Source organism: Rousettus aegyptiacus, unplaced genomic scaffold, assembly GCF_014176215.1.
Source record: "Rousettus aegyptiacus isolate mRouAeg1 unplaced genomic scaffold, mRouAeg1.p scaffold_m13_p_4, whole genome shotgun sequence".
Taxonomy (NCBI): domain Eukaryota; kingdom Metazoa; phylum Chordata; class Mammalia; order Chiroptera; family Pteropodidae; genus Rousettus; species Rousettus aegyptiacus.
Window position 1 is genome coordinate 157,927,586 of NW_023416307.1, and position 69,979 is coordinate 157,997,564.

The 69,979-nt window shown below is 56.1% G+C and overlaps 1 protein-coding gene and 1 pseudogene across 3 annotated transcripts; both read right to left on the reverse strand.

The window, feature by feature from the left end:
* Positions 1-16,139: 16,139 nt before the first annotated feature.
* Positions 16,140-42,872, reverse strand: LRRN1 (leucine rich repeat neuronal 1). 3 transcript variants are annotated; one of them, XM_036219492.1, is made up of 3 exons: positions 42,429-42,872; positions 30,895-31,133; positions 16,140-19,391 (listed from the first exon to the last, which is right to left on the reverse strand). In XM_036219492.1, the coding sequence occupies exon 3, from the start codon at positions 19,115-19,117 to the stop codon at positions 16,967-16,969; it is 2,151 nt and encodes a 716-aa protein (XP_036075385.1). In that variant the 5' UTR covers positions 19,118-19,391; positions 30,895-31,133; positions 42,429-42,872; the 3' UTR covers positions 16,140-16,966. The 3 variants fall into 3 exon arrangements, with proteins under 3 accessions (XP_036075385.1, XP_015988673.2, XP_036075386.1); XM_016133187.2 differs by lacking the exon at positions 30,895-31,133; XM_036219493.1 differs by lacking the exons at positions 30,895-31,133; positions 42,429-42,872 and adding an exon at positions 41,907-42,017.
* Positions 42,873-53,685: 10,813 nt separating this feature from the next.
* On the reverse strand, positions 53,686-53,804 carry LOC118602029 (annotated as a pseudogene).
* Positions 53,805-69,979: the final 16,175 nt, after the last annotated feature.

The window sequence follows — 69,979 nt, forward strand, 5'->3', positions numbered from 1 at the left end:
AACTGGGCGCAGAATCGTTGCCATAAAATTAATTTGTTTGCGGACTTGAGGACACTGTGTAATTAAATGTCCGACGATGTAAAGAGGAAGTGGAACCAGTCGAGGGGGTCCCCGAAGGGCAACCGGTTCCGTACGCGCAGCACACGGGGCGCAGCGTGTTGCCCCCACATTCGCCGGGACGCGCGCTCTTCCCGGACTCCGCAAGCGCGGGTGGCTGGGGGGCCGCGCGCGTGGGGAGGGCGGCCTGTGGGCTCCCCGTTCTGGCTTCGGGGCTTTGGGCGGGTTATTTCTCTCTCAGGGCTTCGCTTTCCTTTTCTGTAAAATGGAGCTAAGAAGAGCATCTGTCCCAGAAGGAGTTTCTTTTCTTAGGATCGAATAAATTTTCCGTACGGTCAGAGCTCAGAAGTTGTTAGATGGAATGACTGAGGAGTGGCTGAAATTTAAGGCGGGTAAGAAGAGTCCCGATGGGGGAACGGCCTGCCCCCGAACGGCTAATCGAAGCGAACGTGCGACTCCAGGCTCGACACGCCGCGCCCCTGAGGAATCTACCTGCCCTATGTGAAGTGCGGGTCGCTCGTCATCCGATGGCGCCCGGTGCCCATGTGTAGTGAGCCCAGGGATGAAGCGAGCCGCACTCTAGAAAACTTGAGTCTGAGTTCGTCTCGGTCAACTGTTGCCATAATAGTGCTGCGCGACAAACCGGCCCAGCCCAGCGGCCCACAACGCCCAGCATTGGTTCGTGGCTCGTGCACACCTGGGTCAGCTGGGCCCGGCTGGGTTCGGTTCTGCTCCCTGAGCGTCGAGCTTCTTCTCGGATTAGCCACTGGGTCCCCGGGATGCGCTCTTCTCACAGGAGTGCCGGAAAACGAAGCCAGCCGTGCAAGCGCGTTGAAGGCCGTCGCTTGTCTCCCGTGGGCTGACATCCCATTGGCCAAAACGAGTCACGCGGGCAAGTCCCAAGTCAGGGGGAGGAGGCGGAGGCTCTCCGCACTGCGAGCCCTCAGCGGGGGCACGGAGTGGACCACGGCCGAGCTCGTCCGCGGGTTCGGCCGCCGGGTACGCTGGGGTAAGTCACCGTTCGGCTCGCTCTGGGCCTTCGTTTCTTTACTTACACAGCGAAGGGGCCGACGGAGGCCAGCGGGGCCCAGCGAAGCTGTGTTAGAATCACCTGGGGAAGCGTTCCACAAACACCGGTGGCGTGGGCCCCCTCCAAGGTCCGTTAAATGGGGCTCCCGAGGGCTCAGGCTCGAGGGCTGGCGAGTTTCTGACGCCTTCTCGCTGAGTCTCGGGCGCAGCCGGGACTGGGAACCGCTGTGTAATGGCTTCGAACGCTGCTTCTGTTCCAAAACCAGGTCCGGGCTCCACTGGGACTGGCTGGTTGGCCGTCGGGACTTGCGGCTGACAGGCTGCTGGCGGGATAAACATGTACGTGCCCTCGGTTATCACCGAGTCTCCCACGCCACGGCAGCAAGCCTGTGCTTGCCCGTCGTCTGCCCCTTGCGCAGAGACGGCCCTGCGTCCTCGCAGGTGCGCGCGGTCCTCCCGTGCCCCCCCCCCCCCTGCTGCGCTTGCTGGACATTTCCTCGACGTGAGCAAGCTCTCTCCCTCCTCCTCTGTGCCGTTCACCCTCCAGATCCTGCCTAACTCGTTCCGCTGCCGCCTCCCCCCTTTGCCATTAGCGCGAGTGTCACCCGGCTTCCCGTCAGGGCTGACAGGGGTGCTCAGCACGCCCCACCTGCTGCCACTCTTTCCCGCCCACGCCCTCATCAGCCCGCGCAAGGGGATGCGATTTGCATTTCCACGGGAGCGATGCTAAGCGCCGTTCTGAGGAACCCTGCGAGGAAAGGCAAGGCGAACGTCACCTGTGCATTTCAGGGGTGCTGCAGAAGAGAGACCTGCCTGCCTTTGGGAGCGGGGTAGGGACCCGAGAAGTCCTCATTTCCTGCAAGGGCTCCGTGAAGATTGTGGGACATTTGTCATAATTCACCGTGATTGCATTTTATGATTATTGGCTCCCTCCGGCAAGTTCTTTAATTTTCTTGCCCACTAACAAGAATTATAATGTGGAGTCTCTAAGTGAATGAGAAAGTCACAGATCTGAGGTCACTGATAAATTAGTTTAATGGGGATCTTCTATTTTTTTCTCCTCTCATCTTTTACCATTGTACTCTTTAAAACGACCCTATATCACTGGTTCTAAGGTGCATTTTCCCCTCCAGACTTTTATCTCTCTGCAGTAGGAATGTGTCTCATGATTGACGGTGTCTTCCAATTAATTGGCAGAACTTCTTCCCTTCCTCGGAGGCGTATGCAGTAATGGTGCACCTTGTAACGGATGACTTCTTAGAAGCGATGAAAGAGGGCATGTCTAGGCTGTGTGCCAAGTCTGTCACAGTCATTCTCATTCAGTTCTCACAACAATAACCAACTGATTAATTAATGGGTCAGTACTGGAACCTGATCAGCACATACGTATTGCGCTAATATTAATAATTCTAATTAACACGTGTTGAGCAAGTTCTTTACAAATACTCTCAGGAGTTGATATTATTTGTATTTCATAGGTCAGGAAAATAGGTACTTAGAAGTCACGAAACTTGCCAAAGTCATACAGTTGGTAGGAAGCAAGGCAAGATCTAAATCCAGGTCCTCGGCCTTCAGGTGCTATTAGTAACCCCCCACCCCAATACCTAAAACCTTTATGTTATTATTATAATTAACGCAGGCAAAGTGCTTCACCACGCACGATAGGCTTTCACAAACACCTAATTTAACCCTGGCCTAATAACCTGGCAAATGCAAATTCTTGTACATGTTTGCATTTCAAGATGTAAGACATTGTTAAGATACATTCGTAGAAGCCTACTTAAAAAGGTATTAACAAACCGAAGAGGCACACCTGGGAAGCGGAGGAGCTGGAACTGTTTTCACTTCTTTAGGGCCAATAAAAGCTGGGTCAGAGGTCACGCTAATTGCCATGGGAAGGACAATTGTGCCCGTGGTTATGGAAAAGCGAACTATGGCAACATCGGAGGCTTTACTCTTGAGATCTGATTCTGCATTTCTAACTAATTAAGGAAAACACCGTCCAAAACAAATGGGTTTTTAAAACAATGCATAATAATGGCTTGTAAAATGGATCGTTGGAGTCGATAAATATAATAAACGAATTCAGGCCAATAATTCTTCCTAATAGCTCCAATATTATAAGGAATGACCTGAAAATTCAGGATATTAGGTATTTGGGTTAAATCTACCATTTCGTTATTCTAGCGATTTATGGCCAACAAAGAAATCCGAACAAAAGGGACTGTGAACAAACAGGAGAATTATAGTTAGGCTGATGTTGCTTTCGAATAATTCTGTTGAATTATTGAGTCATCTAGGAGTGTCACAAAGCCGCAGCGTCACAGGGCTCTGAGGCGGAAGGGCCCTGGAGGTCAGCGTCTCGCCTGACGCAGGGAGAAGCCTGAGCTCTGGCTCTAACGGCCGTCAGTGTTTCATGCCGTCTTTGCTGGGCGGCGTCTTTGATACCAATTTGTTGTGTCTTACACATCTTCGCGGGTACCTGGCGTGGGCCGATGGGTTTTGGAACTACCCTCTCTGCCTCTTGGGGGCAGAAGCGTGGTTTCTAGCTTTAACGTAGGGCTAGAAATCTTGCTGTTTTGGAAGCTGGGTATCCTTCTCTAGAGGACCCTATGTCTTAGGCAAGGGATGCATTGTGTTTGGCCCTAGATGATTGACTGGCTCTTAGTCAGAGATCTCAAGGGCAAGATCTACCCACTGACTGGGTAACTTAAGTCGTCCTTTTATCCAACCCCAGATTTTTCCTCCATCCTGTCCTCAGTCTCTGTGGAATAAAAACAGATCCCACGAAAAGCCTTTATAGTTCAGGAGACAGGCAATTCCTTATCTCCAGTTTGTACAGTAGCAACGTTTCATTAGAGCCCATTGTAAAACATTTTTCTTTCTTTCTTTCTTTCTTTCTTTCTTTCTTTCTTTCTTTCTTTCTTTCTTTCTTTCTCTCTCTCTCTCTCTCTCTCTCTCTCTCTCTCTTTCTTTCTTTCTTTCTTTCTTTCTTTGTAAATAACAACATGTTCGTCATGGCATTATGATACATTTAGGACTGGAATGTATCTCAGAGATCATGCATTCCAGTCCCCTCATTTGCAAATGAGAAATTTCGTGACTGGAGTGACTAAATGCCTTCCCAGGAGCACAAGCCAGCACGCGGCAGCGGCCAGGCCGGAGCCCTGGTCTCCTGGCGGCCCTCCTAAGTTTCTCCTAAAATCTTTCAGTTCACGTTGATAACTCCTTGCAAATAAGAAACATGGCCATGCAACTCTATTCTTGGGAAAATAGCAGAAGATACTGACGAGCCTGCAGAAGAGGTTAACATAAGGCTTCGAAAATGACCTATGGGGGGCACTTGTCATGTTTCCGATTGGCGGGGGCAGTAACCCCCAGCTGTGTTGTGATTTTGGCCTGTGTACCCGGAAGAACCAAGCGGCACTCAGCGGACTAAGACTCAAAGGCGGTTTGTTTATGCTCCTGTGCCAGGCCATCCCTACGGGGTTTGAAGATACGAAGGGTTCAGTCTCAGTTCTCTCCGTGTTCAGCTCTAGGGCCAAGCGGATGCCACTTCCCAGGCCTTTCTGTTCCTGCGGAAGGTGTGGCCTGACGGCCTTACTAGAGCGTTTAGGTGGCTTCCCGCCTCCAACTTAGAATGGGACTCTCCCTGGACAGATGGCTTAAACAGCAACATCAAATAAAAGCATTTGTATCTGTGCGGCACCTTTTCAGATATAAAAGCACTTCTTCATTAACAGAAAGTTTAGCTAAGACTTTGAGGACCACGCTTTCCCCAAACCTGCAGCATTCTTCATAAACCGGCTATTAAGGCGCCCGCCCAGCTCTGCCCCTTGACTTAACCTTCCGCGTCCCAGCTGTCCCCCCTGGGGAGAGGGCCCGCGATGGCATGAGAATAAGGAAGCCGCTGCTGGGTTCGGATGCTCGCCTGGGCCAGAAAACGCCCGCAAGGCGCGTGGGCGACCGTGGGCTTCGCGTGTCGCTGGGCACGTGTTTAAGCGTGAGCATCGTGGCTCGGCCTCTGTGCACGCTCCTTCACCAAGTCCAGTTGTTTCCAGGTGCTTCCTTTCCATGCCCTTGACCACGTCAAGGTCCTTGGTTTTACACGGAGGCTCTGAGGCTCTGAGGATGAGCTCTACGGCCGGGTGTAAGCAGGGGTCCCACTTCTGTCAAAGAATATCTGAAATCGCCTGAAACCGTAATGAGAGCAGAGGAGCGAGTGTCGGAACGTGTCTGTCTGTCTGTCTGTAATGGAATAACCTGAAAAATGCAAATGTCTTTCCCCCAGTCTGTTCTAGCTAACTCTTTGAGATTCTAAGGCAGCTGTCAGTTTAATACCAGGGCGCGCGTAAGCAGGCGTTTTGACTTGCAATGCGTCTCACAGGCTGCAGGCTGTTCGACGGCTCTCTCTGTGACAGCTCCCTCTCTTCTTTCATTAAAGAACTGAAAATGGAAGTCGCACAGCCTGAAATCCCTGGTTATGTCACCTCCCTGACCTCGCCCCTCCCACCCGCTGGGAGGCGCGGCGCCTCAGGAATGAGGTCTGAACCTTGGTTTCCTTGGAAGCAGAGCCCGGGAACCGCATGGAATCGGTGGCAGTAGCTCTTCGGGAAGTTTTCCCAGGAAGCAACAGCGCAGGTTCGGGGAAGTGGAATGAGGAAGGAGCCGGTGAAGGGCGTGTGACCACGTCGCTGCCGGGGGGCTGGAGCTTGTCCCCGGGGATCCCCGCGAACAGCGCGGAACACGCGCCTGCCAGCCGCCGCAGGGGAGGGCCAGGGAGCTGCCATGTTTACGTCACGACCCCGACAGCCACCCGATTTGGGGTGCGCTGCTGCTGGGGAGTGTGCCACCTACTGACAGCAAGCCCTTGAGGATGTCACTTACGTCATCCGAACGTCACGTCTCATGTGCAAGGCGGAGACGAAGCTGGCTTCAGAGGATGGCGGTAAGAGTTCCACACGTTAATGCATTTAAGTGTCTCGTGAGTTACAGAGTCACTATGCTATGCAGGTGTCATTTATAATTTGTGCAGATAAACGCATGCTCCATTCCCCCAAGGAGCGTGAAGTCTGATGAAGATGTTAAGACAAAGACACAGATAAATATCAAAGGCAGCAGGGGATAGGTGTCATCGCAGGGCAGCATTTTTAGAGGGTGGCGGTCACGTCGGTGATAGTAAGTAACTGGCAGGGCCGCCGTCTGTCCCTGGGCTTGGCGCACTTGGGGCACAGGCTGTCACACTGTCCCTCGGAGCAAGAGAGACAGCTGCAGAAGTTACCCTTTGGCAATGGACATGCGTAAGCGATGGTCCTTTCCCATGGTCTCTGAGAAGTGTGACCTACACCGCAGTTCATCGGCACAGCTTCGAAGGCCAGGTCTATGCTCCCTGGAGTTTTAAGCCCTTGATGGACCAGTTTGACAATAGGAAGTGAGAGTCTCAGTTCAGAAGTAGAAACTTAAATTACAAACTTATGAAGTAAACTTAGATTTTGGCACTAACTAAAGAAATCGAGCCGCAAATGTATGTTCAATTATAGATAATTGTTAGTGGCATTAAGATGACAAGAAGAAAGGTAACTACAGGTGATATCGAATTAAGGCCCAGGGTAAGTTTTCCTACAGTAAGGTGACATGGGGATGATTGTGCCTTTTTCTTAAATGACTAAGCAAATGATACTGTTGATCATGATAAACTGGGTTTTAAACCAAGGTGAATCTTAGGATCCGGTTCTATTTTATGGAAAAGCTGTTGGGAGCTTCCAAATGCCTTTTAGAAAACGATCAGTCTCTGTAAGAAACTTCTGTCAAGCGAGAAGGAAAACTCCCCACTCTCAGCTGGTAGCCAAGCGGACTTTATGGACTCGAAATGTCAAAGGTGAACAGACACGTTTACTGCCGATGTCGCGTCCACCTCTGCTGCTTTCCGAAGCCGCTCACAGGACAGGGAGGAAGGGCCTGCCGGGGACTGTCCCCGCCCCGCCCGCCCCAGGAGCCAGGAGCAGGTGCAGGGGCAGCTCTCTGCGACTCGTCAGAGCCCTTCGCTGGGAAGGTTAAGTCAGCGACGCGGTCCTGGGCTTGCGACCCCGCGCCGCTCTGACCTCTGCTTCCGGGTCACATTCTATTCTCTGGCTCTGGCCCTCCGGCCTCCCCTTTCTAAGGACCCTCGTGATGGCATTGGACCCGCCCAGATGACCCAGGACAATCTCCCCTTGCGTGCCCTTAACTTAATCACACCACCATGACCTCATCTTGTAAGGTGACGTAGCCTGGGCCCTAGGATGTGGCCATCTCTGAAGTCTTTATTCTGCCCACCGGTGTATAAATACCCTTGGTCCCTCACCCCTCGAGTGGGGTGACTCTGAGCATGCTCCACACAGCTCCCCGAGTTTCCCAGCAGGCTTTGGTCCTTCTCAGTAATGTACCTTTTCCTGGTTCCCTTCCCTTTCCTGTTCCTCTGCTCCCCTGTTTCTTGGGATAACTTCCCAAATTCAAATACTTGCAGTCAGATCTCAGGGTCTGCTTCTTAGAGCTCGGTCGCTTAACTTCCGTCAACCCTTAGAAAGTGATTCCTTTGAGTACGCAAAGAATGATGAGAATAGGTCCAAAAGGACCCCAGAGGCAGCTGGAAGGAACTCCCATGGGCCAAATCTGGAACCACAGATAATGACTGTAAAGGAGAGAATGAAGCAGGAATCCACGAGCCCCCCAATAAACAAGCAACTAACCAGTAAACTAATAAAAAGGGAAGCTCCTCCTTACAGTCAAAATCTAACTGTTAAATGTGGAAGGGAGGATCGAATTATAAAATGATTATTTGGCAACACCGTAATAATAACTGATTCAAGCAAGAAAATTCAGTGGGTGCTAAAATGGGGGTGGAGGTTTGAGAGTACCAGGGATTTATGTAGTTTCAAAGCATACCCCTACACGATGATTTTTGGGAGTAAAAAAGTAACTTGATATTGGAGAAATCTCGTTGGCATTACCGTAATCAAATGATCTAATTGGTTAATTGCGCGTATTCAGAGTCTGAGTGATGTGGATAGGGGCTCAGTGTCATTTTCTGTGGTATTCCACAGTTCAAATTAGTGCAACAGAACCAAATTAAGGGACATTCTGTAAAAGAACTGGCCTGTCCTATTAAAAAACGCCACCATCATGCAAAACGGATTCAAGAGCTATTATCAGAATAAAAAAACATGAAAACTACATGAAGCACATGATCTCGGGGTTTTTGTTTTGCTATAAAGAACCTTATTGGGGGCAATTGAAAAAAAATCTAAATAAGGGCTTTAGATTATAGAGTTTTATCAGTCGTTTTATCAGTAGGAATTGTCCTGATTTTGTAAATCGTTCTGTGATCATGTGCAAGAATATTCTTGTTTTTTTCATGCTTAGAATACCGGAAAGGACATTCTCATTTTTAGGAATTATTTAATAATTGTAATGACTTATTTAAGTGAGTTATTTAGTGAATTATTTCAGGATAAGGGGGATGTCACATCTGAAACTACTCTGAAAGCAGTTCAGGAGCGAGGGAGAAAACAAGTGTAAAATGTTATCGTTTGACAGATTTGGGCGAAACGTATCTGGGAATTATTTGTACTATGCTTGTAATCTTTGCATGTACCCAAATGGTGGCAAAATTACTAAAAGATGTAGAACTGTAGGTGTGTGAGTCATTGGGTCACTGCCCGGCTTACCTGCATGATTTAGAGTCAGGAGCTGGAATTTGAGCTCTGGCCCAATAGTCACGCAGCCTTTGGTGAATCATTTTACTTTTCTTGGCTTCAAACCACATCTGGAATGTGGAAGGTCTGAGCTAAGTGCTTCTTCTTCATCCCTTCCAGAACACTCTTTGCGATTCTCTAACTCTCGGCTGACCGGCTGACCATGGGTAAATTGCTTATCTGTTCTAAGCCTCCTGTTTTCTCAGATGTGAAGTGGAGAAAACTTCACAGGAAGGCGGTTGTTTTGAAGATTAAGTGGAATTATGCATGCAAAGCGCTTGCCATTGTGCCTCGAACACTCTGAAAGCCCAGTAAAAGTTATTTTTACCTCCTCGGTCCTGATCCGGCCTCTGGACTAACTACTGTTGCGAGTCCCCCATAATTTACATCTTCCTCAGCCTTCCCGTGCCTCAAGCGTTCACTCCTTCACCCTCTTGCCCGGGTCGAATGTCCCCCACTCTCGTGCCCTGTCACGGAGTCGCCCCCTCTCTAAATGCTTCTGCGACGGTAAGTCCGACTTTTCCGCTGCCCCTCCTTTCTCGCAGATCCCTCGGCATTTCTTCAGAGGCCAAAGTGGCGGCCGCTGGGATCACAGATGCTCGCTGGGCTCCCGCTTAGGGGGCTGTGATCTGGGGGCGTTTCTTCCTGGCTCGTGTGTCTCTGGGGTGAGGTGACAGCCCCCCCAGCACGCTGCCTCGCCCCGACGGGTAAACACGACCACTCGCGATCCAGGCCCCACACAGTAAATGATGGACGAACGTTCCATATTTATTCATTCCGGGGAAGGATTTTTTATTTTTATTCATTTAAGACAATATGAAAGTTTATTTACAACATTCATGTTTTGCCTGAAAATCACTAATATCCTTAATGGAGAACTTTCTTTGAAAACGATTCCTTCTAATGATAAGCCCATTGCCCGTGGAACAATGAAGTCCTTTGCGATTCCCCAGGGAGAAAGGCCCTGGACGGGAAGTCGGGAGCAGGCTCGGGAAAGGATCTCTGTGGGTCCGGAGGGGCTTTCGGTGGCCGTCAGAAGACCCAGCTTCATCCTCACCTGAGCTTCCTCGGGACGGGTGTGAGGGGAGGTTCCGGCTCCGAGTCTGGGGGGCCGCGTCGAGCATGTTTTACGGCTTAGGAATCTAAGTCGGTTTTGGGGATCGTGTGTGCGAGAGTCCCTACGGCCGGCATCATTTCCATCCGCGGCCCAGGTGGCGCACGGTTGCCCGGGAAACAGGGCGCATCGCTGCTTGACAAGGGTACGGCGGCGGCTCGTGCCTGGCTTGCGACCTTGTTCCTTCACGGGATGGCAGAAAAAAGATGAAGTCACTGATATTTTGAAAAAATGACTTTTTTTTTTTCCCCAAGAAGAGTGGGACTCAGCCCGGGGGGACGACGCCTGTGTCCTCGGCGTCCTGCTCAGTTGCTGTTTTCGCGGCCCCTTCCCCGTCCCCAGACGCCCCTGGATCCCCAGCGCCTCTGGGAAGCTTTCTTCCGCGTCCTTGGAAGTCGTGATCTGGTCCCTCGGCCTGGGGGGCCGGCGCTCTGGCTGTCGGCTGGCTGAACACCCCCTAACCTGGGGAGATCTGGGGGCTGAGCGGCCCAGATTGACCAGGCTGCTTCTTCGGGTGCTTTCTTGCCACCATGCCACCCTCACGCTGGGGGCTCATTTACCCGGATGTCCCTCCTCCTCTGTGACTGCACCCCAGGGAGCTCAAGCACCGTAGGCTTATTTTTATGCCCCTAGCGCTTCACAGAGAAGAGGTCAAATGTCCCCAAAGAAGGACTTGTTTGGTCACTGGATAGCTGTGTGACAGTCGATCATACAGACTGTAACTTCCGGCTTTCTGAGAGAATTTAAGAACACGAGAGGATGTTTACTTTTTGCAGGAAGGGAAAATACAGCATACAAAACCGTCTATATCAGGATTCTAATTTTGTATTCATAAAGATGTGCGTTTTTAAATTTATATGTATCTGCACATACGTAAATATCTACACAGAAAAGACGAGAAGAAAGTGCACCACAATCTCGCTTAGTTATTTTGGAGTTGTAGAACTATTTCCCTTAATAGATTCTGCAGATTCTCTATAGCGAATATATATTACTGTTACAATCGAAAGGAAAAAATATCCTTTTTAAATGAATGGCAAATAGGATCCATCCTACGACGGCGTGGGGCACAGCTGAGCCAGTTGGGATAAAATCTGGTGACGTCAAGCACGGTTACAAGCGTTTGTTCTAACACGAGGGAAAGTAACACAGGAGCGTGTAGTTTACGTAATGTTCCTAGTGGTCTTCTTTTCATAGCTGCTCAGTAGCACAGGAGCTATTTAGACCAATTCGCCTCTCAGAAGAAAGTCATATACTTTTAGATTAAGGTCCATGGAAATCACAAAGGTAGGGGATTAGGTATAAAACTCTTCACTTTAACGGCTCTCCAGGGAGTTTATGGCCTGCACCCGCCTCTCAGAATGATTTACAGGGAAGTCAGTCCACATCCGAATGAGTCTGCGCCCTGGATAATGTGGTATAGCTTTAAAATACAGATCAGAGAAATGACTAAAACGTGAGAGCGGCCTTCACGGCTACGAAAGCAAGGGAGTGAGGCGGCATTTTGCCCTCTTACCTACTAAGCTTGTGGCATTAATCTGCTGACAAACCTGCGGGGGGAAGGTCCTTCCTTGAAAGACCCTTCAAAGGTCACGACACAGGCCCCTTTTCTTGCTCCCTACCTTCTGCAAAAAACTAAATCGATCCAGCCAAAGACGTGGCCGCCCAATACCCCCGGGGCCCCCCTCGCTGGAGAACAGGTCCCTGGGGAGCGCTGGGGCCTTCAGCCTGCGCTGGACCCCGGCTGCGTCGCGGCGGCTGATGCCCCGCGGCCTCTCCGTGTGGAGAATGGGGCGACAGACCCCTGATCCGGGGGCGGGGGAGGGTCGCGTGAGGTCGTGCCGGCCACGCGCTCAGCACTCGGGGCGCGCCGCGCCGCGTGGGCCCGACCCCGCCCCCCGCCCCCCACCGTTCACTCATTCATGCGCACATTCGTCCGTTCGCGCGGGGCCGCGTGCGTTTACGCTCCGTGTTTTCCCTCCCGCGGCCTCGGCGGCCCCCGGTCGTGGGTGCGGAGCCGTCTGCACGTCCGGCCGCCTCTCGTCCCTCCGCGGGGTGGTGCGGGGCCCACGCCTCTGCCCGTGACCTGGCCTGCCGACCGTCCGATGACCGGAAACTGTAAACCTGAGTCCCACAGGCCCCGAGTTTGCGCTCTGCGCCTTCCCGGCCGTGCGCGTCCAGGCGGGCTGCCCGCGTCTCCGAGGGGGTACCGCGTTCTCGTCTCTCAGAGGGGCCACGGGCCCCCCCTCTGGGGGCGAGTAAGAGGACCGTGTAAACGATCCCTGGGAAGCTCCGGGCAGGGGCCAGGTGTGCAATAAATGTTTTTTTTTTTTTTAGTGGTACATTTTTCTTATTACTCTTTATTTAAGTATAGATGGTATACGATAGTATATTAATTCTATTAGTTTCGGGTGTGTGATATAACGATTCGACATTCTTGTACCTTACAATGTGATCACCCCACTAATTCTAGGAAGCATCTGCAGACTTACCACGATATTACAGACAGCAAATGTTTGCCCGTCCTCATTCCTTTAGGAAGCCACCGTCGTAAATGGTTTGCTCCCCTTCCCCGTGACCACTCCTCTTGTTCCCGTTAGCGAGACCTGCCAGCTCGCAGATCAACGCATTAAAACGGGACTCAGTCCCGGACAGCGCCGTCTTTCAAGATTAATCAAAATTCCGTCAGCATCCAGACTGAAGCTTACCTTGTCCGCGTAATCCCGTGGGGGGCAGAGGGCGAGTCGGAGCCACTCGGCATCCGCGCTGCTCCCGTGGGCGTGTGACGCTGGGCTCGCGCCCCAGTAAGTGGCATGTCACTGAGGACGCGGGGCCTGCCCCGAGGGCTGGTGCATTTAGTAAACAACGCGCCCTTTAATGTCTTATGGCCCCTGCCGGACTCCTTTTGGGGGAAGCAGAGGGTTTCCCGAATATAAATATCCCACAGACTTGGGGATCTGTACAAAAGCCATTTGTTTCCGGCTCTGTCCGACGTCACCCTTGCAACTCGCGTGAGAGCACCGGCTCCGTCACTAACCGCGGGAGCCTTCCACGGCGTGCCGCTGCGGCGAGAACGAGCCCGGAATCCGTGAATGCGAGCGCGGCAGGGAGCGTCCGCGTTGAGGTGTAGCGGGGTGTAAGCAGTTCTGACGTCCGTCTCTCAGACGCCACCACACGGCGCCTCTCGCCGGGGAAGAGGGGACTGTGCTTTCAGCCGTGGAGGCGGCCTGCGGTGTCATCTCCCGAGCGGGACGCCGTGTCCCGCCCCCCGCCTTTCCCAGCTGCCCTGCGACCTCCAGCCTCTGCCCTTCCGGACGCTCCTCCTCCCACATGAGAGGGGCTCCGGGGGGTGGGAGGGGACACGGGCGTGCAGGGCCCCCTCACGTGGCTGTTACGGGTGAGGCGAATAATTACTCCCACGGGCCTTCGCCTTCCTATCTGTCAACTGGGGAGAACCCCTGATTTACCGGGACTGTTTTCGGGATTAAGTCACATCCTCAGTTTCTCGGGATCTGCAGCACAGCCTAGTATCCTGAGGCGCAGGCGCGGTCAGACGGCTGTGGGGAGAGCTATGTGCCCCCAGGTCTCTGGGAGTTCTGTAATTCGACACTACAAGAACCGGGTCCAGCGCCGTTAGGGCACGCCGGCTGACGCACCGGCAGGCTGGTAAGGGGCACACGAGGCGGGGGTGGGGCAGGGAGGCCACGGCCACCCCAGACTCGTTTGAGTCCTGCGGACACTCATTCCAGAGCTCCGGGTGGTGATCCTAAAACTGATCTTTAAAGAAACATTTTTTTTTCCCTCCAGCTAACCTCCTTATGAGTCATAATAAAAAATCTCTATTTGTAAGCAGAGTGAGCGTGAAAGCATTGAGGTGAAGAAAACATTTTCAGTTGTAGTTAGAATGCCACGGAAGCAGTTAGATCGCCCCTTTTCAGTGACTAGAAACAGGCGGAAAGTGTGGTTTTCCCGGCAAAGTGTTAGAGACGCGCAGTGGCCTCTTCCCACTGGTAAAACCGATAATGAAGAGAAGAAAATGCCATGGAAGACGAGCAGATAGAAAGCAAACCCCAGGCGGAGGCCCGGCTGCCGGGTCCTCGGCAGATAAACGAATGGCCGGCACGCATCGGACCTCACGAGAGAAAATAACGGACTCGGATGGCGTCTGTTTGTGAAAACGGAGACGAGCCACAAGTGAGAAAAGATGCTAATCGAACATGGCGTTCGTTTTTATAGTCGTGGCATCGGTTTAATTTGTCATTAAGGGGGCGGATTTGGGGGAATGCCTATCTGAAGAAAAGGCTCCAAAACACAACCTTGCAGCATCAGGGTAGAGCTACCGTGTGCCCCGAAGGCAGCGAACCAAACGGGAAGATGAGATTAGAACGACCAACAGTTGTCACTCGACTGACCGGTAAAGGCCGCTGTAACCTTCCTCATCAGGCGAGACTTAGATGTGTGGTTTCCCTGGCCGTCTAACTCGTCAGGTTAAACTAAGCACAGATGAGGACGTACCGTCCCCGTGTTTCCATCGACTGAAAACCAAACCCATTAGCGCACTTGCTGGAGGAGGCAAAGTTAAGAGATTTTCCCCCCGAGAAACTGGCCTGGCGAAGGCTGGTCCACGAAAGCTCCCGGGGTCGGGGTCCGGGTGCTCGCTGTGTGTCTGGGATGGAGACGTGGTCACCCGCGTCGTTTACTGCCCTGATGTCTGAGCGGCAGTCACGTGCCAGGCTCACGCCAGGGGCTTGGGGTATAAAGGTCGCCTCCTCCCTGGCGACCCTTCCCCTCGGGACACTAGCGGGCGTCCGTGAGGTGGCCCAGGGCTCTCTGTGGCCTTCCGAGACCAGAGCGCCCGCAGGAAAGCCCGCGGCGATCCCCCGAGGCCTCGCGCCCTCGGCGGCAGCAGCGGGTCGGGCTGTCCTCAGCTCCGGTCCAGCGTCCGACCCCTTGGAGGGGCGCTGGAGTGTCTGGTGCAGCCCAGAGGCGGGCGGCAAGGCCGCGGGCACCTTCCCGACAGCTGGGCGCGGGGATCTGGACGGGGTGCACTGTCCCGACCAGCAGCGCGGCGGGCCGGGGACCGCCGGTTCTGCCCTGGCCCCGGGTCTCCTCACCACCAAGGGCGGAGATGGAAATGCTGCGGGAGGGGAAGCTTCCAGCTCAGACGCGGCGGTGTTCGCGCTGCTGCTGCTCCGGAGTCCCAAATTCTTCTCTTCCTCTTTGGAGCGGGGAGGGAAGTGATTCGTGACACAAGGGATTTCACGGAGAGGGAGCCCTCCGCCGGTCTCGCCCGCTCCCTCCGCTGCCTCCCGCCTCCGCTCGGCTGGCCCCGGCTCGCCGTCACCCGCTCGTACGGTCACACTGTCCCTGGCCGCAGGCGCCATCTGGACCCTCCGCGCTTCATTCCTCTGCTTTATCAGTCTGCATTTCCCAATGGATTCTTTCTCTCCTGACTATACTTTTAAATCCTACACCGCCACCCCCACCCCAACTCCGCCGGGGACCAGCCTCCTAACTAAACCCACTTCCTTCTGTTCTAAATTTCGCAAACGCATTTCCTGGGAAACGTTGAATTCTGCAAGTGTCTCACTGTTCTTTGGACAAAAAATTCCAGCTGTACAGAGCCGTTCTGTTTTCCACGAACCGTCTACCTTTCCCTGCACACATCTCCACACGTATGTGGACTGCTGTGGGTCTGAGCACAGACCGCTGCTGGGAATCGCGGGTGATACGTGTCGGGAAACAAAACACTCCATGTGTGAGACTTTGATGGAGAGTGTGGATACTACTAAAGAAGATCAGTTTGAACAAGACCCTTACAGAAAACGACTGTGACATATATGATCAATCAGTCTCTCTGTGTGGGCGTCTCTCTCCCCCTCTTTCCCTCCCCTCCCCCACCCTCCCTCCCCAACCCCCCCTCGTTTAGTTATGCATGGGGTACAGTAATACGCCTTTTATCTTCTTATGACCTTTTCCCTCCATTAGGTCTGGGCAGTTATATTTAAAATATAGAAATCATGTTCATTAAAATATCTTCATTAACAGAGATTTCTTCCCTTAGAAAAAGAATTTAAACACTTTCAGGGCGTAGTTTTGAGAAGCATCATGCTGTAGCTGATTTAGTTTGGTAGTTGTTTTGAGGGGTGTGAAAAATCTCACCACCGCCACTAGCAAGAACTGTAAAAGATGTATCACTGCAAATGTTCTAAAAAATCAGAACAAAACTAATTTATTATAGTTCTGTCTTCATTATACACCACGTGTTGGTGAGTTAAACACAACAAAAGTACTGTCTTTTCTTTTAAAAGTGTCTACTAAAGGTAAAAAGAATAAGGTAACAATTAACATGTAGTCTGTTACATTAAAAAATCTGATATACATATTTCTATTGCCTGTTAGCTTGTCCTAAGCCTCTTTACCTATTACAAAAAAAGAAAGAAAGAAAGAAACGTAAATGATCAAAGGCAAACATTCAATTCAGTTGATACAACGTTACAGTATGGTCAACTAACATCGTTCGGGGTGGGTAACAAGTCTAGCCTCAGCGTCCCGCGTGAAGAGTCTGCAGACCAGGTTGCCGCAGCAGGTTCCATGCCGCTTCGGAACTGCACATGAGCTTTTCAGAGGCTGCGGTACTTTCCACCGATGGCTTCGGAAGACGGGGTCACGCTCCTGGTGAAAGCACAGGCGAACCCCGACCTGTCGATCGTTGTATTGAGCAGTGTAGTTAGAATAGCATTACTGAGTTTAGCACAACAACTAAAACAAAATAATCGTCATAATATAATAATAATTATAATAACGAGAGGAATAAAAACCAGACACAGACCGGAAGCCCAGAGACGCTGCCAGCCGCGTCACACTCTGCGATACGCTATACTAAAAAAAGTTGGAAACGCCCACCCCGTCCTCTCCACTCTGCCGCGAACGAGCAAAGTCAAAAATACAAAAGTCTTCGACGCGTCACTTTGCAGAATAAAGCAAGAATGTCTTTGTGCTCCTTCCTCCCAGAAGCGGGGCGCCCGCCGCGTCACCACAGGTAGTAGCTTCTGGACGTGTCCACCTGGGCGGGCTTGGCGTCCGCGGGGCCGTCTTTGTCCTTCTCGGCGTCGGCCTCCCAGAGGTTGATGAGCGGGGGGTACAGCTCGTTGAGCGGGATGGAAGACGTCTTCTGCATGTACTTTTTTAACGAGTGGTGGTAGTTTTTCCTCTTCAACCTCTTGGCCACGTACACAGTGACGGAGGCCAGGCTGATGACGGCGAGCAGGGACCCCATCACCGCGGCGAGGGCGGTGCCGGCCTCCTGGTCGGAGACGTCCAGCGCGAAGGCGGCGGTTTTGGTCGTGACGTTCACGCACGACCTCTGGGTCTGCTGGTGGAGACTGGCCACGGTGAGGCACACTTCGTAGTCGGTGGAGGGCTGCAGGTGAGTGAGGTTGTACTCGTGGACGTCCACGGGCACCCTGGCGGTGTACGTGATGTGGGGGTTGTCGACCTTCATGGTGGCCGACGACCACTTCAAGTTCGACGTCATGACGTTGGAGTTAACCTTCCAGGACACCAGAATGGAATGAGATTCCGCCTGCTTGACGTAGATTTTCAGCACCTGGGTGCCGTCCAGAAGGGTCCCGTTGACCCTGACTGTCACCACGCGCGTGTCTGCCCCCTCGACGTTCTGGGCGACACAGGTGTACCTTCCCGAGTCTTCGACCTGCACGCTCGCTATCTCCAAGGTGCCCTCGCCGCTTAGCGCGTATCTGTCCGACGGCGTCTCCACGCTTATCTTGTTCCCGAGGGGCGTCACCCAGTAAATCTCGGGCTCGGGCTCGGCCACGGCCCGGCAGTCCAGCAGCGCTGCGGCGCCCACGTCCACGTCCAGGCGGGCCGGGGGCGCGTCGCGGGCGATCGCGGGGAGGCAGCGCTCGCGCGAGTCCTGCAGGAGCGCCTCCTTCACCTGCTGGCCCCGGCGCTCGGGCGGCATGGCGCAGAACATGGACAGCGGCTCCATGAAGCGGATGCCGGTGCGGCCGGAGCCGACCCAGCGGATGACGCAGTCGCAGCGCAGCGGGTTGCTGTGCAGGCTGATCTCGCGCAGGTTGGGCAGCGCCTCCACCGTCTGCCGGTAGAGGGCGCTCAGCGCATTGTTGTTGAGCATCAGGCTCTCCAGGGCCGGGATGCCCCGGAAGGCCGAGCGGTGGATGTACGACAGCTTGGGGTTGTTGGTGGCTTCCAACTTGGTGAGTTCCGGCAGGTTGTCCAGGGCATAGCGGTCCACGGACACGAGCTCCCCCATGTTGTTGATCCCCAGTTCCTTCAACCGGAGCATGTTCCTGAAGTCTCCCTCCTGGATTCTGTGGATGGGGTTCTTGTTGAGGTCTAAGAATTTCAGGTTCGGGACTTTCTGCAGGGCGAGCTGAGGGACCCTGACCAGTTTGTTATCGTAAAAAGACAGGCTCTCGAGGCTGTCCAGGCCCACCAGTGCGTTCCCGGGCACGTCTGTGAGGTACATGCCCGCCAGCACCAAGCTCCTCAGGTTGGAGAGGGGCCTGAAGTTCATGTCCAGGATCCCGACCACGGGGTTCTCCCCGATCATGAGGATCTCCAGGTTGGGCGTCGCGTCGAACCAGCGGCTGTCGATGACCCGCAGTCTGTTGGAGTTCAGGTGAAGCCTCAGGAGGTTTCTCAGGCCCGAGAAGGCATTGGCGGAGATGGTGCTGATCTGGTTGTGGTTGATGTAGAGCTCCTGCAGGCTGCTGAGGCCCTGCAGGCAGTGGTCGGGCATGTCGGCGATCTGGTTCTCCTCCAGGTGCAGCGTGGTGAGCTGGCTCAGGTTGGCCAGCCCCACCTCCTTCATGTCCGTGAAGTTGTTCTGGGAGAAGTCCAGCTCGGTCAGGTTGAAGAGCTGCTGCAGCCCGCCCACGGCCTTGGCGATGCTGTTGCTCTGCAGCAGCAGGACCTGCGTGTCGCTGGACAGGTTGCCGGGGATGCCGGTCAGCCGGAGGTCGTTGCAGTCCACGGTGGCGGCCTCCCTGTACGTGGACTGCGGCGTGAACCAGGGCCGGACCTCGCACACACACAGCTGCGGGCACTCGCCGCTGTGCGGGGCGGCCGCGGGCAGCGAGGTCGCCAGCACGCCCAGCACCAGCCGCCCGGCCGCCAGCGCCAAGCTCACCCTGGCCATGCTGCCTCCCGGGCCAGCGCAGCCCCCGGCGCCCCCGAGTCTCAACGCGAGGCGGGCCCTGTGCAGCTAGACGCGGGACGGCGAGCCGGACATACGACCGTCTGAGCAGAGTCGTGGCTGAGCGGCGGAGAATTCCAGGGTGCGAAGGGGCTGTTTTCTGGAGTCTGCAAAAGGCAGGGAGCGTGGGGAGTCGGTCAGCCCGTCCCCCGGTTGTGGGCACGGCTGCGGCTCCGCGGGGAAGTCAGCTCGGCTGAATCGCAGTCTGGAGACGTGCCTGGGGACGACAGGGGACAGACGTTATGGTCACTCCTCGCACATCCCGCGTCTTAGGCTTTCTCTGGTCTGTTCGAGAGGCACGGCCGCTTGCAAATCTAACAGCAGAATGTGCGAAGTAACTAAACGGGCTTTTCAACTGCAGGGTGCTTGTACTGTGGTCCACTCACCACACTAAACTAGTTACCACTTTCCAATTAAGTCAGGACCCCTTATAACACCGGGTAAAATCGTCACCCGGACACACTTGCATGCTCACGCACACACGCATACACACACACGCATACAGACACACACACACACACACTATACACGCACTTACTCGGAAGGCTCCGAAAAACCCACAGATGTCATTTCTTTAAAAACAAAGATGACTTTAGAAACAACATATATTCATGGCTCCCTCCAAAAATAAATAAACAAAAAGGTCAAAAGCAAAACATGAAAGGCCTTGTACTAAAGACTCAAATTTCATTTTTATTTATTTACATTATAATTTGTTTTCTGAAATTCTTTTCCCGATAGTACATTCTGTAGACATCCAGCCGATGCCTTTCTAGCTCAATTATTCTTATGCAAAAAAATAAAAAAATAAAAAAAAGAAAAAAACCTAATTCAACACAACTACAAAGGGACAATATCAGTTTTTCTTACATTCTAAGAGCCACATCTGATTTTGACAGAATAAAACAGTAAAAGGACTCTATTCCACTACCCCACTGGTCTTCATTAAAAACGCAAGCACGTGTATACATTTCACATGTATAAATGCATCAATCTCATAGGAATGTCACTGGCTACTTAGCAGCTATAGACCACGGATATATCGGCCTTGGCTTCCTCCGCCATAAAATAGGGTTGGTCAGGAAGGTCCCTCTCTTCGGACGATTCTCACAAGAAGGAAAAGCATCCAGGTAGAGTTCCTGGCATGGTGACCGATGGATAGTAAACGCTCATGAAAGTCTGATAAGGGCGTAATGTCCAGGATACATAAGGACTCCTGTGGGTCGAAAATACCAACCACAACTCAAAAAACCCCTCGAATATTTGATTAAAAAAATAGGTGGTTGTGTATCTAAAGAAGATACACAATGGCTAATGCACATATGAAAGGATGCCTAGTATCGCTAATCGTAAGAGAAACGCAAATCAAAACCACAGTGAGGTATCGCCTCACGCCCACGAGAATGGCCACGGTCACAAGAACAGAACGCTGGTGAGGACGTGGAGAAGCCCCGTGCGCCGTAGCTGGAAAGCAGTTTGGAGGTTCCCCCCCCCCCCCAAATCAACACCAGGATCACTGCGATACAGCAGTCCCACTTCTGGGTATACGCCCCAAAGAATTCAGAGCAGCATCTCAAAGAGAGGTTTGCACAGCGGCGCTCGCTGCAGCGCTGGTCACAGTCAGAGAGGCGCGGAAGCAGCCCGCACGTCCATTCGCGGGTGGACGGAGAATGTGGCACACACGCAAAGCAACACATCGCGCCGCCTTGAAAAAGGAGAGATCCTGCCGCATCTCCGATGCGGATGAACCGCGAGGACGTCACACAAATGAAATGAGCAGCCCAGGGCTTAGACGAGAGGACAAGCCCGTGCGGCTCGACGCCCAGGAAGGATCCAGAACAGTCGGGGTCACAGAGACAGGGCGGGGTGGTGGTTGCCGCGGGCCGCGGGCGGGGAGGGGGCGCGTCCGTGTTTGTGGGGTACGGCGTCAGTTTCGCAAGACGGAAAAACAAACCTGTTGCACAAAATGATAGAGTGACCGCTACCGAACTGTATGCTTCACAACGGAAGGTGGTATACCGAGTGTTTTTTTTTTTTTTTAATCATAAGAAACAAAAGTAAATCATAATTCAGGCCAACGTCTATCACAAACATACAGATTAATTATCTTAAATTCTGCAACAAATAAAAAAAATGGCTGGCACTGACTTTAAAAAAAAGTGAGACTGCTTTGTCCTCGGGCTGACTGGACTAAGTCAGTCGACGGTGAGATGCCTGGCTGGTGACCGGCTGAGCCCCCGGCGCGTGTGGCAGTGTAAAGCAGCCCCCCTTGAACAGCGAGCCGTGACGTCACAGGCCCGGGATTGGCAGGGCACCCACCTCGAAGAGCCCGATCAACGCTTGAATAGTTACGTTTGAGGCTTCCTTCTCCTACAAGATATGTTTGGGACACTCTGCTCTGGATATAAAGATGTGAAGGAAGTAGATTTTGTGGTGGGTCGTCGCCGTGGGCGAACTCCACGTCATCAGGTCGGATGGGACGCCGGTTTAACAAAACCACACTATTTCCTAGGACTTTGGGCTGGAATCCTTACGTATTAAGTTCCTACGGAGCAATCACAGTGATGTGATGGTTACGTAAATTCCGGTTACGCTGAAAACCAGCCAGCTGTCAGCCTGCAGAGAGCATTCTGTGGGATCAGGTGACCCGGTTTCGGATTCCGACTCCTTCACTTATTAGAGGTGTTACCTCGTACACACCACGTCAATGCCTTACGTCCCAGTTTCCACGGCTAAAATTAAGGCTAATTATACATCCTTCATATGTGAAAATTATGGTAACCTAATAAAATAATCTACGCGCGAGGACTCAGCCCAGAGCCTGGGAAACGGTCCAGCACAGAGTGAGCACTCAGATGCTCACAGAAATCTCTGGAACCTCGTCAAGTGTGCCATTAAGTCGCATTCTCGCCCTGCAGGGGTGAATAAGCGCTCTGACCGCCTCGGGCGTGACAGGCGTTTGGAGAAAGTCCTCTTTTTTGCTGTTTACCATTCCCATTCCATTTTCAGCCGGTGCGATTTGCATTAATAGTGTTGGAGGTTCAGAGACCGAGTAGCACACCGTGGCTGAGGCGGTGCCCCGTGCGGGCAGGCGAACCGTGGGCCACAGGCATCTGGCATCTCACGGACGCCACGGTCGCGGCCGCGAAGAGCTAGAAGGTGGAGCCCCCAGACGCGGGGAGAAACAGCTCGTTGGGGGGGAGAAACAGCTCGTCGGGGGGAGAAACAGCCCATCGGGGAGAGAAACACCCCATCGGGGAGAGAAACACCCCATCGGGGAGAGAAACACCCCATCGGGGGCGAGCCCCATGTCTGCGCCGCCTCCTGTGGCCAGCTCACGGTGCACGCGTCATGTTCAGAAAAACTCTCCTTTCAGCTCTCTCGGCCTCCAAATGGATCCAGGGGAAACGCAGCCTTCGATGTGGCTCTTCCTCTGGGGAATGGCCCGGGTAATGGGGACGTGGGTTTTTTGTTTGCACAAGATTTCCTTCTGTCCCACACGGTTCTCTCCCCAGACACTCACGGGTGGGGGTGGGGCAGCAAGGCGGGGCCGGACGCCGCTCCGAGGACCCACCTCCCCCTGGGCCCCGAGGCCGAGCGGACCTCTGCGGCGGGACCGTGGCTGATGGTGGCGTTCGTAAGGTCTGTGAGCGACCTGGAACTGGGGTGCAGCGTGGCCTCGAGCGCGGATGCTGGAGAGAGACCTGGTTTCAAGTTCGGTTCCGCGACCTTGAGCTAACCTTTCTTTCTGAGGCTCGGTTTTTCTTTCTCTTTTCTCTGTCTCTTCTCTCTCTCTCTCTCTTTCTTTTTCAAAAACGTGGATCCTAAAACCAGGTGGTGAGACTTAGGAATGAGATGTTAAACGCACGGTTTTGGCCGACGGCTTGTCACATAGCCAGGGCCCAACGGATGTTCGCTGCTGGTGCGTACGGGTTCAGTGTCTCCTACGGGACCCGAGTCTTTCCACAGACGCCGCGGTGACGGGGCGCGGTGGGCCGTTGTCACCGGCAGAGGTGACAGGGCGCGGTGGGCAGCTGCCACCAGCCGAGGTGACGGGGAGCGGCCGCAGCGGGCTCTTCGAGGTGGGAAGGGAAGGTCTTGCGAATGCGTCCTGAACGCCGAGGCGGCGCGGGCTACGTTCAGAGACGCTGGTGTCTCGGGCTTTTATCCGGCCCTGCCCCTCGCTGGCTCAGGCATCCTTCTCCAGGCGCCTTCCGAAACGCCGGTCCTCGTTCACACGTTATCCGGGGCGAGCACCCTGCCGAGTGCGTGAGGGCCCGCGGGGGGTGGGGGGCTGCGGCTGGCAGGGGGCGGGGCTGGGACAGTGTCCACGGGGTGCTGGGGACACCGTTGCGCACCCTCTCGCAGGCACGTGACGGGGCTGAGGCTCTTCTGCGTGCGGCCATTCCTGGGAACCCTCGTCACTCATCACAGGCAGCAGGTGGCCCGTGGGAGCAGGGGCGGGATTCTTAATTCTGGCGTCAGCACACGCTTCCTACTTGACCTCGAGCAAGTCTCGCAGCTTCGTGTCCCGTTTTAGTCCTAAAGAGGTCGAGAGGAGACGTAGTCACAGCTCCCCAGGCCCAGAGGAATCTCGGAAAGTCACCGTATTGACCTCTCTCCTGGCGTCGTGGAAAGCTGTACTTCTAGCCGCTTCCAGAGAGGCAATCCTACCCTTCCCGCACCCCCCACCCTCTGTTTTCGTTATTAAAACGTTGTTATGGAGGCATGGAGTTCGATTAAGCCCCAAATCTCAAACTCCAAAGCCTTCGGGGGCCGGGCAGGGGGAGTCAGCTGAGCCTGACACCGTCTCACAGAGCTGCGCATCCACGTGGTCCCGAAGCCATCCGAAAACACCCCGCCCGTGGGGACCAACGAGACCCATCTGCTTCCTAAGGCCTTTTATAGCTTCTGGCCAGTTTGCAATGTCTGAATGACGGAAGTACAGTAATAACAATATCACCCGTAACGCTTAGCTAACAAGAGTGTTTGATAACTAGATTAGATAGAAATTTTAAAATACTATTGGCAAATAGTCCATATGTGAACATGAATCATTAGAAACTCAGCACATTATGGTACGAATCTTTGCCCTGAAGAAAGCTCCTTTAGTGCTTTTTAAAAAGAGCATTGCATTTTCAGGCATCCGTTTTATACGCCTTTCTCTCGGAGGGCCTGCTGTTCAAGGAAGGCAGAACCCCGGAGGTCCCCTAGGCGGTCCCCGGGGTGACCTGAGATGACCCAGTCAGTTGGCAGAGGAACAAAATAAAACCCAAAGGCCTCAGTCCCCCAGTTCCTCAGCCAACCACTTTAAATTTCCATGTTGGTTTTCCTGGTTCCCGGAGACAAATTTGATCGCCCTTTCCCCAATTTATTGTCGTCTTCTCCGTTTTCTTCCTGTGGTTATTCTCATTGCCGTTCCTTGACAAAGCCTCAGGGCCTGTCTGGTGTGCCCGGACGGGCTGATCGCACTGGTGCACAAAGAGGGGGTGGGCCCCCTGCTGTTTTGATCGCCCCCACTCTCCTCCCCGCTCTGGGCCGAGGCAAACCCATCACACTGCAGGTCCGGCTTCAGACATCTTTGGGTGAAGCCCGAAGGCCCAGCTGGTCTCCGAGCGGAGCATAAAGGCCAGGGTCATGGCTCACGAAGCTGATGGGGACCTGGGCCTGCACGCTCCACGCGACGGCTTCGCTCAGCGCCCGCAGCCCTGGGGGTCGGGGGCCGCCGCGCCCGTGTTTGTGGGTGACGGAATGGAGGCTCAGAGACTGAGCGACCTGGCTGAGCTCTCGGAGCCGGTGGAGGGGGAGACGGTCCGCCTGAGCCTGGCGACGAAGCCGGAGCCCGAACTGCTTGTCCCGAACACTTGTCGCTTCTAGATCCCATTTTTGGGCAAGATAATCACAGAAGGTAATGAGGTAAAAGTGATTCCACAACTAGCAACGCGTGGTATCGGGGCGAAGGCGGAAATGGATTCCGGGTCCGCAGGAAGTCCTGCCCACGCCCCCGCCAGGAGGAGGGCGGGCGGGCGGGCGAGGGACCGCGATGCCCGGGACGCGGCTCTGAGGGACGGTGGAGTCGAAGCCCAGCCCCGCCGCCGGCCGCTCGCCCCGGTCTCACGGCGAGAGCGGGGGAGCGTCGCCGGCCTTCCTCGTGGGGTGCTTCAAAGGCCCGTGGGGGTTAACGCGGGAAACGTGCCGAGGGCGCCTGCCACGAGTCCTACGCCCCAGAACAAAGTTCCTGCAGGTGGAACCGTGTCCACCCAAAAAAAGTCATGTCGGCGTGCCCGAGCCCAGAGCCTCTCGCGGTGAGCTTGGCTGGGGGACAGGGTTGTTGCAGGTGTGAGTAGTCAGGGTGAGGTCACCCCAGAGCCTGGGGTGGTGGAGGCTACCCCACATGGCCCGTGTCCTTAAAGAGGGAGGTTGATGAGCAGATGGCCTGTGAAGACAGGGACACGCGGGCGGAGGCCACGTGTCGACGAAGGGAGAGGCTGGAGCCGCGCGGCCGTGAGCCAGGGCACCGACGTGTGCCAGCGATGCCCGAAGCCGGGAGGGGCAGCCCGGCCGGCCCCGCCGGGGCCTCGGGCCCTGGCTCGAGGCTCGTCGCCCCCAGGACCGGGAGCTGGTCCGCGTCTGGCGTTTTGCCGCAGGTCTGTGGGACCTCGGTCCGGCCCTCCCGGGAAGCCCACGCGGTGCCCCTGGGTGCCGCCACTTCCCTGACGATCGTCCCGTGAACACTCATCTCCTCGAATGCCGACGCGCCGGCTCTGCCCGCCCCCTCCTGCCCGCTGCATGCCGGCCACACGGGAGAACCGGTCACGAGGGAGGCTGGGTGGCCCGTGCCCCTCGCGGACAGGGAGAGGCCCGGTCTCGAGTTTTCAAAGAAACGTGTAGACTTGGTGATCTTTGCAGCTGCCTCTGCTAGGACCCGGCGAGCAAGGCTAGGACTTATCCATCAGCTCCCTCGGCCCTACGCCAACATCATTTTCCTCCAATACTCTGAAAAGTCACACACCAGACACAGTTTGAAGGCTCCTTAAGCCTGTGGTCTTTCAAACCCCTTTTTAAAACCTGATTCTATGACGAGTGAGGGATGTAGGATGAGAAAAAAAAATTTTCTTTTCTATAAATCACTTTGTAGGGTTGAGAAAGATTTTTTTTTTCTTTCTTTATGAGAAAGGAGCTATTTGCATAGCCGGACTCGTAAAGCAGCAATTTCGCATTATTGAATCGAGAAACTGACAGCAAAACAAGCGAGCAGGAAGCGCAGCGGGGGTGCCCCACGGCCCCGCTTTTAGCACCGGCAAGTACAGCGACACGAAAACGGCCAGGAGGGCCCTTACCTCAGCCTTTCTACGAACCGTTTTAATTCTCCTACAGTACGTCTCTATGAAACGATTGTTTCGTAGTAACCGACACGATTAAATGTCAGATAAACGCGAAATCCTCGGCTCGGCAGCCGGAACGTGCCGGCAAGCGTCTGTTCTATTGCCTCTTCGTGAGCACTCCCCGGCACATCGCTCAGCGTCTTCGCCGTGGACGCAGACGTGACCGCGCCAGGCTCACGCACGGGGCCCGGGAGCCGGCTGCTGCAGCGAAGGGCTCCTGATCACGCATCCAGGCTGCAGAGCGGCCGTGGGAGACGTCGCCTCGCCGCAGGAGGCGTGCCGCGTCCAGGCAGTCCGTCAGGCCGTGGCGGGTCCGCCTCTCCCCCAGGACCGAGCGAAAGTCAGCATAGTGGAGACAGTCACTTCTCATCGAGAAGACGGCCGACGTCTGCACACCCACTTCAGAATATTTATTGTTGTTTTCTTTGCTGAGTGTTCTCTACTGTTCTTTTGTTATACTTTTTCAGTCCCGTAGCAATCTTTCTTACCTATCTTGACATTTTCACAAAATTCTTATTAAAAAATAAAGACGTCCGACGTCCTTAATTTAAGGTGGGGCCCGTACTTTCAGCTCTGACCTCGTGATATTTCTCTGAATAGTCCGACTGCTTAGAATTTGCCAATTAGAACACCGAGTGCCGTTTGAACCTTAGACTGGGAAAATGTCAAGAACACGGCCCTTCCGCAGTAACACGTGCCATTAAAGTCTGGAGATGGAGCTGTGGAACCGCACGTGTCGTTAGCATAAAAGCCGGGGCACCGCAGCTCGTCGACAGGCGTTCGGGTGAGCGTCTGCGTTTGCCCTGAGCCTGGCCACTCCTCAGACACATCGTCTTTACACAGAACGCCGCCGTTTCCAAAGAAGCAAAACAAAGCCATCCGCCCCTGAGCTCTTGGCATAAACTTGGCTTCAAGTTGTTTTTCTAAACGATTTTCATACAACCGTTTGTTCTAATGAGGACTCAAGGAACTCGATTTTCTTCGTCACTGGGGAAGGATGAAGAGTAAGAAGCGTGCCTGTCTGCTCAAACCTTCCCTCTGCAGGCGTGGGGTCCGTGCGTCTCTCTAAGGGAGTGTCGCAGCGGCCAGAGGCAGGGCCGGGGAGCCGGGCGCAGAACGGGCAGCTCCACGCGAGGCGCTCGCCTGTGCCGGGCTCCCGCAGCTCCCAGCGGAGCTCGGTGTGGTCACTCGTGTTTCAGAAGTGGCTTTGGGGCTCAGAGAGTGATGCTCAACCCGGATCCCCACAGCCAGCTGGTGGGGGGGGGGGGCCGAGGCGAAACCCAGGCTTGTGGATTTCTGAGGTCAGGGCCCTTTCTGCGACACCGCCGCCTTCACCGCCGCCCTGGGCCTCCAGCAGAGACCGCGGCAGCGCAGCCCTCAACGCACACACGGGAAAACCGACAGGCAGAGCGCGCACCCCCGGGGGGCGAGAAGGCCCGGCTCACGGCCCTGCAAGCGTAATCCTCTGGGTCGCTGAGGGTCTCCTAGAAAGCTTTTAGTTTCAATCTTTAATATCCACTTTCTTGCCTTTGATAAGGGTGGTTCTCTATTTATTTATTTAGAGACATTTCTCTTTCAGGCCCTGTTAATGAACTGATATTGGATTTCCCGCCCCCCCCCCCCAAATCTGAAGTCTTGGTTATTAACTTATTTTCTTCCAATTTTCTCTCTCTCTTTTTTTTTTCCCCCCAGAAGTAGACTCCAGGGGGGGGGGAAAATTCTAGTTAATTAAGGTTTCTGGTAATCGGGTTTTTAAATTGTTTTGGTAAATTAACATCAGGTGAAAGCCGCCTCTGAATTTGAAATAGTTCCTTATTATAGCTTCTCCGTGGTGCCGATGCTAGCATGCCTTTGAGACTAATGGGCCAGTACTCCAAGTACGGTGGGTGACCTGTAACCATCAGTCCACCTGAGGACATTAGCGGCATGGTCCTTAATCACACGGCTGAGGCTTTGTGTCATCAAACGGTACAAAGGGACAGCGGAGGACATTAAAATGATATGTCAGTGATTTCTATGGTTTCTTCATAAAAATAGTAACTTCAGCCGACTTTGCTCACTGCCATTCATAACCATTAAAGCATAAAGTAAGCCGACACTATCATAAAATCATCTTATCCCCTTACCTCCTAGTTTTCTATTAGAAATCGTAGTTACTTTTTGAACTTTAAATATAGGAATCATTTTTTTTTTAATGAAGCAAAATTAAAGTCGCTTCTTAGAAACCTTGGCCAAATAAAAAGGTTATTTCTTAAAATGATACGTTTTACAGTAAACCGCAGTGCAGTCTTATCTAGAACTAACAAGCACCTTAAAACTTGTCTGTTGAGCTTTAGATTTAAGGGGACACAATTGGAACTTGGAATGTTCAAAGGGTAATAATGGAGAAGTATATCTTAATGGTGGTTTCTTGTTATTTCAAGTTATATTTAAATGAGGATAATGAGGACATAAATGGAATATCAGCAAATAATTATTTTCTTGAGGAATTAAGCGACGTGAAACAGTAAGCTTTGGCACCTTGGCATAAAACGTGGACAGGCAGCTGATTTTTGCGTCACGGATTTTAAGTGTCAAAAATCTAAGTGGCACCCATGGTAATGCTTGAGAGACACTTCGGGGTTACGAAGAATCACCATCAACACGTGGCGGGCAATTCGGGACTGGTCCAAATGCCCACGCAGGTGACAGAGATGGGCCTGAGTCTGCAGAGCAGCAGTTCTGGGGCGGGAGGGGGGTGGACGCGGGGTGGGGGTCAGTCGGTGCGTCCGCGGGGAGGGCGGGCTGTGCGGGAAGCGGCGCCCAGTCCACAACCGTGGACATTTCTTTCCAGACCCAAGTTCAGAGACAGGGCGTTAGCAGCTTCGTGCTGGTCGCGGTGGGCGTGTTTACACCCCAGAAGCTGGCGTGGGGTGCCGTCAGGGCTTCTGTTTCTGGGGAGCCCGCCAGGGGTGTCACGGCGGCAGGGCGGGCCCGGGTGCGAGGAGCGGGCGCTGCCCCACTGCGGGTGAGCCCCACGGTCTGCGGTCCCCCGAGGCAGGGGCGGGACTCAAGACCAAGGGACGGAGCGGGCGCCAGGCCCCCCGCGTCAGAGGTGGTTTCTCTCGTTTCTCTCGCCGGTCAGAGACCTAGCGGGAAACAGGGTGGTTCGCGAGGGAGCAAATAGCGTGCGTTTCAGAGGGGACCACGTACAAGAAAGGTCAAGGTGAGCTCGCAGGACGGACGGACGCCCCGAGCCGGCTAGGACGGCAGAGGACCGACCGGCGCCCCGGACGCGCAGCGAGGCGGGGGCGGCGGGGCCGGGAGCGCGGGGCGGGGGCGGGAGCGCGTGGGGGGGGGCGGGGAGCACGGGGCGGGGGGGGCGGGGGGGGCGGGGAGCACTGGGCGGCGCCCCGCAAACTCCGCCGCCGGGGGCCTGGGAGCCCGGCTCTGAATCCAGGGGGCGCGACCCATCGTCCAGCCGTGCGTGAGGCAGGCGGGGTGGTGCGGGGAAACGGGGGTCCGGGGTGGGGGAGGCGGGAGGGGATGGGGCAGGACGCGTGTGGAGCTCAGGGAGGGTGATGCGGGCGGGGACGCCCCTGCGGAGCACGCGGTAGAGGCGGCGGCGGGGCCGGGAGACGGCGAGGGCTCCGAGGGGGGGGGGGTGCGATGACAGCAGGGGTGGGGGGGGCTGACCTCGATGACACTGTTTCCAGAACATGGCGGCGCGTGAGCGCTAGAGCTTGGGAAGTGGGGTGCGGCCGGAGGGTGGGGGGAGGGGCCCTCCCTGCGCGGGGGGCCATGGCGCCCCCTCCACAGCCGCGGCCCGTCCTGCACCCCAAGTCCCCTGCCTCCCCTCCGCCCTCCCGTGGCGTGATCTCGAGGGTGAAAGTATCCCGCAGGCACTTGGGTACATAAGAGTAGAGTCGGGGGGGGGGGGAAGGGCGTGGCCAGAGAGAAACGTGGATGTTCTTCTCAGAAAGGCCTAGAACAGGAGACTTGGGACCCCGGGCGGCTCGGAGGAGAAGGCGGGTTAGCGAGGCGGGGCGGGGGCGGGGGCACCAGGGCGCGTGGCCTGGGCGCGGCGCATGCGTGGAGGCCCGCTGCGTCCTGCCGTTAGCTGCACCCCCCTCCCCCCCCATGACTATGTGGTGACAGTGACCGAACTTAGTTAGATGTCAATACGAAGATGGAGCTAAAACGAATTACTACAGGGGCTCGCGCTCACTCAGCGCCGAAACGATCTCTGTATTTCGAACCATAATCATTGAAATCTGGCAGAAAAGTAGCTCTCTCCACGGAGGACCAATCGATAACATCGCAGTTTTATGGCCGTTAGTGCCCTAATGAAATTACCATCTGACTCTCCTGGAGCATCTCGCGGACTCGGCCTCCGTCGCCTCCTGCACCTCAGCCCCTGGCAGCTGGGGCGAAGGGCGGACGGCTCGCTGGAGACGGCGCCCCCGGGGCCCCTGGGGCGTCTGCGCGCGAAGCGGGAGCGAATTTTTTGAGATTTCCCAGCCCGGCGTTGCTGACAGTCACGTCTGTGGGCAGCGCAGGCTGCCAGGCAGCCAGCGTCTTACTCTGGGGTTCACCTACCACGAAAGGAAAACGTATTATGGGGGAAAAAGGCAACGGAAAGCAGAAAATAAGAGCGCAGACCGAGCTGGCCTCGAGCACGGGCACTGTATCTGTGACCCGAGTCCGGAGCGCAGCGCCGTGCCCAAGGCCGCGCGGAAGGACCTGCTGGGGCGCCCCGTAGCTGCCGGCCGGGCACCTGCCAGGCCGAGCCGCCCAGGCGCTGGCCTGCCACTCAGCCCGGCCCGAGCCCCGGCCGGGGCCCCTGCCCCTGCGACTGTCCCTCCAGGAGTTCGAACGCCCTGCTGCCCCCGCTTTCCCGGACCGGATCTGCTCGTCCCGGCTCATCCGTGCAGAATGCAAACGCTCGCTCTGGGCCACTCCATGTGCGCCTCGGAGGGCGGGGCGGGAGCTCCGAGGCTGGGGATCCCTCCTTGTCCCGTCCTGACCATGCTGCCCCCACCCCCCTCCCTTCCTCCAACCTGCAGAGCCCCTCCCCGTCCCCGGTCCTGGGCTTACAGAGCTCTCCCCGCACCCTGGGCGCCCAGGCCGCCCCCTCCCGTCCTCCAGACGGGGGCTGGGGTGTCTGCACCGAGCAGCCGCCCGGAATAGCCCCGCATGGCCCGCGCCCCTCGTGGGGTCCCCGCATTGAAGGGAGCACGGCACCCGTTTTGCTGCTCGCCGCCCCCCCAGCTTGTCACAGGTGACGCTGCCGGTGTTTTCGGATTGACGGGAGCGAGCGAGCGTGTGTCACGCGTGTGCCGCGGTTCCGACTCGTCCTCCGGCGGCAGAGCCCGGGGCTCCGATCAGTGGCGTCGTCACAGATCACACAGCGAGTGCGCGACAGGGCCGAGATTCAAACCCAGACCTGTCTTGTCTGAGCCGTCTTGTTTTTTCCTGTTTCGTTGTGGAGTTTGCACAGAGGATCACGGAGCTCGTTTCTGTGTTGCTTCTTCCCCGGCGCGCGCGCACCTGGCGGCTCGTCGTGGGCAGAAAGGCCACCACGCTCGCCTTCTCCTCACCCCCGTCACCCTTCTCACAGCGTCCGACATTCTACGCGCATCTAACGAGTACCTTCTGATTGCCAGCACTTCCTTTGCGTTAACATCGAGCAAGCACCCCCAACTTTCCTCATAACCTCTCTACTGTGATGCGCTAACATCGCTGAGTATGGTGCAGGTTGAGGATCTGCTCATTTCTTCCAAACTCTACAGGAAACAATTCTGTAAACATATTTTAGCAGAAGCAGCAGGTCAAAAACGAAATAGGCTGCGCCATGGAGATCCCTTTCCGCCTTCAGTGACTATCTGCTAAGTGCATTTTCCACGTGCCAAGAGCTCGCCCCGCTGCCAGGGACCCGAGGCCCTGAGGAAGGCTCCGTCTCCTCCCTCGGGAGCTGTCTGGTGGTGGTGGTGCAGTGTTGCAGATAAACAGCCCTTAAAGGAGAAGACACAGCTCCGCTGGGCGTGAGGGTGAGGAGGAGGCGGCGGGGGCGGCCGAGGACGGCGGGACTCACTCGGCCCAGAGGAGAACTGGGCTGGCGGCGGCCGGCCTCACGCGCTCACCGGCCCCGAGACACGGCGTGACTGCCTCGACCCTGATTCTTCCTCCTCTGTAAAGTAGGGATGCCCCTCGCCTCCCGGCGTTGCCAGGTGCTCTTCTCAGCACCCTGAGGAACGCTGTTGATGGGCCCACGAGGGTGGGCAGCGGTGGCCGGCTGGGTGGCGCTGGCCCATGTCGAGAGTGTCGCCATCTCCAGTTTCCTGTGAATGCAGCCGTCTACTCACCGGGGGGCTCCGATTAGGAGGATTAAACAAGACGATGAATACGAAGTTCTCTCAAGAATTTGAAGAGAACAGGGCACTTATCGTCTGGATTCTCTTCTTCATGTGCAAATGAGGATCTGCTGGATCTGCTGGCTGCCACAGGCGGAGGCGGCAGAGGCGAGGTCACAGCGACCAGTCCCTGTGCCACTCCCCCGGGGTCTCATTGAGGGTCCCCCGGTGACGCCTGGTGACGTCCTCTTGCTCTGTAACTGACCTTGCCCCCGGGGGGAGTCCCGGCTGTACTGCGCTGAGGCCTCGCCTGCCGCCCCCACCCAGGGCCCTGCAGGGCGACGAAGCAGCGAGACAAGGGGGTCACGAAGGGGACGACACCGGGAATCGAGGGCGCGATTCGTGGGGTCCTCACGGGCGCCGGCGGTCCTTCTAGGAGAGGGGCCCGGCCCGGCCACTTGGCTTCGTGACCGCGGATCCAGAGGGACGAGGCTTTCCGTTCTGTGGGATCTGACTGTCTTGATTTCAGCCCCTCTCCGGGGGACGGGACCAAACCTGCTGTCTGGCTGGGCACGGGGACTGTGATTTACGGTCAGAGGCGCGACGGAACCTCCAGAGGAAGAAGGGAGCGCGGATACAGAACACGACCCGGACACGGGCTCCAACCTGCTTGCCAGTCCTGTCCAAGCCTCACGACCTCCTCGTGCATGTTTGCGCAAACCCAAAGCTCCCTGGGGGTCTGCCGCCCTAGGTGACACCCACGCGCACTGCTGGCTTCACCGGCTCTCGTCGCCCCTTAACATCCTCCGCCTGCCTCCGAACGACCCCCCGGGGAGTGCGCACGCCACAGCAGCCAGAAACGGCAGGTCCCGACATCGAGACACCTCTGCTGGGCGCCGCTCCTCACCAAGGGCTCCCCTCGGCCTGCACAGGCCACACCCCCCCCACACACCGGGCCCGATCTCGCCGACCGGGTCCGAGGGCTCCATGGGCCAGACCCTGTCATCGCCCCGTTTCCCGGGCGGGGGGCGCACATGGCTCTCTGCAGCGCCCCCAGACCACAGTGCGGGGCGCAGCTCGGAAACCCGTTCTCCCGCCGCCGGGACCGTGACCATGACCTTGCTCCCGCTCAGCCCTGCCCAGGGCTGTGCCCCATTAAGCTGTGGCCTGCGCAGCTCCGAGGCTCTGCCTGCACCCGGCCGAAGGGTCCCGGGGAGCACCGGGGGCCGGTTTTAACGGTGCCGGCCGGTCCGGCCGTCGCTCAGGACTTTTCATCAGATTCTGCCACCTACTTATCTGCAAATGTCAAAGGCAGTAATTTCTATCAAAATTACTCATCTTACTTCTGCCTTTTTTTTTTTTTCTGTGTAAAAGGTGCTTTTTAATTTTTAGAAACCATCTATGAAGTTTCAGAAACGGTGTGGGTGATGGTTAGGAGAATGCGGTCTTTAAGGATGCATTTCCAACTGTTTAGGTTTATCCGGAATATGATTTAAAAATATGCTGTTAATAATTCCATTATCATTTTAAAGGCTAATTCAGTGATTGGTTAAATAAATAAAAATATCAAGCTAGGTTTCGAATTTTTAAGTAACAAAAAAATACAAGTAAAAAAATACACCTTGCTTTATTTCCCAAAAACCTGACTCTAATAATGGAATTAATTATAGGGTTTTTCGAGCTGGATACGCTGGGAGCTGGTGTAGTCCAACCCTTTTGTTTTATAGCTGCAATTCAAGAGGAAGAGGCGTAGCCTGGGACTTTAACAGCGCAGGGTGAGAGTCAGAGAGACCCAAGTTCACGTTCCTTCTCTGCCACCTACCAGCTCGGGACTTCATCCGTCACCCGCGGCCACAGAGCTGGCTGTTAGGAGTGGCCGATACAGCAGGGCTGCCGTCCGCTGGGGATCTGGGTGCAGGACCCTCTCCTCCCAGGCAGACCCAGATTCATCCACCCAGCCGACAGGTGTCTGAGTGCACGCTGGTCGTGCGGCCTTGGGGAAGTCACTCACGCGCTGTGTGCCTCCGTTTCCCGAGCTGCAAGCGGGAACTGACGTCAGAGCCGTGTGGACCACAGGAGAGTTAGTGCGCGGGAGTGTGGGGCGGGTCACGCCACTGCTCGTCCTGAGGGCGAAGCCGTCCGAAACGTCCTCACTCGGCTTCTGTTCTGTGCTGCCCTTCGGATGGCTCTGAGAGACACAGGTGTCTCACCTGGCCTCCCAGGTGAGAATGACTCCATGAGTATGCGAGGCGGCCAGCTGGGATTCCAGGGACTGGCCGTCCCGCGGGACACGGCGAAGCTAATTGGTCCTTCGGGGTTCGGCCTGACGCGGAGCCCGCGCCGACAGAGCCCCACCCGCGGGAGGACCGTGGGGGACGGAGCTGGCTGTCAGGCCAGCGTCTCCGGGGCCCCGTCGTGGTCGGGCAGTGCGGACGCGTCCCCGGCCTGGAAGCTCGTGGGGCAGGCCCGGCGCCCACCAGACTGTCGCTCGTGGGCGGAAGTCACAGAGCTGCGGAGGCGAAGGGGGCCCGGCGGCCCCCCAGCCGCGTGCGGGGCCTGAAGCGGGGGATCTCTCCAAACCTCACGGGGACGTGCGGGTCTGGGCATCGGACACGGAAAGGGCAGCTTCTCGGCGTGGAAGGCACCGTGTCGCGGTGCCACGAGCGCGGACCCCGGCCATCCTCCTCGGGAGGGCGGACGAGACAGCCTCGCCACGGGGACGGCGAGCACCAGCCCAGAACGCGGTGCCGCTGCCCCCGCTTTCCTGGGCAGCATCACCCCAGATCCGCCCGCCGCCCTGGGGCACCTCGCCGCCTCGCCCCCGCATTGCCGCCCGCCCCCCGCGAACCCTCCTTCCCAGCCCGTCACGGATGTTTTCTTAAGCTCCTGAGGTCAGCCTGAGATATTAGAGGGAAGGTCTGGTCATACTCGTGTACCTAGGGAGCCCAGACTAAGGTTTCCTGCAGGACACGTCCTAACCCATGCATCGGGGACCAGGTCTCTCTGGTGACCTGGGAGCTGCAGGGCTGAGTCCCCCACATCACCACCTGGTCCAGGAAGCGGCCTTGGAGCCGGAGGGCAGGGCGCGGGGTCTGGGAGGGGCCGGGAGCCTGGGCCTGCGACCCTGTGACCCTGCTGGTCCTCCGCTCCACGTGTGACGGCACGGCCTCAACCCCGCCAGCGGAGGAGACGTGCAGCCTCCTCTCCCCCCAGCTGAGCCTTGGAGATGGTTAGGCGACTCGTCCAAGGTCACGCTGAGCCTCCACGGCTCTGACCCTTGGTTACCGTGACCAAGGAGGACTGGTAACGGTCGGTGTCCTGATGTTACGGGTCGAGCGAGAACCACGGTCAGGACCCTGCACACTCGGAAGACCCCGAACACGCGGCGCCGTCCGCTTCGCCGGCCCGTCTTCCCCCGACGCAGCCTGCGCCGTCCCTGCCTCCCTTCCGACCCCGGCTCGTTGGCAGCCTCGAGGCGCTCCGCATTCTGCCCGAGGCCCACGAGGTACGAGCCCCACCCCCGGCTCAGTGCGGAGCCCACGACCAGCCCGAGGAGTCTGCTTCTCTCGACCGGGGGACCGGGGGTCCGCGCCGCTGTGTGCCCTGAGGTCAGGTCTAGAGGTGTGTCCCGCCGAACACCTGTGTCCCAGGCGGTGGCCCGCTCCGTGGGTTCACGGCGCATCACTGCCGGTCTCCCCTCCGGAACCCCTCCGGGGCCGGACCTCACTGCGGACAGAGCCGGCGTCTGCCGGCGTGGGCGCTGCCGACTCGGACGCGGTCGCCGTCTGCGGTCTGTGCATTTCAGCATGTTCAGCATCACCCCTGGCTTCTGCCCACTGGATGCCGGTAGCAGCCCCCACCCCCGCCCCGCAGTGGTGACAATACTGACAAAAATGTCTCCAAATATTGCCAAATGTCCCCGGGGGAGCGAGCTCGCCCCTGGCTGGGAACCTCCGGGACAGACGGGGCAGAGCGCCCTGTTCACACCGGGCACTCAGTAAATATTCAAAGAAGAACATGGGGTTGATGAAACAAAACGCTCATGGAGGGTGTGCGGTGCACGTTGCGGAAAACTCCGGCGAGTTTCTTTGGGGTTTAGTGCCCCCCGTAACGCCTGGCACGCAGCTGGGGCTCGGGGTGTATTTACTGGGCGACCACGTGCCCCATGATCAGAATCAGCTCCCTCTTTCCCGGGTAAAATTCCTTCCGTCACGAGGGCTCTGCAGAGGTGGTGGGAAGTTGCCATGTTGCGGGGAGAAAAAGTTTTTAAGGATGACAAAAACCTCGTAGCTGCGGGCCCCGGAGCCACGAGCATCGCCTCGCGGCGAAGGGCGGGCACCCCGGACCTGTGTCACGGCGTCTCGGGCAGAGAGCGAGCCCGGGGCCTTTCCCAGCACACCGCGGAGGGTCACCCACGCGGTCACCGGCCTCAGAGCCGGGCAGCGACGCCTGCTCCCCCTGCTCCCTCTACGGCACTTGATTGCAGTGATTATTAGGGATGCAAATTAGGACTTATTACGACTGTGAAATAACAATGCAGGTTAATGGTATTCTTTATTGCCGTGATAACATTTTTTCTAGAGGGGAAAATTATAGGCATGAAACCAATTAAGCAACCTTTCTTTCTCTGTCAGGCTTTTTCGGTTTTCCTAAACGAAGACTCTCTTTGTCCTTGCCGCTCAATACTGCAGACTGATTTTTTTTTGTCTCTCAGGTCTTACTGAGATTAGGCGTCAATACCGGTGCCGTCCAGGGTTTTTTTTTTTTTTCCTGTGTAAGTCAAAAATGACTCTGCTAATACATTATGCCACAGGAGGCGATCGTAAATGAGAGCCAATATTTTGAAATGACTCTTTAAGGGACAGCCTCCTGCAGGGGGTGGGCACTACTGAAGTGGCCGCCCTTGGGGACCGCTGCTGGCCGAAGGCTGGACAGGCCTGCAGGACGGCCGTCCGCTCCCACGACCGCGACGCCGGCTCCGGAACGCAGCGGCCGGTGGATGGAGTCCTCACACCTGACGTAGCTGTCCTTTGCCGCCAGGGCTACGGAGTCTCTGCCACAGAATCCTTTCACACGGCGGAACATCACGGCACATGGATATTGTCCCTGTAACTACGGTAACCAGAAAATGCCACCAGTGTGTTTCATACACACATGAGGGGACAGCTGTGGCGTCCGCCCGTGTCATCACCGGCGTGAGCCAGGAAGGTCCGGGTCAGAAAATGACAACTCGTTTATATTAATCAGAGCTGTTACATCGCGCCCCAGCCCCTGGGCTTTGCGGAGCGTGAATGGAAGGTCACACGTCCCCCCGTGACAGCGGCGTCCAGTCCTGAGTTAGGCCGCACGGCAGGGCGTGTGCGGGGCACCCCACGCCGCGCTGACGGCCTGCGGGGTGCATCCTCTCAGGCGTGAGCCCAGCTCCTGGGCAGCGACTGTCAGTGTAGTAAGTACGACGGTTCCAGCAAGTTCTGCGCTCGGGTTAGTGGTGGTGCTGGGGACGCAGCTTCCGCACACCTCCGAGCAACCTCGCGGGTGAACGTGCCGGTCCTTCCCACCCTGCTCGCCCGACCCCGCCATGTCGCACGTGAGGGCTAACTGAGGGTCGGCGGGGAGCGTTCAGAAACTGACTCGCCGTGACTAGTAGCTTCCTGCCCAACCAAATAACGGCTAAAACTGCTAATGGCCTCCTGCCTGTGCCAGACCTTTAGGAAATATTCAAAGAGTGAAAATATGTTACGCCTGCAAGGTGCTGTTTCTTTTTTAAAACACTGCAACATAAAATGGTGTGTATTTTAATTATCGAATAATATACTTAACAGCTCTATGGGGCCATAAAGTCTGGAGACATAGCCTATGTTATTTCACCGTGTATTGTAAGTGCAACGTTAATCCATTGATTATGCATGCGACTATGCTTCCGGACGTGGAGGCTACACCCTGTTAGAGACCCACAGAGCAGGTGAATGGTAACGTGCTCGAACAAGAGAGTTTAAAAAGCAAACTATATTTCAGAAGACTTGTAGGATAAACGGTTCCCTTGGCCACTGCAGTATTGAATTTTATAGACTGGTTTATCTTTTGTTTCTATTCTGCATTTTGAGCCAACACAAGAGAGAACACATGTTTTGCTGGCTTCATCTATATAATTATAATTTCATCCTGGATAAAATATTAATCAAAGCTCTCTTCATGAGTTAAAGATACTTCCATTGTTCCCAGAAACCAAAATATGATTCTAAAAGGGAATGTGCTTTATCTCCAGATTGGCTTAACCCAAAATAGATGCTCAGCATAATAATTTTGAAAAATTAAACACAATATTTGAGAACCTTACATTAGTGTTCAAGTGAATCATTCCACGAACTGCTATTCTGTAGCTTAAAAATAAATTACAAGACAGCAAGCATCATGAAAGTCTAGTAAAAAATGGCACCCGGTTCCTATAATTTATCATATTTTATTTATGTCTGAGGGCTTATTTAGGGTGGCATCAAAAGCCCACCTTTCTGATTATTTACAGGTATATCCAGCTGGCGTGGGAAGTAACACTGTAACTCCAGAGAGGCTAACTGTCTTTAGTACCTACCAGGCGTCACTCCTTCAGAACATGTGGAAAGTTCTTCAGCGGCTCAGGTGGAGAAGCCAGCCGTCACGGGGTCTGACCAGAGGCCGGCGGTGGCTCTCCCCTCGCTTTTCTGGGGGTTCCAGAGGCTACCCGGGGCTGCCCATGTTACCGTTCAGAACCAGAGACTGCGGTCAGATCTGGCCTAAGGTCTTATTTAGCAGAGTGATGATCTTCTAATGGCTACTTTGTTACTTTTATTTACCAGGGAAGAACTCTGACCTTCCCTTTCACTGGACAAGCAGAATGAAGGTCTCACTCAGGCAGGACGATCGTCAAAGGTAAGTCCTCGCAAATGTGAGACTGTGGTCATTTTAAAGTTGCCCGGTTTGTTTCAAAAACACCTAGGTGATAACTTTACCATAAAATGGTTTATCACATAGTTTAGAAATGTCAAGTGTATGTTATGGGTAGCCTTCGAGTCTGTAATGAGGACAGAATCCCAGGCTTCCGTCACGTAAGAGTTTATGACAATGATTTGTTACTCTCTGATTTCTCTCAATACCTCTAAGACAGAAAATGTAATGCTGCCTGTGACATTTTCTTAAATTTAACTCACTTTTTCCCCTCCTAGAAAACACTGCCTTACATGTTAAAGTCACCGAATCAGCAAAAATAACTTAGGAAACAAGTAAAATAGCAAAGTAACCTCAAAACTGAGCCCTCAGCACAATGTTGTCTTTTTTTTTCGGGGGGGGGGGTGTATTTTAATGTCCCTTTTAGTGACACTATAGAAGACAGAGGCAAACGCCGTTCTGTCAATCGGTCCTTTTTCCCTTTGACGGTGCTGGAGACTAGGCTGGCTTGTCACTGGGGGCTCCCGTGTGCCCATGGCACCCACCTTCTGTTCGGCGGCCCCAGGAGGCTGGAGGCAGGCAGCGGAGGGAGGTCTGCCAACGTTAGCCAAGGCAGCCGCCCCGGCACCCGGGTCCACTGCATGACCCCCCCGCCCCCGGCCCCCCCGCCGCCGGCCATCTGCTGTTCTGTCCTGTGGCCTGAGAACCTCTCAGGGGACTAGGGCCCTGCTGCTTTCGTCACCTGCAGTTCTAGAAGTTTGGTGCCTTAACAACGAAAATAATTGTGACTGGACAGTAAACATTCTAGTGAGATCTTCGGGCCGATCAGGTACGACTGTTTCCCCCTACACTGTTGATCTTTGAGGATGGAGAACAAATGTGAGCAGGAGGTGGCGTTTCTAAAAGCGCGTGCGCACACACACGCACACACACACATACACACACGTACCCCAAAAACAAAACTCTAAAAGTCGAGGGGTCAATTCAGAAATCGCTTCATCACAAGTGGGTTAAAGCTACCGTCTGCCTCATGTAAACATTTTCCTCACTAGCTCAGAACATCCAGCGCACACGCACACACACACACGCACACATGCGCACACATGCACACACACGCGCACACATGCACGCACGCACACGCAGGCACACGCGCGGCCAGGTAAAGAGAGCAAGCAGCACTTTGAGTTTTCGGTACAGTGGCCCTCGGGGAATTTGGCTCTCGACTGAAGGTGTCAGCTGAGGCAGGGAACTCCTAAACAGAAAGTCACACAGCGGCCTTATTCCATTTTCTTAAGGTCTATTGTTAACTACAGACTCCTTGTCTTTTCAAATTCCTTCCTGTGAATGGACGAGGCCGGACATCTGCCAGGATTCGCTCACATTTGCATGCAAATCAGAGACCCCGGGACACACCTGGCCCCAGAGCCAACAACAGCACTTCTCCTCCGGATTTACACAGAAGGGACCACCCTCCAGAACTTTCCACTCTCAAAAATGAAGTCACAGGCATGCATGTCGCGGTAAAGCAAATTGCAAAACAAAACATCACACTGTCTTTCAGAAAACCCCACAAGCCCAAGCGCAAGTCAGCAATACCTCCCTCACTGAACCCCCCTTTTACCGCCCTGGGTCTGGGGTTAAAAACGCCAGCGGCGGCAGGATTTAGAGAAGGGTCCGTTTTCCCGTTCTCTGGGCCTTTGCTCGCGAGGCTCTGATGCCTCGGAACCATTTACCCCCGTGGTCCACTCACTCGCGGGCTCGCTCACGACATCGGGGCTCCAGCGCTGAGCCTAGCAGGCCAGGTCCCCCCGCCGACTCTCCCAGGCAGCGCCCCAAGGCGGGCTCCCTCGCGATGGCCGGGGACCCGTTTTAGCACCTGTCCCAGTGCGCGGTGGGGTCTTCCCGGCGGGGCTGGCGGGGACCCCCTCCGCTGGGGGCCGCGGTGGGGGGGACCCGGGGACGCACGGGCCGCGGCTGCCCGCACCCCCTCCGCGCAGCACAAAGGACACTCGCTGGCAAACTTTCCTCGCCCCACACGCCGGCGGCGCGCGGGCCCCACGCGAACCCCGCTTCTCCGGGCGGACGGGGACTTACCTGACACTCCGCCATCCCCCGCGGCCTCCCGAGCTCCGGGCGTAGGGCGAGGTCTTGTCCGCACTCGGACAGGCGACAGTCCAGCGGACCGCAGCGACGCTCGCGCTTCCGTACGCTCTGTGGATCTCGCCCCTGCCCCCTCCTTCACCCACAAGGCCCCCGCCCAGCCGCCCCCGCCCCCCGACCTCGGCCCCCCGCCACCCCCGTCCGCTCCGGCCCCGCTCCGCGCCCGGCTCCGGCCGCACCACCCCCGCGCGCCGGTCCCGAACCAGCGGGCTGGCCGCCTCTGGCCACTTCGCCTGGCCGCCCCTGCGAACGACCTACGGGTTTTGGGGGAGCAGGGGGTGACTAGGTGCCCGTGTCCCCGACTCCGTCATTTCCCCCGCTCCAGGGGCCACGCCCCTCGTCCCCGGGGCCCGGAGCGTCTGCTGCGGTGCCCCCCGCCAACTTCGCCTCGACTTCCCCGGGCTGCAGCCCACGCCTCCCGCCGCGGCCCGGGCGCGGCCGGCCGAGCGCACTTACCCCCAGGCCCGGCCGGCGGGGTGCGGGTGCGCACGAACCGCGCCGGCGGTGGCGGCAGGAGACGAGCGGGGGGACCGGCCGGGCGGCGCCTCCCTCCCCAGCCGCAGCGCGCACGGGCTCCTCGGGGGCCCGGCCGAGCACCGGGACCGAGGCGAGGCGGCGGCGCGGGCGGCAGCTGCCGCGCGGGCCCGGGCTCGATCCGGCTGCCCGGGGCCGGGCCGGAGGCCGGCAGGGCCGGGGCGGGGGGGCAGGAGAAGTGGGGTGCGCAGGGCGCGGCGGCGCGCCGCCAGGTCCGGAGGAAGGCGCCCGCGGCTCTGGGGGTGCCGCCGCGCGGGCGCCGCGCCCGGGCTGGTGCCGCGGCCCCTCTCCCGCCCCAAGGCGCTGCCGGCGCCGGCGCTCGGGCCTCGCCTGCCTCCCGGCTCCGCCGGCGCCCGCGGTGCGCCCCGCTTTGTGCTGCCCGCAGCCGGCGTGCACCTGGTGTAAGCAAAGGCGGTCAGCTGACGGGCTGCGCGCCGATTGGCTGCCGGGCGGTCTCCGCCCCTCGCGCCGAGCCCCTCCCGCCCAGGGCGCCCCCGTCCCCCGCCCCTCCCCCCGCCGGCCCCGGCCCCCGCCCCCACCCCGCTGGGCCGCGTGCCGAGCCCCATCTGTGGCCGCCCAACAAAGGCGCCGCACGGCGGGTCTCGGCGGCCGGGCGCCCTGCGCCGCGGCTGCTGCACAGAGCGAGGGCCGCGCGCTTTGTCCGGGGGGCGGCCGGCTGCGGCGGGGCCGGGGGGGGAGGGGGGGCCGAGCACACGGCCGCTTCTCAGCGAAAGACACACCAAAAATAAACAGACACATAAAAGCCCGCGCCCGGGCAGCCGGACACAGCGGGGCCGGGTCCCTCGGCGCAGCACAGGGCTCGGGCTCGGAGGCCGGGCGCGGACTCCGGCCTGGGAGGGAGCCGCTTCCCAGACCCGACGCTCGTGTGGGACGCAGGGCGACCCCCAGCCGGCGCGGCGCCCGGCGTGCGCCCCCGGCGTGCGAACCCCCCAGCCAGCCCGGCGTGCGCCCCCGGCGCGCGGCCCGCACGCGCCCTGGCGGGGAAGGAGCGCGCCGGCCCGCGCGCGGCCACGCCGCCCTCGGATGGCGAACGGAAACTTTGCCACTACGGCTCTTTGCGCTGTGCGGTGTGAAAGTTGTGCCCCAATGAGCGGAGGAGGCCGAAGCGGGGGGATGTCCGAGAACACGGGGCGGACATGGGTCACTGAGCTGCCCGTGCACCTGAGTCTCACCTGGGCGCGCGAGGGGCCCTGGGCACTGGTTTGGGGGCTTCTGCTCACGCCAGAGTGTCCTTAGCCCCTCAGGACTGCACGACTCCGGGCCAGAGGGTGTGGCGCCAGCTCCGTAGGGTGCCCAAGCTCGGAACTGCTGGGGAACTTGGGTGGCCCCGTACTCCTCAGTCATCTTTGAATTCCTCGAAGACCTAGTTTAAGTTTACACCACCAATTATTTTTATTTGGATTCCGCTAGCGTTTCTCTGTGTCTTTTATTGATGTTGACAAACACACTCGATGCTCCTGCATGTCCATGTACTTCCTGTTATCCCGAAGCTGTCGCGTAGATACCTGTGGGTCCCAGCGAGCCTAGTAGGGCTAGGGACAGAGGGTAAGTGTGACTCAGGGTGGGCGAGGAGCAGAGGGCGCCCCTGGGAGGCCGGCGGCAGGTGGGGCGCAGCCCGTGCACAGACAGGCTGAGCCGGGAACCTGCGCCGCCCGCCGCCCTCGCGCTGAGTCTGTGTAGCTGGGAGTCGCCTGAAGGCAGGTGGGCCCCGGGGATGGTGGGGGGCACAGAGCGCCAACCTTCAGGGAAAGGGAACGAGGCCTCTTCAGGGGGCTCTTCCCAGCCAGGGGGACGGTGCTGCGCCCCGCGCAGTGGGTTTACGAGGTGGGGCTTGGGGGGACTGACACAATTCACAGCGGCGGGGAGTTACCCTTTCTAGAACAGCCTCCGGGTTTTGGAAGAGGCTTCCGAGTGGAGCTGGTGGAGCTGCGGTAGGAAGAAGCCGAGTGAGGCCCGAGGGCGTGAGCTTAGAGGCCAGGCCCGCCCCGCTTCAAGGCCCCGCGCTGTGCTGCCGCAGGAGCCGCGTCTCTCTGGGGAAGTCGCTTTACGTCTTTAAGGCTAAGCTTCCTTGGCTAAGGAGGAGGGCTGGGAACCGGCCACCCCGACGGGGTCCGGGGGCCGAGTGAGAGCGAGCATGCGCAGAGCTCGGCGTCGTTCTCCGTGTGTAGTGGGCCTTCGACAAACGTAGGTGGGAGGCGTTGCCAGCCAGGGAAGTGAGGCCCAAGCGAGACCTCGGGCCAGCAGGTGGAATGATCATTTCACGGACCCGACGCAGGTGACAGGCTGTTGTAAAGGCGCCAGCAGCTCCAGTGAGACACAGACCCTGTCTCCCCACAGTTGAATTCCTTTCTCTTTAAAGCAGCATATCTTTCATTTAAACTAATTCCCCCCTTCCCCAAGGTAAGAGTGGGAAAGGAAGCTCAGCCCGATCCGACATAATCACTGCCTTTACTCTGTGTAGACGGAAGAGCATCCTCCTCAGGAAGAAGTGTGTGCGTCAGAGACAGGGAAGGGGCCTGGGCGGGAGGGTGGCCATCGCCGTGCCTGGGGACAGATGTAGGCACAGCGTTCACAGAGGAGGCTGGAATTTGACCCAGTTTTTGGAAGTCTGATGAATCGCCTCAATGGTTCATTTGGCCCAGCGTTTAGGAGCTGCCATGTCATAACCCGCAAAGGCGTTTTAGGACCGTTTCATCGACTGACACACGGAGCGCTTGGTCCTGGGGGTGAATGAAGGGCGAGCAGCACCCGGGCACTGGGCGAGGGCACCGAAACCCAAGTCCCCTTTTTTTCGGAATCCTCGAGTCTCTCTGAAGTCCTCCTCGTGAGCTGGCCCGGTCCTGCGGTCCTAAATCTATCTGTAGAAAAGGACGTCGTCTTCATATTTATTTATTTCACTCATCGTAGAAGCCGTTGGCGGCTTTGTGGGAGAATGCAACTTGGCCGCGTCGAGACCCTAAAAACCCCACTCGATCCCCTCCTGTCCCTTTGAAGTTCTTTAGCCTCGGTGAGAAGGGGCATTATAGTTGGTGTTCGCCTAATTGTACTGATCTATGTGGTAAATGTGGGGAGAAAAAGGAAACTTTCCATGGTGATTATATTCGAATAATCTTTAGAAGAACATCTGTATTTTGAGAACAAAAATTACAATGTGCCATTTAAAACCACCAGTTCTAAAAGTTAAAAATATATCTTTCTAATTGAAATATTAACAGAGTGCTGCTTGTCGGAGTTCTTTCCAGCCTCCGAATTTGCATCAGAGCTTTAAAGCCGCCACCGCCACACTCTGAGAGGGTGACAACTGCGCGGTTTATAATCACGAAGCTCATCATCGCTGCCGACGTTCGCACCGAGTGCGTTGCTTCTCCGAGCATTTTGACGATCGAGTGGCCTTAATGACGTACACATAGTTCCTGTTTTTCCATTTTTGTAAAGCATATGAGATCACCCTGACCCTAAAAAGTATTCGTCGAGGTTTCCGTGATTAAAATGATTTTAACACTTAAGTCTAAGAATTTGACATGGCAGTAGGGTGAGCACCCACCTCGGTTTGCCTGGGATGCCGGGTTTTGGTCCTAAAAATGTCACATCTCAAGAAGCCCCTCAGCCCGGGGTGAACCGAGAGGGCGCATCGCGCTATATGGAAGTCACACGAAGTCACGGCCTCGTCCCTCACCAGGGAAGTCCTTACGACGGGCTGGACCGAGACTCCTGCTCCACCCCGCAGAGCCGAACTGCTGCAGCCTGACAGGCGTGCGAGCCCGCCTCCTTTTCTTACGGTTAAGGCAACCGAGCCCCAGAGGGGGACCAAGCCTGCACTAAAAAGCTCGACGACACAGCAGCGCCCCCTTAACCCCAGGGGACCCATTCCCAGGCCCCCAGCGGATGCCTGAACCACGGGCAGTACGGAACCCTGTATGGACTCCGGCTTTTCCTATATGTATGTACCTAGGATAAAGTGTAACTTGTAAGTCAGGTGAGAGAGTAACGACAAGAACTAATAGCAAAACAGGACCATCCTAACAATAGACTGTAATCGAAGCCATGTGCCCAGGTCTCTCAAAACATCTTACTGTCCCACACTTGTCCTTCGCCGAGAGGGAGCGTCTTCAGCTTCTCCTTGGCACGCCCGAATCTCCCGCCTCACTGACCTCGCCCTTTGGGGCCCTCATGACGTGAAATGAGGGCGACTGGAACTCAGCGCGGCGATCCCGCGGCCAATGGCGTCTGGGGGGCGGGGGGCGGGAGGTGGGGCACGTGCAGGGTGGAGGAATGAGTCGCACCCCGGGCCGGGCAGGGTGGGCCCCGAGGGGTTTCACCACAGTCCTCAGGGCAGCGGGCACTTCAGACTCATGCCGTGTTTACTTCCCGAGTTTCCCTTTTAATGTCATTGGGCCACGCTTGACCGCAGGTAACTAAAACTGTGGAAATCGAAGTCGCGGATAAGAAGGTAGCTACTATAGGCTACTTGCAGGCGGAGACTGGGTGGCCAGCACCCAGCACCCAGCACGTAACAGGTGCTCGGGAAATATTTTTTGAATGCATGCATTGAATCAATAAATGAGCATCTTTACGTAATTGAACACATTATGTCATGAGCATTTTGTTCATAGCAGTAAAAAGTCTTCGAAAGTATAATGCTTAATGGCTGTGCAATTCCATCAATCTTCTGTTGGTCTTTATCAATCATTTTCTATGACATATTATAATAAACGTACTTAGAAATGCCCATTTTGGTTATAAACTGCAATTTGGATGATCAATTTAACATGTTCAATTTTTTTTTCTATTTTCATTACTATTTACCTCAAGCTAGCCAGACCCTACTAGAAAATAAAAAGTTATTTAGGGTTTTCTTTGCTTTTGTCTTGTACAGATTTTAGCTAACGAGAGAACTTTACAATCGGGTTTCTTCGTTTTCGATGATTTGCTTCCGTTCTGATTTCTGATCGTATACTCGTAGCTCACACAGAGCCACACTTAGCCACGTCCTCGGGGTGAGAGGCAGAGTGCGTGACAGTCACCGGCCAGGGCTCTTGGTTCGCACCAAGGCTTACACTCCAGCTGAGCGCAGCCGTGTGACTCGGAATGAGTCGCTTCAGCTCTCTGTGTCGATGGGAGTATCTACATCGAGGGGTTTGTGAGGATTAAGCTGAGTCTGTGCCCAGCGTGCAGCGAGCACTCACTGAACAGCAGCGTGCTTGTTTACACGATGCCAGCCGCAGGAACGAACACCCCACAGGACCCCGGGGTGCGCGTCACACGCGCCTAACGCAGCGTGTTCCCGGCTGGGGGCCTCCACGTGGTCATGCAGGGCCCGGGCCGCCCCCCTCGTTGGCTCTTCCTCCTCCGTTTCTGCGGGTTCCTTTCCGTTCAAACAGAGGATGAGGAAAGAGAAGAAAGGGCCACATTTTATCAGGCTAAGAAATGGCCGACGTCCACTGGCGAGAAGTCAGAGGCGCAGCTCCACCTCACGGGCAGAGGAGCACGTGTGATCTGCAGCACAAATGCAGCCGCGCGCATCGGAAACACAGCCGTCTCTCCTGCGCGACGTCCGTCTGTCCTGGTCCTCGCCTAGTCTGGTAAGGGAGGGAGGCGCGCGTGGCTGGATCGGGCCCAGCGAGTGGGGTGCCATCGTCACAGCAAACAAGATGCGCATCAAACAGCCACCGGACTTCTCACGTCCTCCCAACACTGCTCTTGGGTGGTGGCTGACCTGATGCCGTGTCCACGCCGCCTCCCGAGCTCCCGGGGCCTCAGGCACCGCGAGGAAGCCCTCGGCCGCCCCGGCGGCGGCATTTTATGCGCTGCTTTCTTTCCGTCACCATAAGACTGCAAGGAAGCGCAGAGTTGTTCCCCATGAGAAAATGCTTGGAGACCGCCGCACGAGAGGTCTGTGCCCCTAGAATCGGACGCTCGGTACCCCCGTTTACCCGCATTCCCAGGGGCCCACCCGGCTGTGATAGGAACAGCAGCAGGTACCACACTGGTTCACGCAGGCTCTGCAGCAAGGCAGAAGCTCAGAGACTCGCCCTGTGCTCCGTGCCCGCCCCGCCCCGCCCGAGGGTTCCCCTCCATGTCACCCCCCCCCCCAGGGTTCCCCTCCGCTTGGCCTGCTCTTCGTTTCACTGATGTCGTGGCGATGCTCACGCTTCCTACCTTGGAGCACGCTGACGGTCTCTCGGAGTCAGATGGGGCCCCCGCCCGTTTCCATGGATAAACTGAGTTCTCGTTTGCCAGACTAATCATCTGTCAGGATCCTTCTTCTCTTAGCATTTGATTCACGCGATTCCCTTGAGTCTCTGTTCCTGCCCCAAACTTGCACTGCACACAAGCTCTCTTTAGGAAGAGGGATTTCGTTTTTGAGTTTTCTGACTTGAGGAGAAGGAAGGGCCGCCGAGAAGTGCGTGACCTGTGAATGGTGACTTACGCGAAGGCCGAAGAGAAGCTTCGGGAGGATCGGGCTCCGACCTTCCCTTTTACGAATGAGCAACGCTGCACCTCGAGAAGGCCGAATCCGCCCTGCGCTTCGGAGAGCCTGGGACGTCCCGATTTCCAGCTCGGGACTCCTGCTGTCATGTGAATGGGACAGGGACTGGGGTCCAGGCCGTCCGGAAGTGTGTGGGTACACCCTCACGAGTCTGCTGGGTTGCTACAAGAAGTTTTTGTTTGTTCGAATTGCGTAGTCTGGAAATCTAATATACGCGCATTCCGAGTCATTCGCGTGGCTGTCTGGAGTGGACGTGGAAGGTGGGCAGCTCGCGCCCCGTCCCGTGACCCGCAGCAGAGCGGCGCACAGCGTTCGGAGCTAGTGAGAGGAAAACAGGCGCTTCTGATGGGCGAGGGGCGTCGTCACGGCAGGCGGAGGCCAAGCCATGTCCAGCCATATTCTAAGAGAGAAGGTTCCAGAGGAACGTCAGGAGTTAAACATGATGGGAGAAGAAAAAAGGAAGAGAGAACTGAGTCCTCAGCATGGAGTAGCCTGAACCTGGTGGGAGGGGGGCGCAGGGAGAGAGAGACAGAGAGACAGAGACGCTCTCTCTCAGAGACAGAAGCGGAAGGAGAAAGAGGAGGAGGAGGAGGGGACACGGGACCCCGGCCCTGCCGCCACTGCCCTCGACGGCAGAGCTGCACCCCCAGGCCGTGGCCGCCTTTCCGCGGAGCTTACTCGTACCTGTGTGCCGCTCGACCGAACCCAGGCCCCGTGCAGGACAGGAAGCCAGGGAGGAAGGGGCTGGACTGGGCACCGGGTGGGCCGACTCGCCCCTCTGCAGACTGGAGTTAGAAAACTACCAAACCGGATTCTTCCTGAGGTCCTCTCTGGTGCTGAAATTCCAAAGTTAAATTAAAGCAGAGGTGTTTAAAGAAGTGTCTTCCTGTAGGGCTTGGCCGATTCCAATACATTCTCTGCAATTATCAGTAGTTAAGTCTATCGCACCCGAAAAGTACAGCTTCGCGAACATTTGCCTCTCGGTTGAATTCCTCAGTTGGGCATGTCGGCACAAAACATCCATCCACACAGAAGAGAGACAGGGAAGGCGAGGGGAGCAGAGGGGAGCATCTGGTAAGGACGCCGTGCGGGATGCTTTTCAGGAGGGTGTATTTTGAGCCTTTCGGGCGAAGCTTTTCCAAGTCGTACTTGCAGATGCAATTATGGGAAAACTGCTTACCGTGTTTGGCACACGTTCAGACCTACAGACTCCAAGCACAAACCCTGAAAACCAGAGGGAAGAGCCGGCAAACACGAGTTACCATAGATTATACAGAGATCCGTTTACATAATCCGGAAAATAGCTATTCCTCGGGACGCCCCAAGGACACAGAACTCAGTGAGGCGCCGTTTTATTGGGTATGAAAAGCCCGTCAACTGCATGATGACTCAGGACATGCTGTGGCCTTGTGCCTCAGAGCCTGGGCTCTGGATTCAGCGCCTTCAGAAGTTTCCGTCATCTCATCCACGAGCTGGGAATGATAGTGGTAACCGAGTCAGGTCGTCGCCAGTATTAAATGGGAGGAGGCACGTTAAGTTATTAGTGCAGGGCCTGGGACGTGAGAAACCTCGTCTAGTACAGTCACGGGGTCGCCAGCCTCGGCCTTGGCCCTCTGGAAGCCCGGCCGGCGTCAGGCCCACGAGCAGGGATTTGGCGGCCGATGCCTACGGGCGCGGAAGGGGCCCCGCCCGCTGACCTCCAAGAGGGGAGAGAAGTGATTGTCGTAAATGCGTGATCTCCTCCATCACGGGATGACGATGATCGCTTCCTTCCTTGGAGGCTTCTTCGGCTCTTAAAGCTGACCTTGCTGTTCACTGTGGGCCGACGTGGTTCGGCAGACGTGGACGAGTGGGCGAGCACCATGCCGGGAACCGGGCACACGTGGGCGTGGATGCAGCCAGTGCTCCTTGAGTTTCCGGTGCATGCTGGGGGCTCGTGTTGGCTCTGAGCTGTAGCGCAGCCGCGGAGGGCCAGATGCGGGCCGTGGCGGGGACACGGGGGAACGACATTAGGGTCGACTCCGTCCCGGCACGTGCGGGGAAGCCACAGGTTGGGTGACCGCCCGTCCGTCCCACGGTGCCCAGGACTGGGGGGTTCCCCAGGAGGCCGCATTTTGATGCTAAATCCGGGAGGTTTGGGGACACCGGGTCACACTCCCAGGTTTTGGGTTCCTCGCCGCCCAGCCTCTCTCCCTGTGAGGAATTTAATTCCTCGTGTTTGAAACCGCGCTAGACGCAGCCGTGACGTGGTGCAGAGAGGTGTCGCGTGCGGGTGGCATTTAAGGGAGCCGCCGAGACCTGCCGCGGCTCTTGGTGTGACAAACGGCCCCTCAGAACTGGAGCCCCCTCGCTGGGGACCCCTGCCCCCGGGCGTCCGAACCGCTGGGATGAGGCGATGTGTCCCCAAGGGCCTGGTGCAGAGAGGACGCACAGAAACATCTACATTTCCTATTTCCAAACAAGGACACGCGCCACGCCGGTTTAAGGGGCGAAGCTGCATCTGCCGCTTGCGCTTCCGGGGCCGCCCCGGAAACACTCGAGACCTTTCCATCGGGCATAGTCCAAGGTAGCAGCAAAATTACAGCACCCCCCGAGGCAAGCGTGATGTGGCTTCTGTCTTGGGTGCCTCCTGAAAGCCATGAGAACCAGCGTGGTCAGCTTGGGGAGCACCGAGTGCTGAGGTCGGTCCGTAATGCTCTGGCCATAAAATATGCAGCAAGTGTTTGTTTATTTATTTATTTCTTATCTGCATTTTAAACCACAAGTCCACCACTGTGACCGTCATTTTCAGGTGGCTAGAAGGAGCCAGCTCGGATCGGGTGTCTTCGAAGTCCCCTCCTCGCCCGAGCCAGGGCGTTTCCATCCCTTTCCTGCGTGTTTTCCTCGCCAGGGCAGATCGAACGGACGGGGGAGGGGCAGGCTGAGCAGGCGGGCGCCTCCGGGGCCCGTGGCAGGCCAGGGCCGACGCCGCGGGCCCGGGCCTTGGCAGGCAGCGGTCAGCCTGCACGCACACGCCCCCGGCGACCTCCCCGAGACGGGCTTCGTGGCCACTTCTGACTTCGGGTTCACGTAACGGCTCGGCGTGCCTGCTCATTTAGACAACCCCGAAGAGCTTTCTTGGCAACCACCAGCCAGGTGAGCACACGTCACGCGGCGGCAGCTCGTCCCGTGCGCCCTCGGCACCGTCCCCGGCCTCCCTCGCCTGCCTTATCGGGCAGCGCGACTTCCTGCCGAGGGTTCCCCCGGCGTGCTGACATTTGCGGGGCTGTGCGGGCTGCACCGGGCTCTGTGCTAGGTCTGTCTCCTGGCAGTCGAATCGGCTGGGCCAGGCGCCCCTGTGGCTCAGGGCCCCGCAGGTTCTCGGACATGGGCCGTCCTGGGGCGACGGGCTCGCCCCCTGCAGCAGGCCGGAGACATCCTCTAACGCGCACGGCACGGACCGCCCCTGCAGATGCTCGACGTGTGGTCCTGAGGCCGCGCCCGCTGGCTCCAGAGGCCAGTCCCAGCATTTTGTCTGAGGTAGGAGAAGCGGGTAGCATTCACCAGAATGTTTGTAATTGCCGATGGACCTCAGGCTGTATTGAGACGAGAATCGTGTTCGAAACGGGGAAGTTTGAGCAGACTGTGAGCTGCCGGCCTCGGATTACGGTATTCATTCATTCGGCGGAAACGTGTCTCACTCCGTGAGAAATGCTGGGGTGTGACAGGTCCAGGCGTAGTGAGGAAGCGCACACTAAGGCAGCTTAAATCGCATCGCGTGGCGGGCCCGCGAGGGGCCAGAGCTCTTCTGGTCTGGCTCACGGGGCTGCTGGACTCTTCCCCGGAGCAGTCGCCAGCCGAGCTGTCTACGGGAGGCTGGCTGACCGGTCAGGACGGTGGCCCGGTGGAGACTGTGCCTTCTTAAAGGGGGCGGCTGCCGTTCGGTATCGTTCGATGGTCACTTTGTGGAAATGTGTGTCTGGTTTTGCCAAGAGAAAGTGGAGATCCAGAATTTAATGCGAACTATTCCACTTAAGATATCGCCAAGATGGTGGCCGCTTCGAGTGCTTAAAAGCTCTGTGGAACTCGGCCGCGGCCTGGGTCTGTGTGCTGTGTGTGGGCTGCCGGTGCCCCATGCAGGTACCGAAGTGTGCATGTCACCCGGAGCCACCCGGGACCGGCAGCTGCTCGGCCGGGCCGGCCGCGTTCGCAGGGGCAGAGCGTGGTCCCCGGGCCTGGGCTCGGGGGCTGAGGGCATGACTCGGTCAGGTGAGCAGCTGTGAAATCCTCGATTTTATTTTCTTAATGAAAAAAAAACTATGATTTTTCGTTTTTACATTTTGGACGTAATGAGTAGAAGAGTAAGTTCTATTTCACAGTTATTTATGGGCAATGAAATGTACTTTTGACAAGTCTATCACATTTTCATCGTTTATAATTTTCTTCCAATGGGGAGTTAAAGGTTTTGTGCCTTTTTAACCGTGTTTATGAATAATGTTTCCTCGTGTGTGTGTGTGTGTGTGCACGTGTATGTGCGTGTGCTCGCTAAGCACGAGGCATCTCGCGACACGCACCTGGCTCTGCCTCATTGGCTCTGAGTAATGCCATCACCTGCAGTGAAATATCCACAAAGCCGCTCAGGTCTCTGAAGAGTTACTCTTTTTATTTTTAATTTATTATTGTTATTTACGCCTACAGCACCCGGTCTTCCTGGGCGGTCTCCCCTCCAAGTACTAACTGGGCCCGACCCTGCTCAGCTTCCGCGATCAGACGGGATCGGGCTTGTTCAGGGCGGCGTGGCCGGAGACCATGGACCGTGGCTCCACTGGGCCTTCTGCGTGTGAAGCAGACGTGCTCACCGCTGCACTAGGGAACCACGTCCCATATTTACTTTTATTCAGCACGTAGTTAATTTGAGTCCAGATATTTTTAGCAAAAACATTTAAACCGGGGAGTCGATGAACACGTGAGAGGCAGAGGGAGGCGCGAACCCGGTTTCATGTTACGTTTAAAACTGAACGGTCGACAGGTGCGTCTTCAGCCACGCTAAGTGGGGTACCCGGTAGAAACCGCTCTCTTCCACACGGAGAGGCGGCAGCCTCCCCCCCCCTCCCCCCCGCTTTACGAGGGCCTGGAGCGAGGCCTGCGTGAGGAGCCATCCGGGTACCACCTGGGCTCCTGGGGCGCTTAGGCAGGTCATTCAGACCTTAGCTCATCAAAGTGGCTGCGTCGAAATGTGTGTCACCCAAGCGAAAGCTGGTACTCTCCGAGGTCAAGCCCTCGGTCAGTGTCGCCTTAGAAGGAACATAATCCGTCCATCAGAAGTAACTTAGACCGTCCAGTCTTTGCTATCAAGGTAGATAAGGTCCGAAGGTCCCATCGGCTTTTACTAACATCGTCTCCCCCTGGTCCTCTCAGACGATGTCCCTCAGACGAGCAGCACCGTGAAGTTCTCTCCTCCCTCCCGGTCGGCGCTCCAGCGTGTCTCGTGCAGCGTAAGCAAAGCTTTGTTCTCAAGGCCTTATCCCTTTACCTTCCGCCGCCTGTTTCTTTCATGAGTAAATCACGACCATTTTCAGAGACCGCGTCTCCCTGGCTCGGGTTCTCCCTCCCGGAAACCAGGCTCCGAGAGACGGCGTCCTCACGGAGGAGAGACCGAGGAGGGCGAAGCATGGCGCGGTCGTGCTCCAGCCGTGTTTGCTCTGCTACGGGTAAAAAATCCTACAGCACATGCGATTGCTCGGGATTGCATGTCACGGGAGGACCTGGTCATGCTTCACCCCTGACCCCCCGACCTGCCCCCCACCCCGTCTCCGCGGGCAAGACCGAGGAACAGCGTGACGTTCACGGACAGGATGAGTCAAGAGCGGTGAGCGCGCCGAGTGCGTGGTGAGAGGTGGGGTCAGGTTCGCAGTGGACCGACTATCAGGGCTGGGCCGAAACGCGCCTTTGGGCGATCGTGACGGTGATATTCGTGTGGTTTCTACAGTGACATCTGAGGACTTCTATTTTGAGCAGTGCCAGATAATCCCGTGCCAGGATGTCGCGATCACGGATCGCGGGGCTCCAGAATCCGTATTAAAAAAGTCTCCCTGGTGTTTCTGTGGACCGTCGGTTTGGGAAATCCCGATCAAATTCACCCTCTTCCGCCCGCCCGATGCCTGCGTCGCCCCGGGCGGCCGGCCCAGGGGTCGCCGGGTTTGGTGGCGACTCGGACACCCTAAGCATTTACTGTCAGGCACCGAACCGCGGCCTTTACCCGGTTTGTCCCGTTTAATGCAGACACGGTCTCAGCAGCTTCGTAAGGTTGCTTAGACACATCTCACCCCGGTTCTTTGAATCCGCTGCGAGCCTGCTCTCTGCTAGGCTTTTGCTCATGTATCGCTTGCCCTGCGAGGCACACGCTGCCTGGCCGACGAAGCCGAGGTCCCCCCACCCCGAGCTTCGCAGCGTCTACATTCACGTCCATGCTTCCTGGTTTCGTTGGAAACGGAGTGGAGCTGGGCAAGCCAAGGGTGTGGGTTCCAGAGCCAGACAGGGGTTTAAACCCAGCTCGGTCTCTCTCTCTCTGGCTCTGCTGCCCCCGGGTAAGACGACCGCACTTGGCGCTTTCCTCAGCTGTGACGGGGAACTTCAAAACGGCACTTCCTCACAGGGCCACGTGAGCATCGACAGGTCACAGTACTTACAACAGACCCAGGAAGGGAACGGCCCAGGAAATGCGACCTGCCGTATTGTCTTAGGCCAAATGTTCGCGGTCCATTTACTTGACTTTCTCAGCTGCAAGGCTAGGAGCCTCTTGAAGGAAGAGATTTTATCTCGTTTAATCTTGTATCTCAAGTGCCTACTACAAGGCATCGCAGATAACAAGCTTCAAGAATTAGTAATTCTCATTGTAATTCTAATCTGTGAAAAGGTTCAGAATAAGACATCGTAAACACCTCCGGAGCACACACTGACTCCCTGAATTTTACAACTCGCATCGATGAAACCCCTCCACTGCCAATTAGTAACTTACTTTATTGTCACTTAGCCACATGGCTCTGTAAGTTTCCACACCGCTTGGCCCGTCAGACAAGCTCGGGTTCGAATCTCGCTTGCTTCTCTCGACTTGTCATCCGCCAAGTCTTCGCACCTCTCAGATGCTCACTTTCCTCATCGTAAATCTGGGATGAAACAGTGGCCTGGCCGTGTAGTGCCGTGTGAGACACGTGGGCCTAGGCGTCCATGATGACAAGGACGCTTAGGGGGGATTGGGTGGGGAGGGGCAGGCCGGGAGGGGCGGGTGGGGAGGGGCAGGTGGGGAGGGGCGGGAGGGGGGGGCAGGCAGGCCGGTCCTTGCATGGCTGGGGTGTGTTGCAGGCCCAGGCCTCTGTTCAATATTCTTCAGTCACGTGGCCTGAAGTCTTTGGGGGTCAGATTTCTCTAATTACCGGGATGGTTGGATTGTGTCCTTGAAAAAAGATGTATTGAAATCCTAACCCCCAGAACCTGAGAACGTGACCCTTTTGGAAACAGGGTCGCTGGAGGTGTAATTAGCTGAGATGGGGTGACGCGGAGGCAGGGTGGCCCCATGACCGATGCGCAGGACCCAGGACTGCACACCCAGGACCAGCAAGGAGGCCGGCCGCCAGCAGCAGCAGCTGGGAGGAAGCGAGAAGGGTTCTGCGCCGGGGCCCAGGGGGAGCACAGCCCCGCCTGCTCCTCACCTTAGACATCTACCTCTGGGACTCTGCAGACACCTGCCCTGAATTGTTCTAAACCACCCGGTCAGTGGTGCTTTGTGACAGCAGCCCTCAGAAACTAATCTTGGCGATCGCGACTTCTCAAAGTTAGCCTGGAAAAAAGAGAATACTTAACATGACATTTATAAAGATGGGCAAACCAAGGTGTTCTGAAGGCTCCGGGGTTTTCATCCTAAACTATTATGATGATAGAATGACCCGCGACTTTCAGGGAGGACAGGGAGAAAGAAACCCTTGGTCTACCATGCTCTGTTTTTTAATTTTCCCCTCAAACTTCCAAACTTTTTGTAACGAAGTTTGGGTCCCTGGAGGACCAGAAAGCTTTCAGTTCGGAAAGGGAAGCAGATCCTGTTCGCATCTCCTATTTATGGGCCGTTGCTTCATACGGCCCTGTGGCCACATGACGCTCGCTTTTAAGAACCTGCAAATGAGACCAGATTCATTATTTTTTAATGCAGGGAGGATGAGGGCAGACTTCGCGGTGGGATACACAGCCAGGCTGCCACTCTCGCCCGGAATTTATATCAGAAACTAGTCAGCGACACGCCATGTTTACGAACCTCATGTTCGGCGTAAGAGCAGCAGGTGCTGGAGACGGCGTCCTGGCGTTGCCGGCGGTGCGTGATGCGCGGGAAAAGCCCTCGAGTCTCGGTCGTTCCGCGGTGTTACAGTCGGGGACGGGGGAGGCGCCCGTCTGACTCCCCCATCGGCTCTGTGCGCGCGCTGCTCTCGACGAGGGGGCAGCGGCCGCGCCCCATCAGACCTCTGAGGACACGGAGAATGACATTGAAATGGTGCAAATTCCGCGTGTTCTGGGAGAGAGTCGACGTCGCATTTCTGTCTAAACAGCCTTTCTTCTGCGGAGAAGCAGCTCCGTGTGGCCGGTCCCATGCAGGCCCCGAGAACCCGGCTCCGCCCTCGAAAGGCCCCGCGCTCCGCCCTTTGCTTGTGTTCGGCTGTCGGGTCCCCCCCCCACCTCGGCTCCTTGCCGTGTCTTCGGCTGTGGAATGGTGACATTTTTCTTTGGAAGGAATTCACCCCACATTTTCTGGGTGAATTTCTTGGCCCAGGTGACAACCACACAGCTGAGAGTTTTCAGTTTAGTTTAGTTTAGTTTGTTTGTTTGTTTTCCTAATATAGCTGGGTCATCGCGGTATCCTTTGCTCCTCTAGAAGTCCGTCCTCCGTTGTTCCCAGCGTTACCTGTCTCTGTTCCCTAAAACGCTAATAACTCCTTTTCATTTATCCATTCATTCAGACTGTAGCCTGCCCCCGGAGCTGAGGTGCTAAGGCTCGCGGCCTGTATTTGTGCTAACAAGCTAAGAATGGTTTTCACATTCTTAAATGGTTGCCAAAAAAAAAGCAGCAAACGAAGAATATTTTATGACACGTGAAAATTGCACAAAATTCAAATCTCAGGGTCCACATAGGGCCCCGTGGGACATCGCCACGGCCGTCTGGACGTGTGCCCTCCTTGGCGGGCCTTGGCTCTGCAGGCGCCTCGGGTGCTCGGTACTGCGGGAGTCCTGCCTCCAGGCGCGCCCGAACCCCCCCGCACTGTCGTCAGCCGGCTCGCCCCCGCCAGGAGCTTGGCCCTGCGCTCCCTGGCTGCCTCCATGTGCCTCTCCCGTCGGGCTCTGCGTGGCCAGACCCCACCCCCGCTGTGGCCTTCGTCAGCTCTGCGGCCCGTGCCCTAGCCCGCCCACCCCGCATCGCGCCTCGCCTGCCGGTGCGGCGCCTGCCTGGGCCTGCCGGGGCTGCGGTAGCACTAGCCCGCAGACTGGGGGGCCGGGCCGGCAAACGTTCGTTTCTCAGCGCTCCAGAGGCTGAGAGTCCAAGGTCGAGGCACCGGTGGGTTTGACGTCCGTCGAGGGCCCGCTGCCCGGTTCACGGCCATCTCCCCACTGCGTCTTCACGTGGCGGAGAGGGGGCCGAGGGCTCCCTGGGGTCTCTGTCGTCGGGGCACCAACGTCATTATTCATGAGACTCCTCCACCCTCATGGCCTAATCGCCTGCCTAAGGCCCCTCCTACGGTGCCAGACGCCGGGGAATTGGATTTCAACGTGGATTTCGGGGGGACGCGAGCCGTCCGGGACAGCATCCCAGGTCTCTCGTCTGAGAGGGCGGCCGAGACAGCGAAGATACCAAAGTCGCGAGTTTCTTTCAGGAGGAACGGCTCCTGAGCTAAGTCTCTCCTGCCTTGCATTTAAGTTGTTGTTTGTTTGTTTTAAACTTACACAGAGGAATCCACGTGCGTACTTGTTACATTTCCTCTGATTGGCCGCAGCCTAGCATTGCCGCCTGCGAAGGTGGCTTTGAAGCTTCTCTTCGCTAGCCATTGTACAGCCGTCTTGCCCAGAGTTGTGTGTTTTAAAGATTCTTTGCAGACACACATTCTCCATCTTAATCTGACGCACTGATGAAAATGGTCAAGAGAATCGGCCCTCGCACGGAGCTTTGTGGCACTGTCCTAGAGGCTCCTCTTCAGTGTGGCATTGACCCGTCAGGCAGCACTCATTGGAAACGGTTCAAATGATTCCAAGCGCGGTGACAACCAGTGATTCTGGAGGACTGTGCGAAATGCCTTGCTAAAAGGACGCGGACTGTGTCTGAGCTGTGCCCCTCACCCAACGGCTTACGGGTTCCCCTCAGGGTATCCGTGAGTACGGCAGGGTCAAAGCAGACATTTTTGGAGTCGCAGAGACCTGAATTCCAGCGCCACATCTGCCCCTTGACCTGGGACGGTGACTTCCGACGGTTGGTGTGGTGCTGAGAGTCCAGTGAATGAGCGGCCGCTGTTCAAGCGAGTGAAATGCACCCCATGTGGCAACCCCGTAAATGGCGGCTTCCATTCCTGGCAGTAACGAAGTTACCGAGAAAAGAATGAGGTTGCTGGAGGATGAGATTGTGTTCTCAGTAAACTCACAGCGGTGCCCGGTAAGGAAGAAATTTGTTATAAACATACATATTTCATTTTTTGATCACTGATTCCTGCAACTTGCATGGGTTCGACGTTAAATATTTTCTCCCGGGGTTTCTTCAGGCTACTCCTGGCTGAAATTTGTTCCTATAATCTGACTCCGATGTTTCCGGTCAATCTCCTATGTATTTAGGAGTAAACCTTGCTATATGAAATATTACCGGTGGTCTTTTCATTTTCGGACCCCCTGGAATGTAGTTTGCGCGAATCCGTGGCTATGAACAAATGGAACCGCCAGGCATTTCTCTGTCGTCTCCTGTCTGCGAGGCTTCTCTTCCGCTGAAAAACGTGATTTGGGGTGAGGGGTTCAGGATCGTGGATCGAAACATCTGAATACTGGTACTTGATCTGCGCCTCAGGTGGCTCCGTGACCTCTGCTGTGGCCTCTTGGCGCGTTAGTTTATCCCTCCATAGATCATGGGTTCTACCAGGTGCTTTCCGTGAGCACCTTCTCGTTCACGGTCCGGTCAGCACATACGGGACGCCTCAGAGGAGTGTATGCGGGGGAAGAAGCATGGGGCCATTCCGTAACTACGCAAGTTTCATAAGAAGACAGCGAAAATAAGGGTGGCGCCTGAACTCTGCAGGGGTTCAGAGAAGGAGGGACCTCTGGGTGTCAGGCCGTGAGGGGCGGAGTTCATGGGTGAAGCCGGAATGAAAGGGAGAGTAGAAACGGAAAAGAGTTGATCTCAGAAGTGCTTTTCATTCTTACGTTACCTTTTTTTGGTTGATGTTTTAATTCTCTCCAAGGTCAATGTCAGTGCAAGGTATCTACCCCCTATGCTTAAAATACTGTCCTGACTCTTACTCGGGAGTTCTAACTTCCACTTAGACTTCAGAAGCAGACGAGGCCACGCCAGTCATTTGCAAGCGCGCCGTTTCGAGGAGGTGCATCAAACAGCGTCCTACACGGAAGGACTCACGGAGACGGGCAGAGCAGTTTAGAAACTGCCTTCTGGCCTCAGCAGCGTGCGAAGGCAAATGACTCGGATAATTGCTACTAAGCGTTTGCTTCTTCCTGGTGAATGCGGGTTGGGAGGAACAGCCAAGGAATGATCGGTGGCATTGGAGTGGCTTGTGTGGCGGTTAGAAACACAGGCTCAGGATGGGGACTCAAGCCCCACGCCAAGAGTTGATCCTTGGTCCCACGCGGGAAGGGGTTCAAGGGCGAGCCGGCGTTCAGACAAAGGAAAGTTTATCAGTGAAGGAATAACGCTCCCCACACGGAGCCGTCTCCTCTCAGAGTGAGACCCTGAGCAGCCACAGAGCTGGGTTTACGTATGTTTTGTTTGTTTGTTTGTTTGTCTGTTTGTTTTAGTGTGAAAAATGACTGATTATAGGGAGTAAAGAATATGGAATGAGTGGGGAGATATATCTTTAACCGTACAAGGCACAGCTGAAGTCTCCTTTCCCATCATGGTGTAAGTCGCTGTTAAGGCCGTGGGTACACGGTGGTCGGTCGTCTCTGCAGGAGTGTCCCTTTGATCTGTGGGTCCCCCGTGCTCTGATCTGTGGGTCCCCCGTGCTCTGGCCGCGGGGCTGACAGCGCTCAGCAGGCTCTGAGTTCCGCTTGTCTTAATATTCGCTCAATCTGAGTAGTTCTCACGCTTCTTTCCTGTGTTAGTTGGATGAGGTTGGAGAAGTTACTTCACCTTTTGTACTTCCGTTTTTTTTTCTTTTCCATAAATTGAGCATAATAATAAAACTTAGATATTTTGTCGGGGCGAAATGCACGACCACAGAGAGGGTTCGAAGCAGTCGCTGGATCAGAGGAGATGCCCGCTAAAGGCCACACATTATTATTCTCGGCGTTTTTGTATTTTCCCATAAATGCATATACGTATTATTAAAAGGAAAACAATATGGGAACAGGACCGGCGTGGAAAGGAAAAAGGTGAGAAGTTCCGAGTCTTTCTAGAGCCGGCAGTGTAACGGACGGCGCCTTGGTTACTACAGATTCCGCCTAAGAAATGGCCCGACAGTTGGCCCCTTCATGCCTCTTTCCTCCTGAGTTCAAAATTCTTGCAACTCAAAGAAAACGATCTTAGAATTCTGAGCGCTTTCTCCGAACCTTAGAAATCCTTGTGCCATTGGACTCTAATTTGTGATGTTATTAATTAAAGATGTGTTTATTTATTACCATCTAAATGTCCTTACACACGGCGGGAATGCGACAGATATAGAAACGGAAGCGTTGCTTTGCCTGAGCCACGAATGCATTTTAATCATTAATAACGGTGTAGAGTTTAATTATACACTAAAATTTAAAAATCGTTTAAAATCATTAAAACGAATAACGAAAGACAAACGCATTCTTTAGGAATTTCTTTTGCAGAAAAAAAAAATGATTATTTAACCGTTAAATGGGTAGGACGGACCCACTCCTCTATCGGAATTTTCGTGACTCTTTTGTCTCGGGTTAACTCGGTTTGGGAGGCCGGCGCCCAGGTCGTGCAGCAGGGTGGGCCGTAGCACGCAGAACGGAAGACGGCGTTAGGGGTGTTGAAAACTGCGGGGCAGTGGCCGGGAGCTGCGCCTGCTGCCGCGGGGGTCAGCGGACCTGTGGTTGTAAAGCACCGCTTGCATTTTTGATCTTGCAGCAGAATTAAGAGCTGTTTCTTCAACTCTGTATGTGTTTTCTTTTCAAAGCCCCTGACGATCGGTTCCGTCTTTCTCTCCTTTTCCTCCCTCTCTCCATACCTACCTCGGCCGGGGACAATGCCGTAACGTAAGACGGGTCGCCTCTTGACCGACGAGAGGCCTCAGGCAGTGAGAGCCTCCTTGCTCGATGCATGTGAAACAAGGCTACGCGAAGCCCCAGAATCCACCTGCCAAGCAGCACCGTCATTTCGGCGGGAAGATGGCTTCGGTGCCTCGACAGAGCTTCTCCATCTCGGAGTTCCTTATTCTGGTGACAGGAGACGTCAGTTCATCGCAGTGCGCCCTGGGGAAATGCTTCGCTGGTGCAGAATGGCTGGATTTGAACCACTGAAAACCCAGGCGCTACACGGCCACGAGACGGTGGCTTGTGCAGGAAGCCGAGGCCGCGGCTTCACGGGGAGCCCGGCGGGGCGCGCGAGGTGGGCTGTCCCCCGGGGCGGTGGTGGCCACCTGGGGCTCCGCTGGACCGCGGGCGACCTCCACCCTCCTTGGAGCGGGAGCGGCTGAGGCACGCGGGGTCTGTCCCCGGGCACGTCTTTGTCACTCAGTTTCTGCCATTTTCTTTGCTCAGGAAGTACAAGTTGACCCTCATCTGTAACCCCCCCCCTTTTTTTTGCTGGAAAGGAGGAGTCATCATCCAGGTGACACAGTGCACCCTCGTGTGCCCCCCACCCCCCCCCAAGGCGTCGACGCCGCCGCGCGTCGCGGAGAAAACGCGGCTCGGCCTTGCACATGCGAGGGACGTCCCTCCTGCCTGACCGCCCATCCTCGCCTTGCCGGGGAGGACGCGTTCTCTTTTGTGATCTTGTCTCTTAAAATCGGCATGACAAGCCAAGGCCGCCTGTGGCCGTTTAGAAGAACAGGTTTCCTCTCAGCCCGGGTGACGTTTCGGGGCTTCGCCTCCGCTGCTCTGTGACAACGTTTTCCTTTATAGACGGCGCGGTTTTCCAAAACGACATCGCGTAAGTCGACCTCTAGCCGGGAGTGGGTTTGGAGTTCGCAGCTTCGGCTTGTTTCGGGGTTTTACCCTCGTGGGGAAAGGGCCTGTGTGGTTATTTCACGCCCTTCGCTCAGATGCACGAAGCGTGATTCTTCTGTGCCCGTCGGACCCGTTGGAGGCGACTGTCCCCTGGGCTGAGACGGGCTGTTTGTGGACACTCGGGTCCAAGCGTCCTCGCTGATTTGGGATGTCTGCTGTAAGAGAGGGTTGGGCAGTGCCCTGGACTGGCTGGTCCTTCTTTACAGGCTTCTTACAGGCAAGAAAAGGGTGTCACCTCTGTGCCAAACACTCTCACACCCTGGCTGAGTCGGCGGGGCGGCCACGGGCGTGTGGCAATGAACTCTTACCTGGCGCTTCTCCCTTTTCCCCTCCTCTCCGAACTTAGTTCCTGCCAGTTTTCTGAACCCAGAGGGAGAATGAGGGAGAATTACTGGCCTGGCGGGGTGGCCCGTGCTCATCACAACAGGCCGTGCGCTGGGCCTCGGGGGCGTCTTCATCACCCGAGAGTGTCAGGGGACAGCGCTGTTTGCGGGTGGAGCATCTTCGGAGGCCGAGGGTCATTCCGTGGCCGGCACGTGCCCGGAGGAGGCGGCTGCCAAGGGGGCTGCTGTGGCCCGTAGGTGAGCACGCGCCACTCCACGCCAGAGCTAACGGGAGTCGTCGGTGCGGCGGTGGCTTTTCCAATCCTCTGTCCCCATTTCAAAAGAGGACGCGGCCCGAACCCAACATGGGGTCCTGTTTCCAAGGACACCTGCCGCGTCCCGGGTCCCGTGGGGGAGACAGGTCTCGGGAGCCCCTCCCCCACGCACCACGTCACACGATGTCACGTCCGGGCCATAAACCTTCCCAGGCCGCCCGCCTTCTTTGCCGGATGGCTAATGATCGCTCGGCCGCGTGCTGTGTTCTTGCAAAACCTTCACGATGTTTCTCTGTCTCTTTCTTTTCCGTTTCTGAGCAGGGCCTGTAAATGACAGAAATATATTTCAGCTCAACACTTCCATATCTCTGTCAGCTTTAGCAGAATGTGCTGGGTACAAATAACCCACGAGGGAGCCAAAGTCGGCTTCATTTTTATATTCGTGTCCAGGGAGCAGCCGGTCAGACACACACAAGCACGCCCACTCCTGGCCCGGCTCCCGTCTCCCCGAGGTTGGCGTCCCGTGCGAATCCAAGCGCAGGGAAACCCGGCCCCGGCCACTGTGAACGATCCGGCCCCGGTAAATGACCAGTGTTCGCTTCCAGCGGATTGTTTTTCCTTCTGCTTATTTGAATAGCTGTAAATGGGTTCTATTATTTTGAAAATGGAAATATTTAGCAGGCCAATCTACAACATGACAGGTACCATTTACGAGCCCGAAGAAAGCAATTCGCAGTAATCAGGCGAAAAAGAAGGGGCATCTTGAGGACGTGGAAAGGGCTCATTGGCCGTGTTTGGAGGCGTCGCCATTGTGTCATTTGTCACACGCGGTAATGATACCACCTCCCGTTTATTGAGGAGTTACCGTGAGCCAAGCACCGAGCTGCTGCTGCGCGTGTGAGTCCCACGTGGTCCTCACGGACACTTTCCGAGGCGGGTGTAGAGCCCCGTGATGGACGCGGAGGCTGAGCCCAGCGGCGAAGCGACGTGCCCGAGCTCACTCGGCTACGACGCCGAACGGGGTCTTTCTGCCTCCGCGGCCCCCGCCCTCTCCTGCCTCCCCAGAAGGCACAGACCCGGCCTTCATGAACGGTGCCGAAGATCGCTGTCGGGTTTCTTGATTCCGCAGGCCACCTCATTTTTCTGGACCTGCCCGAGATCTTGCAGGTGGGCGTCCCTTATCTTCACGGCGAGCCCTCGCCGAGCAGGGCGTGAGCAGAGCCCTCGTCTCCCTGCTGCCAGCCCACAGCCCCTGCCTGCCTCCCGCTCCCTCTCGGGGGGCGGCATTGGCCACCCACTCCCACGAGCCCCACCCCTGCCTTCTCTGCAGCTCGTCCTCAGAGACCTCCCCGTCCTGGCCATTTTGCCGCACATTTGGTTGCTCTTGGTTGGTGACGTCCCCGTAACAGAGCGTGCGTCCTAGGGCGGGAGGCCCTGTTTCACTCAGCACAGCATCTCGGGGCCTGGAACAGGGCGTGGCCCTCGGAGCTCCTCCCTGGACACTCATGGGGTGAGGGACCGAACCACGGGCCTCCACAGCGCTTGGTTCGGGGTCCTGTTCCTTTGAACCGATCGGCGTTTGAAATTTAGCAAAAACCCCTCCCTTCACATTGTGCATGTGCAAAGTCGTGCGTGCATTTTTATGGACTCTGGAAGGAGTGGTTCTTTGTTTTATAAGAATGATTTAATATGTCATTAATATTCAGGACGCATCTCACTCCAAGCTTTGTCCTTTTGAAAGCTCAAGCCAAGTGGTAATTAAATCTACTTCAGAAATATTGTTGTAATATATCACGCGACGTCGGAGCACTTAAAAACGTTTGGCGCTTCCTTCTCCTCCACCCTGTCCGTATGCGAAGAAGAAAACGACCTCAAAACAACAGCAAAACGCTGTTCGGTTGCATTTTTTCGGCTTTTCGTGAAACCTTTCGCATGTCCGTTAAATTTAGGCAGAGTGTGCACCTGCCGCCTCACGTTACTGAGTCCAGATTTCCCAACTCTGAAACAGGCCAGCGGTCCCCACTCTGCGTGGCACCAGGGACCAGTGCTCCTGTGAGAATCGACCTTTGCAAGGTGCGTCGAAGGGTTAAGGCCGGGGGTGGGGGCTTGGCAGTGCAGGGTCAGCTGGGGGGAAAACAGTCTCATGCTTTTAACATTGATCTAGGGAATAACCTTCCCGATGCTTGGATAAGGGGACTCTTTGTCCGCATTTCGTAACGCGCCTGCGTGAAGACCGGCCTTCCTCGCCCGAGGCTCGCTGCGCCCGAGAGGGCTCTCGGCCTGGCGTCCGGGTGCTCGCTTGGCCGTGGACCCCAGAGGCTCCGCGCCGTCTCCTTCCTCGCCTCCCACAGCGAGTTTCACCACGTAATTTCTTCGCAAAGATCCAAATTCCCGTTTTACTTGAAGGTGTTTGCTTAACAGCAGACGATCGGCATGGAGCTAGGTAGGGCGGAAATCGCCCGTGCGGCCACACGCCTCGCATGGCCCACGCACGCCGCCTCCGCACGCTGGCCTTGCAGACCGACCCACAAGCGTCCCTCGGTGTCCACGTGTTCGGCGTTTACCGCACAGGGTGGGGACGCTCGGTCCGCTGACCTCACGTCCTGGGGTCGGGTACCGCCCCGCGTCCCCCGACTCGTGTTTGTCCTTAATGCGGGAGGAGCCAGCGTGCTCCTGCTGGGCCAGCTTCTTCCTGTAAAAGTGGGTTAGGATCCACCCACGTTCTCCTTGGGAAAAGGAGTGTGTGTGTGTGTGTGTGCGACGTGCGTCCTTCGAGCAGCTGGATCAACTTTTTCAGGCCACGCGTGGTCCCTTGGTGAGACAGGCAGGGGTCGGGCGGGCGAGTGGAGGAAGGCTGCGCTGGGTTTGGGTTTCGGCTTCGCCGTCCCAGCTCTGGGCAGGCGCTGACTTCCTCATCGCCACCGTGGGGACGGTGAGAGCATCACCCTTAACACCGGACCGGCGCGAGGGTCGAGCAGTGGGTCTGTCCCGCCGAAGCGGAGCCCGTGAGAAGTCCTTAGTTTGCAGTAACTTCTCTCGTCACTTACTCAGGCGCCGAGTAAACAAACACACGGCGAGGCAGACACGGGTCTGGGGAGCGCTGGCCAGCGAGTGACCCGCGGGTCTGAATTAATTAAGGTCCCTGCCCCGGGAAAACTCGTTTTGAATTCCTGAATCAAGACAGGTAGACGCGTTCACAGAGTCCTTTGCTTTTCTTCTTTATAACACTGACCACAGTTTCAATTGTTTGTGTGATTATCCACTTAGGGGCCCCAGACATCTGGCTCACGGCCATGTGCCCAGTGTTTATCCTGCAGTTCTGAGAACAAAGGCGGCACTCAGAACCAGGCGCCGGATGGACGGTGTGTTCAGGAAAGAGTTTCGGGGTGCCTGGGTACCTGGCGGGGCACCGCCGTGATGGACGGACGGGTGGATGGATGATGGATGGATGATGGATGCGGACGGGCGGATGGACGGACTGGTCTGGTTTCCTCGGCTGCCCTTCCCCTGTTTCTCTTTCCTCTGCTCTTCCTCCTCCGCTCGGAGTCTAGTCGTGTTTGTAAGTGTGCACGTACATTTGGCACGTTTGATTCCGTGTCAGGAGAACTTGTTGCTCGGTTACGCCGCCATTCCGGGGTCTGCAGCTGAGAACTGGAGAAACACGGCCCCTGAGGTTGGAGCGGGTCCGTCTCCGCGCGGGGCCTGGCGGGGTCGGGGCCCCCCTCGGGCCACAGCTTCTGCGAGCGTGCGGCGAGTGGCGGCCTTTGGCCTCCGCACATCGCGTCTGGGTGGAGACGGCACGTGACTCACGTCGCACGCACGCGGGGGCCACTCAGGTGACGGGGACCAGCGGGGCTGGCCGGGCGGGGTCCTGGCAACCCGAATGTGAGCCCCGTCCCGGGCCGGCCCTCACACCCTTCCCATTTGTTTTTGTCGCCCATGTGAGACCCACTTTGCCAGATCGGCCAGTGTGTCGAGAGAAGTTAGTTAGATGTCTACATTTTTATATCTACATTCTTCCGTTTAAAAATATGATCAGTGAAGTCTTTTACTATAAAAGACGTATAAAAGGTCATGTCCGAATCCATAGTTCTAATGGCCGGATTCAGCCCCCGGGGAGCCTAGTCAAACACCTGTGTCTGTGCACCCCAAAATCATCGACTGCCACGTCATCAAATGACGTGAGAGCAGCTACATCCAAAAACGTCTGCAACGAGCTGGGGTGCAGGAGCTGCCAACACAGGCCGGAGATTCCTGCGGGTCTGGGTCTGTGCCGTGAACTCGGACAAGCGGCGTGGCCGCGCAGGGCACGTCTTGATTGACACGATTCTTCGACCCCCTGGGACAGGAGCATAAACTTCTCCCTGTACTTTGTGACGTGCTCAGTTTATCAAATGCACACGCTTCGCAGACCAAACACGACACATCAGATCGAACATTCAGCATTTATTGCTAATGCAGTTAGTCAAACTCTCATGGAAAGTGCAAATTACAATGAAAATTGTATGTGACTGAAACTTGCACATTGTAAACACCTTAAAGAGTGGACAAAACTGTGTAATTGCAGTGTTTACTAAGCTTATTTCTGTAATAACACTTAAACTATTCACAATTATCAGTGTTCTGATTAGTTTATTATTTCTATATATATATATATTCTTAAATATACAACCATATTTGTTTAATTTAGAAATGGTAGTAGAATTTATATTGACATCTTCCCAGAATTACGAAATCTTTGTTGGGTCCAAAAAATGCCCCCCAAATCGAACAAGCCCAGCATCTTAGACCGGCCCAGTTCCAGCACCTGGATTATCGACGAGCTGATTTCCGATCTGCGAACGGGACAAGCTGCTTGCCCCCAGCTGACCTGAGCCTGAGCCACCCACCGTTTGGCGAGGCCCCGTGGGAGACCACACTTGGGTTCATTGGTGGCGTGGTTTTAATCCTGTGTCTTTCCCATGGGTTCAGATACTTGCAACTTAACATTTCCCCCCAGAATGAGGCATTCTTTAAGTTTTGCATGGCCAGCACCGAACTGTTCATTATCCTGCCCTCACCCTGTCCCGTAAGGATTATCAGCAACTTACCTTGCCCATTAGTATTTCGGTCGGTCGAGCCATCTAGCTCTCTGGGGACATTTGGCTAACCAGTCATCTCAAAGTCTCTGTTGAACCCTCTTTCTATTCGGCCGTTGAGTGTGACCACTGAGTGAACTTCATTCTGCCTGGTAACTACCTGTGAATCATAATCCATCTTTCCTATTTGGGGATTTAGATCTAAACCTCCTTGGAAATATTTGGCTGACTCATGATCCTTTACCTCATCTTCTCTGGTTAGACAAAAGCATCTACATCTCTGGACAGATGTACAGTGGAATAAATAGAAGACACAACACACCTACACGGACTCGCTCCCTTGATTATTCTAACCAATTAAAGAGCGGGTGTGTGTATTTATAGTCACTCTCCTTTTTGCATTGGAACTGCCGTTTAGTTCACTTTGTGTTAACTTTCCCCGTCTCTTACCGGGAGGCAATCGCTGCCTTTCATAGACTCGACCTTGTTCCATTTAGCCATAATAATAATAATTAATAATAATAATAATTTTTGACGCTCAGATTGCCTTAACTTGGCCTGTATGTGTCTACTGATGTCACTCTGCTGGCTGGGTGTCCTGATGTCCTCATGAGAGCCACTGTCAGTTCCGAGGTGGGGGACCAGTCCCCCTCTGAGAACCCCAATCAGAGACTGACATCTGGGCCCTCGAGTCTCACGCAAAGGGGTGATGGGGTCGAAGCGTTGTGGACACCATTGGGTCATTTTTAGAGAAAAAAACGGAACACAATGTATTGCCTTTTAGGAAACTGAATTCATATTAATTTTTGCAATTTAGCTATGATGTCACTCAATCTTCCCTTCGATATGATTTTTTAAGTAATTTTCTCCAAATCGAAGAAAG

What these genes read in the sequence shown, in the direction of transcription:
- LRRN1 (XM_016133187.2), bottom strand. Translation starts at nt 19,117, where the DNA reads ATGGCCAGGGTGAGCTTGGCGCTGGCGGCCGGGCGGCTGGTGCTGGGC.